Below are 72089 nucleotides of genomic sequence, written 5' to 3'. Positions count from 1 at the left end.
TCCAATAAAATATTGAGTTATCAATTTTGCATTTTACTTGGTTGTGTTAATGTTCACTTTTTGCGAAAACGTTTTCACATATTATTTTTGTTTAAACAATGGCAGATCATTGTGAGGATGTGTTTATTTGCCCTCGTGGCTATTTTTCATGTTTATTTTTTGAATCTGCATTGAACATTGTCTTCATGATTTCATCTGCTATCGGCTTAGGTATTGCACAGAATTTACAAAACCTGCGAAGGCAAATTAATAAATATAATTTAACAATATCGAGCCTATGCTTACAGAAGCGACTTGAGTTTGAAAACGTTATCAAAGCCTAATGTAGAAGAGAAAAGCTCCCTGCGGTGAGACAAATGCAAAATCAAATGAAATTTCACAGGTTGGAAGAAAGCTTAATTCATTGGAAGCTATAATGACAATCTTTAAAGGTGGCGTGCCTAAAGTGGTGTTTACTTCTGTTTTAGTGCGATCAGTCAAGTTTTATTCATTTGAAGCTATAGAGGATGGGGAAAGTCATTCTCCTAAATGGAACATTGCACACCTTTAAAGCTGGGGCTCTTAAGGCGGTGTTCACTTATATTTCGATTGCGATCAGTCAAATGTTTGAACAAGAATTGTTCTGGTCACCATCGTGAAACATTACTGTGAGTTAAGTTGCAAGTTTAGGGACTGAATTTTTATAGCAATGGGAATATTAGAATAAAACACCCTTTTTGGCTAGTGAAACCCATGTGAAGAACTACAGCTGTAGCAACCAGCCTTGTGGTTGTTTAATTGATCAAAACGGTGTCTAAAAGCTACCATTGATTTTTGTCAACCGCCCCCCCCCCCCTTGTTTTAAAGGCAGTGGACACTATTGGTAATTCTCAAAGACTAGCCTTCACAGTTGGTGGGTCTCAACATATGCATAAAACAACAAACCTGTGAAAATTTGAGCTCAATCGGTCATCGAACTTGTGAGATATGAATGAAAGAAAAAAAACATTCTTGTCACACGAAGGTGTGTGCGTTTAGATGGTTGATTTCGAGACCTCAAGTTCTAAATCTGGGGTCTCGAAATCAAATTCGTGGAAAATTACTTCTTTCTCGAAAACTATGGCACTTCAGAGGGTGCCGTTCTCACAATGTTTTAAACTACCAACCTCTCCATATTACTCATCATCAAGAAAGGTTTTATGCTAATAATTATTTTGAGTAATTACCAATAGTGTCCACTGCCTTTAAGCTGTTTGCTTGTGCACCTGTGAGGGAAGCGAACTTAGGGAGTTTCCTATGAAGGGGGGCATTGGGTGTCGTGGCCGAGGTGAACAACCAGAAAAGAGAAAAAGGAACACTCTTAAACATATTTATGAGGCTTGTAACTCAAGAAAAAAGAAGAATTTCGAGCAGTTTAGTTGGAATAGTGTCTTTCCTGTTAGGTTGACCCTACTTGACCCCACTCTCTGAAGCCACCCCTCCCCTTCGCCACGCCGTGCAATCTCGTAATGTCTTTAATACTGACCCGGTACGTAGGAAAACTTTCCTGACTGTTGGTAATTACATTTTAATATATGTTATCACAAAAGCGCGGGTAGAATACGGGAAAATATTGCGCTTCTGCTTCTGCGACACCTATCCAACCAGCGAGGCCGAGTGATCAGAATCAAGGATTCAAGCCTGCTTGAAGATAAGTAATTGTATCAATGATTGAGGAAGAAAACTACATCCCAAATGTTGGCTTCCAACAACACAACTTATTCAAACTATAGGAACCTTTCATCCAATATGGTTTGTGCTATGGTGCTATTGTCAAACACAGGTTTTTTTTCAGGACCAACACATACTAAATAGAGATGTACACATGGTGTTTTTCCACAAACCTTTGCTAATTACAATCCCATCACTATATGCAAAGTTTCACAATCTACTTCAAACATCATTAAAATTTATTTATATTGGGCCATGTAGATGCAGTTAATTATGCATTTATCTTGAGATTTCTTTGACTACGTCGAACGACCATGCGTCAGTGATACGTTGGGGTTTGAAATCCTATTTTTGATTGGCTATGACAACGGTCCAAATGGAACAATTCTCTGTGGAGTGGTACCGGTGTAATCTTCCAATTAGCTTCTACGCTGAAAGTCTATCTTCTACTTTTTCCCAATAATTGCTAATTATATTACGTAGGCGCTTTCTTCCTGAAAGGGAGAGGACACCCAGGCGTTTGCTCTATTGCAAAGGGTTTTTTCTGATAGAAATTGTCAATTTTGTACTGGGACACTCCCAAGGGGCACCCAGGTACTGTGGGTAGAGACATGGGGCATTGAGACATCTGCTTTGTTGCCTTAGGGAAATAGTATGCATGAACGTTGTCTAAATTTGATTTGAAGGTGAAGTGACCTACCATGGTTTTATTAGCGGTCATTTGGGGGTGACAATCGAGTAAATTTCAAGATGTGATAAAATATTGTGATAAGTAAATTTGATAAGTTGTGACAAATTGACTTAATTCGATCTGATTTTGGCTTTGCGTGTTTGACTACACCATCAAACAGTGTGTGTTTTTTTAATATGATGTCGTCATGCAACATGGGCTAAATGCGCCACAACTTGTGACGAAACAAAATTTAATCCCATCAAATTCTTGTCACAAAATGTGTACAGTGTTGTAAAGTCAATAACGTGACCACGCACTTGGTTCAGTTAGGAGTCAGTGTGGGGGCAAACACCAGCAAAGTTTTAAGTGTTCACTTAATTAAGTTTTCAATTCAGAAATAAATTGTTGAGTATATTTCACTCCACGACATCTTTCATGCTCACGTTTCTGTAAAAAAAAAAAAAAACATCAACAACGAAGACAAAGCCAGATATGGGAAAAGAAATGTATTAATGATTTTCTCCCTCGACGTCGTCTTGATTAATTGAAAACTAATAGAAAGCAACTCACCTGTATATCAATCTAAAAGGAGGTACAAAGTGTTATTTCAAAAATAAGATGTCACTGACATATATATACACACTGTAAATGCTTGCCGCCAGCACACGACTATTTTGAATATGTATTTTATAATTGTGCATTACAATTCACACGCCCGAAAGTTACAGTTTCACTTTAAGTCAGTGACCGTAATTCTTCAAGTTATAAACCGTGACCTATTTTGAAAAACATGACTCTTGTGTCTTTCCCTGTTTAGTTTCACTCAAACACTTAACCCAGGGGCCTACAAAGGTATACATTGAAACGTTACGTTTCATAAACCACGTAATGACGAATAGTTTGGAATTATTCTCTGAAGGAAAGATCATGTCAGATAAAATAGTTGTAAAACAAAAACACGTTTTTTACATCTGAACTGAAAAGAGCCACGTACTCCAAGTGCCATATTAATTCACAGCAAGAACGCAACTGCACGTTTTGAAAGACGTTTTTCGTATAACCCGCGCCAACCTGAACACGGATTCGCGCATGCCGTTCGCCAGCCAAACAATGATAATCAAAAAGTTTGCTTTCATACTGTTAAAAAACATTAATCCCACTCTTTAACTTATTAATAACTACCAACATCAGCTGATCAATTTACCACGGTGCCTTAACTCTCATGTTGTCTTTGTATGATCACAAAACGCAGTGTAAAAAAATCTCGATTTTATGGGGTGTGAGTAAATACATAAACTAAATGTATATTTTTTAATTTATCATTTCCCATCCTCTGGTTTTCACATTCAAAAACCACACCCGAAAATAAGCAGGAATTGCAGAAAGTTCAGGTTTTAAGGTTTCATCTGAGCATGATCTGAGGGAAATCAAACAAAAACTGTACATGCTATTTTTTCAAGTTTGGCAGTATTTTTTAGAAAGCAACAATTTCTGTGAGGGATCGGTTCTGAAATGAACTTGACAATGATCGAACTAGAAGTATATAGATAATTTTTATCTATATACCTTCCTAGTGTATAAAATTAATACTAATTAAAGGATCACAAGCTTAGCAGTATTTTTGGAAGGCAACAATTTCTGCTAGATATCGGTTTTGAAATGAACTTGATAATAATCAAACTGGTAGATAATTGTTTTCCAGATTTCAGAACTGTATATTACGGTGTGTTTCCTCTATGCAGACAAAATGTAGACCTATACACTAAAAACTATCTAGCCAGTATAAATCCTCATCCTTGGGTCATACAATTTTTGATCGTTAATTTTTTCCCGGAATGGATTGGATTATAGATTGTATAATCAGAAGTGTCCACATACTGGTGTTCAACATAAATATAAACAAAATCGACTTTGATTGAAACTCCCGATTCACCTAGAAAACTAGTCCCTAATCAAATCTTTACAAGGCTTTGACACCGTTTTTATATAAGGCAATACACACGCATAGCTTTGATTGATTGTGTTCGTGTTTAGCTCAATTCTCTGTCCGCGTCATTGAACAATTGCCACTTACATAATACATCTTTTTAGACCATCGAGAAGTATAAGAGCTCTGAGATATTTCTGGATGTGTTAAATCCCGTCACAGCAGGTGACCCTGCCAAAAATGCTTTTGTTTACGAATTTTTTCTCAGGCACAAAGAAAGAAACGCGTTGCTTTTGTTGATTTGAAGGCGTGTACACCTTTGGTAATTGTCAAAGACCAGTCGTCTCACTTTGTGTATCACAACATAATGCACAAAATAAAAAATCTGTGAACATTTTGACTCAATTATTGGTCATCAAAATCGCATGAGAATAACGAAACAAAGACACCTTTGTTACACCAATTCTGTGTACTTTCACTGGTGCCCAATAAAAGGCTCCAGGTTTGAAGTCTTTTAACATTTGAGTGAGAAATACTTTTTTTCTCAAAAACTATGTTACACCAGAAAGAGCCGTTTCTCACAATGTTCTATATAGGCTACTAACAACAATTTCCGTTGGTCGTTACCAAATATGTTTAACGCTATAACTATCTTGAGTAATAACCAATAGTGTACATTGCCTTAAAACAAATAATTTCAAGGTACCTAGTTTTTTTCTACAACGTTGTTCAACATGGAATCGAATTCCGCGTGATACGATTTGCAGAATGCACAATCGTTACTCAACATAATTTTGATTTAACTAGCATTTTCACATCTGCAATATTGTAGAAAGACTTAATCCGTAAACTTGAAAGGTTTGTCCACGCGCAGATAATAGAGTTGTAACTAGCAAAGTTTAATTCAAATACTAGGTATACCAAAAATATGTTTATTTTTCATATATATTTATTTGTGGTTTATTTTCTGATGAATCTCCTTTTTCAATTTATGGTATTTATCAAAGTCTTCGAACGACGGTATTCCAATCAAACAAAGTTAAACCATCAGCAAAAACAAGAGTAGACCAGAGCAGAGAAGAAAAGCAAAAAACACACTTACCCTTTCAACAAGATCTCCTTTATTGTAGCTGCCGCCCGAGCTCTGCATTCCCGGTGGCGAGAAATTCCTTTTCCACCGCGGGTCGCTGTTGCCTCCTCCGCCCCTCCTCGGTGCTGCATGGGCCACTAGGCACCCAGCTAGCACACAGATCAACGGTAGAACCACTACAACACAACAGAACCTCATGGTGTTTAAAAGAAGTAGAGTTTCACGAAACTAAAAACCAAGGCCCCCTTTAAGAAGACTCCAGGAGGAGGAATGGGCGCTCCACGTAACCCCCCTTTTTTCTTGTCTTCACTTATTATTTTGTCGAGTTTTTGAGTTGGAGCGCAAGTATAACTCACAAATAACTCTGCATCCACGGGTTTTTTCCTAGCAATGGAGTCTATGGTTTAGCGCCGCGCCAGTCGAGTCGATGTACAGTGGACCTGCTTGGAGAAGAAGTAACCGCCCATGTGTGAACCTCCGGAGCGCGCTGCTTAAGAAACTGTTGTAGCCCACGATGTCGTCAGTGCGTCATTTCAATGGTCAAACGGCGTGGTTGAGTGAGTGCCGTATGGGGGAGGGAGAGAGACATGAGCGATCGCGAGATGTTTCCTATAACGCGTATCGAGTAGTTGATGTAAGAGGGTGACAAGATGTGATCACTGGATTGTGGACATGGGCGCGCAGTTAAGACCGCCTCTTCTCTTCTCAAAGGCCTGTGGCTGGGTTCGGAAATGGCACCAACTGTTGAGTGAACCTTTAAATACCACGCTGGCACGAAGTGCACGTTTTAAAATGGATTGGGTGATCTCAGTGGTTTGGTTTCAGTGATGAGAGCTGGGGGTTGGCTTGCTACAGTGGTCTGTATCAGGGAGCGGAACGAAACTCTGCTCCTCATCAATAGACAATTGCACGCTCACTTGCATCTCAAAATAGAGATCCACAGACCAAGAGATTGGGTGATGATTTTTTCAATTGCATATCAATTTGTCACGGTTAAATCTTCAAACAACATTTAAAAGAAGAAAACGATATTAATAGGCTATTCACTAAGGGTAAACCTATCAAACGATCACTAGAGCCCAATTCCATGAAGCTGATGTTAAGAAGAAAATACTGTTTGAGAAATTTGAGTGGGGCACCAGTCACAAAGTTAATGTAAGTTTGGCTGGTATACCTGCTTCTGCTATTAGCAATATACTATTCTGTGTTTAGCCAGTTTTTGTGCTTACAGGCTTTCTGCAATTGGGCTCATGACTGACTCGGCTTACCGTTAGCAAATAATCAACACTTATGGTAGCAGTGAGATATGCGCTGACGTCAAGCGTATTTCACGGGTTAGCAGTGAACTTTGCTTGTGCGCATCCTAGTACTCCATGAATAGGCATTCTTGTCTTTCACGTGAATAGCAGAAATTCGGCGATTGCAAGTTAATACGGAAAATGGTGATCGCAAGCGCGGGATTCGTTGGTGAGCAGGGGTCACTCAACTGGGCCCAGGTTGCACACAACATGACATGTATAAACAAACTCTACATTTAGGCCCGGGCTACATTTAGGGCATGTTTGGGGCTACATTTAGGTCCGGGCTACATTTAGGGCTCGGGCTACATTATGGTGCCGCACACTCGTCCGGTGTTTTTAAATTTCGGTAGCGAGATCTAAAAGAGGGGTCCACGAAGCATCGTAAGAGAAATTGTCTGACCTTAGTGATTTGTATCTTGTGACATCATCTTTACCAAGCAACTATAAGATTGATTAACTATCTATAAGCAACTATAAGTTAAGATCAATCGTATAGCTCATTGTGAAATAGGTGTGCAAAAATATACTCTTGCGTTTTGGGGGTCAAACGTAAGGTCAGAAAGAATACACGAAAAATGTGGCTGTGCTTTCTCATGTATCACCTAAGCAATAAAGGCTGATATATTGTGGATCTACTAGTCTTGGTGGCAGCATTTACCACCGGTAGCTGTCAGCAAGGGTCATTAAGAGGGAAGCAAAGCGTGTTAAATAAGCGAGCAATTTCGATGATTATTTGTTGGCGGTTTTGCGGGCTCATTTTTATGTCTTCTTCTTTCTTTAGACGTGTTGACAAGAAGGGATGAAAGCTTGAATGTAGGAAGAGAGAGAGAGTCGTTGACGGACGGCATTCATCGCGCGGGAAAATGAAAAAGGGAACACGCGGGAAAATGAAATGAATTTAATTCAACTATAAATTCAATTAAATTCACAACTATTCGTCATGTTGACAATGACAAATTAAACATGCAGTTGAAACAAAACAACGATAAGTATTTATTTTCGAAGAGATGGATGTCACATAACTCAACAACAAAATGTGTACAAATCATTTCCCAGATAACATCGAGTGTAATTAGCATGCTAGCGAACATGCATTGGGAAAGGTTAAGGATTTCTGCTTTTGTATATTTCGTAAAGAAGGCAACATTTCTGATATTAGAGGTTAGTCAAGCTTTCTTAAAGATGATACGAGAATAGTGACTTACATGTGAGCGGCCATGTTAGCGATGCTTGGTGGGAAGTAAACATTAGACTTGAGTCAGTCTGCTAATGGCATGCTGATACACAGACAAGGACTATGGACGCGACAAGGGCAACAAAAACGGTGCCTTGTAGACCGTTATCACGCTGTCACCATCTTGGTCATGTTCCCTTTTTCCAATAACAGTAATGAATGCTAACATTTATTGCGCATATGAAAATAGATCCCCTTATAGATAGGCCGGAAGTGGTGATTATGATGCATTTTGGGAGAGTTTATGAATAAGCTATGCACGTTTTATGCGTGACGAACATCCCAAAACATCGCATCCTATCCCAGAATGCATTGTTTTTCCCCTATTTGTCAAGGGGTCTATGGCACCGTTTGTCCAGCCTCAGTTTGGCGCAATGGGTTGGAATGAAGTCAAATCAAGATGCCCACACCGTGATGAAGGCCTGTGACATCATTTCAAACCATCTATGTTGAGAGCTTGGTTTATTGATTGTGTGGAGTCAATCGTGAAATCCAGAGCGTCTTTAACAGCGATTCATACAAAACCAGCGTTCGATATTCGGGTCACTGTTCACGCCAATTATACAAAATTTTAATCAAAAATAGTCGCATTTTCCGCCCCATCGCTTTATGATTTAGCCATTTTACAATAACCCTTTTTTCCCAATATCCCCTTTCCCTCTCAAAGCTTAATACTTAATTCATAACATATCTAGTTACCACAGTTACGGCACCGTACACGTCACCTCAATGGGATAGGCTAAGGTAGCACAATAAACACTAGGCCTACTGGGAATCAACCCCCCCCCCCCCCCCCCCAAAAAAAAAAAAAAAAAAAAAAAAAAAAAAAAATAGCATCGTTCTTCTGTTGTTACCCCAAACAAATTAATGATCTTACGAAGGGATAGATATTTATGCATTACTATTTTGTTTTTCTTATAAACCCTGGATATAAATAGAAAATTCCACAAGGGAACTCAGAAGATATGCGCTTTAATAGCGAACTGGAAATTGGGTATGGGTTTGCTTTCATTTTGTAACGGGAGTTTTCACATTGAGAGTGAAAAGGGATCTGTATTATAAGCATAGTGTCGGTTGGCTTTTAGTAAAAACAGATGATCTCCACAAATGTTTTTTTTTTTTTGATCGGCAATTTTTCCTCTCATGTTCGGCTTAAAGTGCAAGAACAATCCTTTAGGCTTGCGTATGCATTCAATAATTCCTGTAGTCATGTTACTTTGGGAAAATTGTTACATAATTGTAAAAGGGCACTTCGCTGACTGCAGAAAAGAGCTGCACGGCTGTCTCCAACAAGTTCGGTTGTATGAACTGTATTAATCAATTTAATTAGCAAACCTTGGAACAAAGAGATTGTTGCCTGTGTGTTTAATACATGCTTATGGACTTGCTTCAAGTCGCCTATAACAAATACATCACCAAATAAAAAGTCACAGATTAATGGAACTTGGTTTACAATAACATTACATCAACAATAAATGTACATTTATAGTAATGTTAAATACAATATTGAAAATATTACTTGAGTTAAACAGACAAACAAGAATTGGGAAAGCAGCATTAAAAACAGGCACAAACCTATAAGAAGTGCGGACAAAATTAATAGTGTACTTCAGTGCTTACCACTTTAAAGGATTTGGTTACTTTTTGTAACACAAAACACAATGTTCACAGATTTACATTAAACTTACACCGTTTGAAGATAATGATAGTAGAAAGCTTCCCTGAAAACATTAAATGCTGAGGTGCTGTAGTTTTTGAGAAATGAGTAAAACAATGTCATGAAAACACATTTTTACATACTAAAATAATTTTCGTCTCATGATGAGTGAGACGAAAACTATTTTCATGACAATGTTTTACTCATTTCCCAAAAACTACAGCACCTCAGCAAGTAATATTTTCAGGGAAGCTTTCTACTATCATTATCTTCAAACTGTGTAAGTTTAATGTAAATCTGTGGACATTTTGTTTTTTGTCCCCAAAAAGTACATTTAAAGGTAATTGGTAATTACTCAAAATAATTATTAACATAAAATTTTTGTTGGTGACGAGAAATGGGGAGAGGTTGATGGTATAAAACATTGTAAGAAACGGCTCCCTCCGAAGTGCCATAGTTTTCGAGAAAGAAGTAATTTTCCACGAATTTGATTTCGAGACCTCAGATTTAGAACTTGAGGTCTCGAAATCAACCATCTAAACGCACACAACTTTGTGTGACAAGGGTGTTTTCTTCTTTCATTATTATCTCGCAACTTTGATGACCGATTGAGCTCAAATTTTCACAGGTTAATTATTTTATGCATATGTTGAGATAAACCAACTGTGAAGGCTAGTCCACTGCCTTTAAAGCCATTATACACTTTCGGTAAGCAGTGTTGTCCAAGTCCCACACTTCGTGTATCACAACTTCTATATAAAATAACAAACCTGTGAAAATTTAGGTTCAATCGGTCATCGGCGTCGGGAGAAAATAACGGGAAAACCCACTCTTGTTTCCGCACGTTTCGCCGTGTCATGACATGTGTTTAAAATAAATCCGTAATTCTCGCTATCGAGAATTGATATTGTTTTACTGTTTTCTCAAAAAGTAAAGCATTTCATGGACTAATATTTCAAGAGAAGTATTTCACCACTACCTTCTGTAAACCCTGTAAATTATTTGTAAACCTGTGAATTTTTTTTTCTGTACCGAAAGTGTATAATGGCTTTAAGTCAAGAAGGACTTTGGTGTAAGTTTTTGTAACGAAACATCAACATAGTTTGTTCGAAAAACACATACAATTCATAAAATTCGCAAAATCTTCAACAAGTTTAAATTTATGGTATTTTCCCCTGTTTATCCTAAATACTTTAAAACAAAAAGCCTTTACCCTCTCTTATACCTTAAGGGGGATTTACCTGTTAGGTTCTTTGAATCTTGAAGAAGGTAGAGACATCCGTTTCCGGGTACGAGTGTAAACTCTACCTTTAGAGTATGCTGAGGTGAAGCATTTGAATATTGATTGTAGGTATATTTGGAGGCAGGACAAGTTGTATTAGATAAAACAGGGAGGAGGTGGGACTTTATTCTAACATGAACAGACTTTAAACATTGCGTCGTTTATTTCACAAATGACGTAAGGGTATATCTCGCGCCTCCCTGGGATCAATGAGTTTGTCGATATTCCTTCGGTAACAACCATCAGTAAAACTTATTCCCCGGGTGTACATTTCATCGATTTAGACTTGGGTGGGTTTAAAACTCGGCGAAGGGTTTGAGGCTATGACCGCGCTATGGGGCAGAGGGGGACCGCACATCAGCTTGCAACAACGCTTGTAATTATAGAGGTTACGAGGAAACCGGAGAGCGTGAATTGGGAGTCTTTTTGGCCCGTGGCACGACGGGCTAGTTTTAGGCTACTGACCGCAGCTCTCTCTACTCTACTACTACGTACGTGGAATGACTCAGGGTGTTGAGTGACATGTATTGAACTGAATTTATATTGTATTGAATTGGCGAGAAACGAAGACGAGAGGGTATGTCGAGGGTTTGTTGGTGCGGATTGAAAGGGGGGATGTATGGCGAAACTACCGGGGGGATACAAGGAAGGAAATGGTGTGAAGCAACACAACATTCAAAGACCATGATCGTACAATCTAACTGATCATTAAATTCCATCCATGAGGAGAATTCGTGTCCGAATCGACGTCCATCCGAAAGTGACTCCTGAGCCCACAGTCATACCATATCTTATTGATTCTTTAACCCCATAGCTTTGTGCTCCTGACCAGTGCATATGAAATACCGGTGGATACTGTGTTGACTTTAAAACCATTACGATAATAGTGTAGGGTCCAGAAGTAACATAAACACGCGACCAATTCTCTACACTACAACAATTTTAATACCATCTTGACGAGGCTGTGGCACTTTTGTCTCTTGTAAAGAAAAAGACACAAATATCTTCAACAACATGTTGACACATGCTAGTCATATACATTCAAAATCGTGATTTGGTAATATTGTCAAAGACCAGTATCCTCACTTGGTGCATACAAATAACAAACCTGCGAAAATAATGACTCATTTAATCGTCGAAGTGGCTAGAAAATGATACCCTTTGTTCCATAGATTTTTGTTTAACACTACATGCGAAGTGCGAAGCTGAGAACTAAGGAGGTCCACGTCCATATAGTGTTATTTGTTGAAGAATATGATTTTCCCCTACAGAACTCTTGGCACGAAAATTTCAAGTCGTGATCTTTGCTGAATTTCGTTTAAAGGCAGTGGACACTATTGGTAATTGTCAAAGACTAGCCTTCACAGTGGTCGGGTCTCAACATATGCATAAAATAACAAACCTGTGAAAATTTGAGCTCAATCGGTCATAGAACTTGCGAGGTATGAATGAAAGAAAAAAACATTCTTGTCACACGAAGGTGTGTGCGTTTAGATGGTTGGTTTCGAGACCTCAAGTTCTAAATCTGAGGTCTCGAAATCAAATTCGTGGAAAATTACTTCTTTCTCGAAAACTATGGCACTTCAGAGGGTGCCGTTTCTCACAATGTTTTATACCATCAACCTCTCCCTATTACTCGTCACCAAGAAAGGTTTTATGCTTATAATTATTTTGAGTAATTAACAATAGTGTCCACTGCCTTTAAAATGTTTTCAGTCAAAAAGGAAGTTGAGTCATATAAGTATATATAGATTTTAATTGTGTAAAAAAAACAATTATTTCGAATACCCTTATCCGGTGCTTTTCTGAAAAATTCGCGCAAAGCTCCGTTACGTCATCACTCAAATTAAGTCATGTGGGAGCTCCAATTTGTATAGCCGCATAGTATTCTTGAAGTGTACAGAACATGTCCACACAGTGACTGCAACACATCAGCTGCTTGAATTTATTTATTTATTTTTTATTTTAAATCTTTAGACATACACAATAGTTACAAGTTGTACAGGGGCTGTCAAGGTTAAAACAAAAAGCTTTGTTTTGTGCTTTTGTACCCCAGCAAGGCTTCATGTCTGAGCCTTTCTCAGATCATAATTATTGTTTTGGATGAAACATTTCCTTTTTTTCTCTAAAACTACATTACAGTGTTGCATTATATATCAACAGCTCTCTAGTGCTATTAACCAGGTGAGTTTTTACGTTCCTTTACTTAACGAGTTATTGCCCTAAAAGGTACATGCTGCGTACAACTTCTTTAAAGCCATTATACACTTTAGAAAAAAGAAAGAAGAAAAACAAGTTCACAGATTTACAAATAACTTGCAGGGTTTGTAGAAGGTAATGGTGAAATACTTTTCTTTAAGTATTATTCCATGAAATGCTTTACTTTTGAGAAAACATTAAAACAATATCAATTCTCGATATCGAGAATTACGGATATATTTTAAACACGGCGAAATGCGCTGAAACAATGGTGGGTTTTCCCGTTATTTTCTCCCGACTCCGATGACCGATTGAGCCTAAATTTTCACAGGTTTGTTATTTTATATATAAGTTGTGATACACGAAGTGTGGGCCTTTGGACAATACTGTTTACCGAAAGTGTCCAATGGCTTTAAGAGCCATTATCTGGTTATATTTTCAGGCCATGTTGTCAACAAACCAATGCTTCTGTGTCCAGATTTGGAGAGTTACTAAAATACAGTAATTAATTTTGTGACAATCGCCCAGCGGGCTACGTGCATTTAGTGTTGAACAACGGATGTGAGAGATTATTAGTCTTACGAAATCCAAAGAAAAGAATATACGCACAAAGGATATATAAAAAGCACACTCTTTGAGAGGGGGAAAAACCAAGGAATTCTTCTATTGTCCGAGACCTTTTTCAAAACCTATATCAGAGAGTGATCAAATTCGTGCGTTGAATGTGTCAATTCAGCTACAGAGTTTCAAGTATCCTGGCTGAGAGTGGTTTCAGGTTTACCGTTGTGAATGTGATACGAGGTGATTATGAGTTGATTGTGCGTTTTACTTTATGTCCATTGCTTGAATGTGGGTCTCTTATCCTGATTGTATATTAGAGGATATTTTCCCCTTGTTGACAGTGTTGATGTGATAATCTCGAAGTTTGAATTGAACTTGGGTCCTTTCCTGAATGAGGATACAACCAACTGGTGCGGTCGGCAAGAGTGTGCCCATCTGTGTCTATTTTGGGATCCGCAGAGAGTTTTTTCTTTAGTGAAGTTGTTTTATTTTTACTACAGAAAAACACTAAAATACTTCGCTTTAATTCCATTGTACGTTTTTCTTCCCCGTTAGCTTTGCATCGCTTGGCTGCAGTTGTTTTTGTTTAGTGCTACTGCGGCTGTTGATGTTGTTGTTTTGTTTTGTTTTAACATTATTTTATCATTATAGGCCAGTATTTCTTATGAATATTTTTGACAACATCTTGTGTTTCTGTGATGGTAATTATTGCCCTTATTTATCGATTGACCAATAAAATTGACCATCTCGTCTGTCAGTTTGTTTTTATTGACTTACGTGTGACATGTCTTGGCTCTGAGAAATAGTCCTCACCCGGACGCTACAGCATAATTTAAGTGTTGTGTCAACGACTATGAATTATGTCATGAGATTTTCAGGACCATTTGTCCTGTCTGGTCTTTCGTCTCGGTGTCACCAGGTTTAAATTCCGCCTCGACCATAGCCCCGTTTAATAGGGATTAAACCTGCAGTCTTTACCCGGTGTGGCGGTTTCAACTTTCCGCCGTGTTCAGTTTTCCGAATGACCAAATACGGTAATATTACGTCATGCGATGCCTGCGCACAGCATGCGAAAGTAGTCCATTTTTAGTGCCGTATTGAGTCATCCATGTTACTCTCCGGTAGCTGTCATGGCGGCGTCCACGAGTACAACGAGCGGCGAACGCGTGGATCGTATGAGAGAATTTGGTGTGAAGACCAAGCAAATTATCCTGCATTTATACCGAACGAGCGTCAGAGAATCAGAAGAATTTTTTATTATTCTGGTTTAGTTTATTAAATTTATTTATTACCGTTTTGTATTTTATTTTATTTGTTTAGTTATTTTTTTTATTTCACTGAACTACAGTACTTGCCAGGGTACTCGCGGCGGTATTTTTGTCTGGCTACGTCACCCGGAAAACTGAACACGCCGGAAAGCTAAAACCGTTCGAACAACGTGTTGAAATGTCCGGCTACGTCACCCGGAAAACTGAACACGGCGGAAGACTGAAACCGCCACACCGGCCTAGTTCTTCCCTAAAACTTATAAATGCAATAATAACGGTGTATATAAATCCCCCTAGACCTATATTTTGAGTTGATATTGTGCAACGTCACAAACAACTCCACGTTTTTTTAGATTTAGTGGCAATCGTAAAACCTTTACCGACATCAGCGTTTATGATCCACCCGTGGGGGGGGGGGGGGCGATGAGAGAGACGTACGGGTGGGATTAATTAATCAGTCCGCCACAAAAAAAAAATGCCGTCCAAACCCTCGCACATTTAGGTGAGGATTTCCTGTCCGCACGGATCTATTCACTTTACCGAGTCGTTGACACACGAATGAAGCATTAAGTTGGGTCAAATCGTGGGTTAAATTGCTGTCAGCACACAAACGTTACTTAAGGTGATCGTGAGGGTAATGAGTTAAAATTCGGTACTAGTGAATTATCGTGGATGCGCGTAGTTCCATAGCTGAAGAGAAGGTCGAAAACAAAGAAGGTCTAAAAAATATATTATATAAAAAAATAAAATTTCGAATGTTGTCTAATACTGTGTGCTTATGCTATTATCGTAGGCCTTTATATGAATTAAAAAGTGAAACTTGTTAAAGAAGAAATTATGGCATATACCCTATAATATGCTCAAAAGCTGTTTGCGTGCGTTTAAAATCCCGTCTTTTAGATGGTTATACGCCGGGATATGACGCATCAACGTCATAAATTGACGAATTCAAGATGTGTGGGTTTTAAACACACGGATTTGATCTATTGATGCAATACTACACTATCAATATAAATACGAATCTATATGGCTAGTAAACAAACCAGAAGAGCGTAGGCCTCCTTAAAAAAACCTCAAAGTTACACTGTCGATAAACACACTCCCTTGCGTCAAAAACTCAATAAATAAATACGTTATCACGTCTATGCAGCTATAAATAGACACCCCTTTACTGAAATAATACAACAGCCATCAACACCAGCTACTAAACAATAGCAGGAAGAAGCCAATAATGTACGATTTGACTCGCTTAATGAGATCCGTACGTAAGCCGACAACGTTACCAGTGGCGGTTACACACCTTTGCATTCAAACACAACACATGCAACACGTGGAAACTGGGTTGCCCGCCTATAGTCGTGACGTCTTGTTAGTGACGTCAGAAGCCTTTATGGTATTGACGCTAATCGATCTGGCGGTGATGCACACGGTTTGAAAGGTAAATATCGAGACGAGATGTTGACGGTTACTGTCTAATTAGGCCACAAATGAGCTTCAATGTGATCATCGTTAAGTTAATTATAACAGGAGTCATGTTTTGGCGTAAAGTGTCAACAATGAGGACGAGACCCGATAGGTAACACCAATTCAAAGGTTAGGTCATGTACATTATGACGTCATTGGTTAAACAAATTAAATGGTGCTTTGGAACAAAGTACATTATAAGTTAATTCCCTACGTGCGAAATGATCATGACTTGGTCTCATGACTCGGTCGAGTGAGGTACACTAATTGCTTTCAACTTCAGATTGACTTTATGAACCTAGAACGGGAAGGGAGGATTTTCTCTGATTTGGTCAAGCTGGGATTGGACTCGCCAACCTTTGGGTTCGACTCCCCCCGTCGCGAGATTAATGTGTGATTAGTGGGCACTTAACTTTTAATTGCTTCTCTTCACCTCGGTGTTACTTGGGTAACCTGTGAGTGGTAGAACTGGTACTTGTGATTGATTTGACTGGATGTACCTTGGCAACAATTAACGATGTATTAACTTCCTAATGACGAAGATAATAACGTTCATCACGGAACGAAATTAGCATGCTTCCAAGCCATTTGAACCCGTTGTTTATACTTCCAGGGTGAAACTTAGTGAAGTCTGCTAGGGAGAGACTTTTGGAAAATGAGACTGGTTTTAATATTTTACCATTACCTATTAAACTATAGCCTGTTTTTCAGAGACACGATCCCATCGCTAGAGACAGTGCGAAATATCACAATCATCCCTAAACACAGTGTATGTTTGGACGAGCTCATGAGACCTGCACATATTGGCCTAATCTTAAGACACATGCACTAATTTGACTCCCAAAACGGTAGCCTAGCCGCATGTGACGTCAGCACAAGGGGTCAATAGCTATCATCAGTCAACAGGACCATGCAGTTAGGTTTCGTCTAGTCGGTCATATTGCTATAAGTCCATATTAATCTAAAGGTTCGACTCTAGAAATTGTCCTTTAACTGGAATTTGAAACAATAACACGAACGAACAATCAGTGCAGTTTGGAGGTGTATGGACAGCGGAATCAGTGAACTAGACAGAATGACTATACTTCGAGATGAGCTGTACAGGTTTGGCCGTCTTAAAACCTTGCAACTGGCTGGCGAAACACTACTCAGACAACCTTAAAGGCAGTGGACACGATTGGTAATTGTCAAAGACTAGCCTTTAAAGTTGGTGTGTCTCAACATATGCATAAAACAACAAACCTGTGAATTTGAGCTCAATCGGTCATCGAACTTGCGAGATAATAATGAAAGAAAAAAAACCCGTTGTCACACGAAGTTGTGTGCGTTTGTATGGTTGATTTCGAGACCTCAAGTTCTAAACCTGAGGTATCGAAATCAAATTCGTGGAAAATTGCTTCTTTCTCGAAAACTATGGCACATCAGAGGGAGCCGTTTCGCACAATGTTTTATACCATCAACCTCTCCCCATTACTCGTCACCAAGAAAGGTTTTCTGCTAATAATTATTTTGAGTAATTACCAATAGTGTCCACTGCCTTTAAAACAAAAATCACAATTAAAGTGCAGGTTTCTCGGACGAACTAAAACAAAAAAGAGTGTTTAATATTATTTCCAGAAGTCCTTTCTTATAAGATACTTGAAGGAGAAGGCTCTGAAGGCTGGGGATGACTTTCGACCACTCGTCCAATGCCGGGCAATGGTGCGGAGTCCGTGGTATGGTTTGCGTCTAACCACTTCCGAGCCAGTCTTTCTGACGCCGTGCCCCAAACTAATCAGCGTGTGTCAGATATTTAATTAAAAGGAATAGTCGGGAAATTTGATAACTATGAGTACAATTTCTATATTCATCATTATTTATCATTATTGCACTGCTATAACAAATACACTTTTAAGAGAAAACATGTTATTCTAATAAATATCTACAATTATACTTGTATTCTGAAGAAGTTCATTCTTGTATGGTATCTTTATCCCAAGGTACAGTTTCTTGAAATGCTGCTCTTAAGGGGAAATAGTACCTTTGGTTTTTGAGACCATTCAATTATTTTTATCATATATTATACAGTAAAAGAAACATGTTAAATTTCGTTTCAAAAGGCGGTCTCCTTCTAGCAGGAAATCCGGAGCGAATAATGCCGCGCATGAATACTCCACACTCAGATGATTGACATTTTGGGGATCAAAACAAAAAATTCTTTGAATGCTTCATTGAAAGCTGCTGAAAAAAAAAGTTGTTATTGGCATCAATTTTGTTTTAGAGTGATTACAAAACGATGTAGGCCCTAGGGAAAAAAAAAAGAAAAAAAATTATTATCAAAAATTGGTATAATATTTTAAATGTCGCCGCTAATCAATATTCACCGTGTTTGATACAACAACACAAACAGACTTTTCCGATTCAATTTAATTCAACTCGACATTTATTTCCGTATTCTTGCAAAATGAACATACACGCAATTATAACGATGGTCTGTTGAGCAAAGAGGTATATAAAGAACTGCTAGAGGGAGACAAAACGAAAATAAAGAGGCGTATACAAAATACAAAGCATTGTGTATAGAAATAAGTTATAAACAAAATACTGGACTTAAGAACAGGTACAACATAACAAAAGACAAGGTCGAAACATGGCAAACACAGAAATCGCTACTTTTAAAGATGCTATGTCAGATTTTTGGCCCCAAACATTAAAAAATAGATTTTTTTTTGAGTGAATGGTATTTCAAAGAGTATCACCCGCTCTAACGAAAACAAGTTTAACTTTTACTTTTAATGGTCAGGAACCATGACACAAATTTAAAACGTTTCTTATAAAACACAAAAGAATTGGTCACGTGATATATTGTCGGGATACCGACAAAAACTAATTTTGACCACTTTATTTCACTGCTACTAATAATTGGCGGACTTTTTCGAGCAATGGCTCAAATGAAAGCTTGTAACATTCTCGACCCCCATTTAAATCAAATTTTTGGGGTCAAATCGGCCAAAAATCTGACAAACGTTAGCAGAAGCGTTGATGATGCTTCACAACGGAAAAGATAAGTAAAATAAACACACAATTAAATTTCCAAACAAAATAAATAAATAAATAATTTACTTCAACATAAACTATATGCCATGGAAATACATGCAACAAGCAAATGTAAATTATACGAAACTGCTGGTGTTTGGGATAATGTGTCTCGAAAATAAGCTAACAATTTCGCCCTATAAAAAATATAGTATTCGATGACGGATTTCTGTATTTGTGACTCAGTATATTTTTTCTTGTTCTTTCGTTCAGCTCACATGAAAACCTACAAATTCAAATGACTCTGTTTTCTTCTCGTTGGTTTGGCAAACAAAATAGGGCAAATTTAAAGTGCTGTCCGAGAAATAACATAAAACAATCGTAAACATACAGCGGCCCACGTCTACTTCAAAACTTACCAACTTACCCAGCCTCAATTTCTCAATAATAAAACTAAAACAATAGTAAAAAAAAAAAAAAAAAAAAAAATGAACTTGCAATTTTACGTCAAGCGTTATACTAGTTATCTCTAGTGACGTCATAGGAAGGCTAGATTTTGATAGAAAATTGAAGGAGCGCCAAATAGTTGTAATAACTGGCGGTGTGTTAAACTTCTAGGCTATCGGCAGCCCACGCTCATCCGAAACTGACGCCGATAACACCGGACGATAGATCGGCAACATGGATTGAGCAAGTTCCACGAAGAGAAAATAAGAGAGGTGGAGAGAGAGAGAGAGGGGAGAGGGCACATGTCAAGCAACTCTAAACGACGTCACGATGGCGTTTTCGCAACGATACCTCGATAGAGGGAATGTCGAAATGGTCACTTTGGTTTAAAATTCCGCTGATGGAAACTTGGAAAAGAATCGATTGATACCGTTTGGTTGATGTTGGCTGAACTGCCGTATATATGCAGCATATATTTATCCCTGTTTCATACAGACACAAAGAATTTCCATAAAACTGAGGTAATACTAGTGTTTTGTGAGCTTCGCATCGTCAAAATGTATTGTAAAGTTTGTTTTAGAGAGTGAGACTTTTATACACGATAAAAGACTTCACCAACAGAGGGCGCAGTTGGTGATCTCCACAAAATTTGTTGTATTCAGCCACCACCTATTCGTCCAATTGAACATAGCGAAAAACACAACACAAATAACAACAAAACAAACAGAAGCAGTGTGTCAGTATCATGTGCATCAATTCAAACCATGGTATCTAAACAGTGATGTCAAATCAAACAAACCGAGATGATGGTTGCAATTGGCCAACACCTTCCAGGCGTCTTTGTTTATACGTGTATCATTTCATACAAGATTTTGATATCCCGCGTTGATATCCATACTTGTCAAGTTATTTCAATGTTCGTTATTCACAATAGAGTATACATGAACCGCTATGTCAATACAAAACACGGTTCCGGCGAAGATGCCGGTTAATGAATCTGTAAGAACGTCTCCTGTGCCCTTCCATGAAGGTATTACCGGGAGATCAGTTTCTGTGCGTACTCAAGCAACAGCATGATGTAGGGCCTAGGCGTTGGCAAAAGTTTTAATAAACGATTTAATAAACGATTACAAAAAATGTCAAGCACGTGTGTGTGCGTTCACATGCATCTGTATGTGTTAAACGGTATGTTTACATGAACTCTCATCACGTTAGAGCACAGAAAAGTATCTATGGTTAGAGTGCCTTTAGCTTTGACTATGGTGCAGTGGTAATGAAATGTTATGGACGGCCTCGTGAGCAACAAGCCGCGACTGAGGATCGGTGAACTTATGGTTATATCTATGCAATGGTTTCAGATCGCTTGAGTACAGGTTCAATTTGTTGAGTCTGTGCAACCTTTTTGCTTTTGTGAGTGGGATCGAAGCGATCGGGTTCAACCTAGTCGTAGCGCGCGCCAAGAACAGTTGTCATGGGAACGTCCTATAATCAAATAGTGTTGCAGAAAAGGTATCAGAAGCCAAAAAGGGCATCAAACCGATAGGTGAAAGGTGTTGAAGAACACAAATTAAATAATGTTGCGGAGCGATGTAAGAAAATGAAGGACATCCAGAAAAAACTAACAAAGACGTGCTATAGCAGTCGTCTGTGAAGACTCGATAAAGTGGGGAAATGTGTTAATCTTGGGGAAAAACTAAATTTGTGCACATTAACTGTACTCCTGCCTCGAGGTGACGTTCAGAAAGTGCAGTTTATGACGTGTCTGACTGATATTTGGACTGTGCGTGATCACTAAAGCAAAGGTTGTATTGCTGATGATTTTCAGTGACTATATTAATGGCTTTTTAGAGTAGCGACCTTTAAAGCCATTGGACACTTTCGGTACAGAAAACAAAATTAAAAGTTCACAGATTTACAAATAACTTACAGGGTTTACAGGTTATGGTGAAAGACTTCTCTTGAAATATTGTTCCATGAAAAGCTTTACTTTTTGAGAAAACATTAAAACAATACAAATTCTCGATATCGAGAATTACGGATTTATTTTAAACACATGTCATGACACGGCCAAACGTGCGGAAACAAGGGTGGGTTTTCCCGTTATTCTCTCCCGACTCCGATGACCGATTGAGCCTAAATTTTCACAGGTTTGTTATTTTATATAGAAGTTGTGATACACGAAGTGTGGGCCTTGGACACTACTGTTTACCGAAAGTGTCCAATGGCTTTAAAGGATGAGCGTGATTTTTGGACGAGTCCTGTCCGAATATTGACGTCAACAATTTGATTCTTTCTATGGTAAATGCATAAATTTCAGGTGTCCAGGTTATATAAGAGTTTACTTACGTTCAACTCGACCACAAATTTCATTTCATGTTTCACTCGATTTTTATTTCGTTCGTTGGTGGTCATTTCAATTGTTAACAGCGCAGTTTGTCTGTGTATATATGTGATTTATAAAATTGTAAATAATAATAACATGATTCCAAACAGTAAACCTGCGGTGAACTATTATTGAACTCCCACTGGGATAACCAAATCTTATCCACCGAAGAAAATATCGCGTTATTTACAGGCTTAGTGGAACAAATTATAATTAGATTAACAATTTATACCCAAATTGGCCCAATACAATTGACGGAAGCTACAATCAACAACAACTAGGAATTGAAGGTAGGAATTGATATTCCTCTTAAAACAGTCTAGATTGTAGGATGGAGGGCAACACGAACCGGGCAAGGAGTTCCAAAGAGATGCAGTAACGTGGAAAACGCGCTGTTGATATGGCTCATGTACTACATCTCAGCAAAGCAAGAGTGTACGGTGAGAACAAACAAATAAGACCCTGGTTTCACGCTCAAACACTCCGACAGAAGAAGGAACTAGGTCGGACCATTGGTGGCACACTAACCAGGAAAACTAGACAGACAGATGCTGGCTTTAAAAAACTAATACAGACATTGGGAAATAGGTTAAAGACTTGATCCCATCTCTTCAAAACAAATACTAACAGAACGCTTCTGTACTCTATCTGATCAAGTTTCAAATGAAACTTAAGTATTTCAGTAAGATTATTTCAAAGGCAAAAAATATAGCCCCATGTTCATTTTATCACTAAGGCTGCATGTAGACAGTCATTATGTACCATTTGTACAATTTAATGCGTGCTGATTGGTCCATGGCTAACATACCTCACAAAGTAAGTTAAGGAATGTGAGTTTGTCTAAGCCAATGAACGACCAATGTCACAATCGCGCATTAAATAAAATTAGACTTTTTATCATGACATATATCTAAAGCCAAGCCTCACCAACAGAGGGCGCTATTTAATTACTTTACTTCATTGCATGAAATTTCAGCTTTTGAAAAAAAAACCAGTATGAGCTTAGAGCATATTATGAGTGATCTCAACCAAGTATTTCTCCAACTAGAACTACTGTGATCATGTTTTTCGAACATCAATGTAACATGGACCAATCTTGTCTGATGTTTGATTAAAGCTTGCCTGTATCGAGCTCGTGGTGCTCACCCAGTTGAGCCCCTGACAAGAGCTAAAGGAACGATCACTCACCCTCTCGTGGTGTGGTAACGTCATGCACCTGGGGCCAGCCCCAAAGTGACCCACTCCACAAGCAGGGCACTTAGGGCTGACCAGGGTGAGCCCCTGGCATGACGTCACGCTATTTGAAACGTACCAGGGGCAGACCGGGGTCGACCCAGGGAAGCTAATCGAACGCACCCAATATTAGTCCCAATTTGTTACAACTGGGATACATATTTTACACTGTGTTTTGCATTGCATGGCTATTGCTGATCACATCGTTTGCAATATCTACGTATGAAAAAAATTGTAAAGTCCCATAGAAATGTGACTGTACACCTGCATGACTTGCAATCACAAGGTTGTAGGTTCGAATCCTACCAAGCTAATCTCTGATTTTAAAATGACTAAAAATAAGCAATTGTCATCTAGTTACCGATTTATAATTTCTTGATTTGTGCAATTCATAATCATAGACGTTAAACCAATGTTTGTTTGAGAGAGATTTATGTCTACTTGTGAGACTTTTGCCGAGTTCCCTTGGTGGGAAGATCATTTTAACAAACAAACAATCAAACAAACACACTAATTTATGGGTAATTTACAGAGATCGAAATCCTTGTTGGTAATTTACAAGTAGACAACAGACTTTCCACAAAGCCTTAATCACATGGGATACAGGGTCCAGCACAACATCTTGCAGGCACTTAAACGCGGTTAGAGTCCTCACAAATTTTGCGCACAGTAACCTCACGACCTCGGTGTGACACTTGTGAGTGTCCTGATGGGAAGGCCCACGCTTAAAAGTCGCTGCGTTATGGGGCAAGTCAAAGGACGGTAGTTGGTGAACTTTCACACCCACTGAGGAAAACAAATGTACACCCTCCCTCATGAACTCACCCTCCACAATGATACTTTCCCCCCTTTGTAGGAGTGGGAGAATCCCTGTTCTCTGCAAGAGTTCCGTACTGGTTGACACATCTGACAAAGGATCGGAGGTGAATACCACTTCTCCAGAAGGGGAGAAGCAAACCAGACAGTTGAGTCTTGTAGAGCTGAGGTGATTCAAGATGGACCTTTGCTGTACTTTGATCCTAACTGGTTGGAGCAGGAAACTGGTGTTGCAGAACTGACCCTGGAACCTGACGGACTTGGTTGAGGTTGAGGTTGCGGTGCCTTGCGCTCTTAAAGTGGGGATTGGTAGTGTGACATGCAAGTAGTACACCCATCGCATTATGATAAACAGCGCATGCTTGGTCGAGGGTAATGCAAACCTATCGGCCAAATCTTCGGGTTGAAGGCCAAGCCACACATGACACAAGAACAAGAAGAGCTCATCCATGTACGGAATGGTCTTCTCTGTAAAATCCTGATAATTGTGCAGTGTTTCTTTGGCAAAGTCTACCGCGTCCTTCCACTTACTGGATCTATCTGAGGTCAAATCGTCTGGCTCGATACGCCAAAAGAATCTCATTAGAGTATCGACAGACCTAAAACCAGTGTAGAACTTGATCTTCTCGTCAGATGCCATGAAGCGATGCAATCCGAACTTCTCTATGCTGAGTGCTTTCTCAAGCTCCTTGACCCTTTCCAAGGCTTGGGTTAGGCTAAGGTGTCCTTGTGGTTCAGTTGAGTTAAGGTGGTCACTCAGCATGTCTTCAATACTCCCCGTGGTGTCCCCAGAAACAGAAGCCCTACTGCTCTCATGTTGAGAAACAGCCATAGGAGAAGCCAAGCGACTAAATATTTGGTCGTAAACATTTTCAGTTCCTGTCTGACTTGTGGTCTGGATTTCCTCCCTATCGAGAGGTCCCACTGAAAGAGTGTCATGGCTACTAACCTTTGAACCTGAACCAATTCTTTTGGGAGTAAAAATCCTGATTGGTTTAACATTTGAAATCTTGGTCTTTTGAACTGGATTTTTCGAGGGGACGGGAGCTGAATCATGGTGATCAGCATCCACAAACTGACGAAGGCTTGATACACGCTGTTCTCTTAGCCCCTCTGTTAGTCTCTCTTCGGGTTGGACATCAGGTTCCAATGAATGGGAGCTGATGATCCTTGGTAGCACCTCCTCATCAGATTCCACAACCATGCTGTCCCTCCTCAAGGGATTGCACGCTGTCTCAATTTTGAAACCAGGGTTTGGGTTTTGCTCAGGCAAGCCAGAAATAACATGAACAACTTCAGGAGAATCCAAATGCTCGTGTTTGATGTACATCTGTTGTTGTATGGAGGAATACCCAGTATCACTTCCATCACTATTATCCACCGAGCCAGCAACTTCTAAAAAGTCCATGTGACCGACATCTGGGTACATGACTTGTGTACATGCAACCTCAGTTTGATCGTCAGCTGAAACAAATCTAGGACCTTGCTGACTATATTGGGCATGAGGCATCCTCGCGTTTGGAATCAAATGCTGTTGCTCAGTAGGACCTTTCGAGGAGGTACTCAAATTGGTGACGGTGGGGTCGATAGTCTGGGAGGGCTCTGTAACGTCTTGTTGTTCAAAGTATTCCCTGATCTTGAGTTTTGGAGCTGTTGAACACGATCTCATCCTGTATGTGGTAATATGACGAACATCAATTTAAAACAACCTTTCAACAAGAAGATCTAGTCCAAATCTAAGCCCTTGGTTTTAAATTTGAGTCCCAGTCCAGAATCATTTGGGCCGGATCGACAATCAAGTCACGACTCTCTCAAGTTGAAATATTTGTTTTCAAACTGAGAGAGATTTAAAATAAGATAATAAACAAAGTGTGGCCTTTAATTCTCTTCACGTGTTGCCAAATAAAATTAAAAGAACTTTAAAAGTTTTTACGCTACAATGTTCTCGATTTTTAATTCCCCAGCTGAAGATTAGCAAAAGGCGGGAATGTTTAAAGAAACCTTGAGCTGAAAACTCTTAAACCAAAATGTAAATTTCAATATTCACTATTTCAATTCAATTCTATTTGGCATGAAATTCACTCTTTTTTCTGACAACTCAAGTCACAATTAATATCATGTACGCATCCAGGGACCAATTTCATAATTATATACAAACAAATGTAGCTGCTTAAGCAAACAATGCTGCTAACCAGTTTTATGTAATATGATTTTGGGGGTTGAGCAAAGAATTGTCTAAAGTTGGATTCGAACCAACAACCTACGGAATAACGTTTTGTGTTAAGCAGAATTATCATCTCAATGCCAGTATACAATTGTTGCATGCTGTGACGGGGTCCATGGCGTTTTGTACAATCGAGGGGGAAGTTGGTGCATGTGACACAGTATTATGGCTGGTATTCTTATTCTGGTGAGCCAAATTTTGTTGTGCTTAAGTTTCTTTTTTGTGCGAAGCAGCTCTATGAACTGGTCCCATTTGAGCCCAAGTCATTGACCATCATCACACGAGTCCAAGTTCTAGTTACAAGTCATGCAACACCACTGCTTAATCGCACAAAATTATCGGTTTATGTTTGTGTTCTAATTATAACACAACCTCAACAATGTCAGTTACAAAAACATCATTATCACAGGACTCTAGAAAGTACTAACATCTATTATATCGTTGCGATACTCGCAGCCAAAACATAGGATTCAGTAGTCTAGGTAGTCTAGTTGGTAAGACACTGCTCTAGAATTGCAATGGGTCGTGGGTTCGAATCCCAACCGAGTAATATGCCTGTGATATTTTTTCAGGAGAAGTACTGAGAACCGAGTATAAAGTGCTAACAAAAATTGACTTCTTTATCCCAGATGCAAATTAAACATCTATTACATCATTGTTGGTGTTCCTCAAATGGGCAATGAACTAGACTCAGGGACAAGTTAATGAGTTGGACCATAGCAGTGAGAGCGGTTAGTCTCACACGAAGCAGCAGTCTTGCGAGATAGCTGCGAGAGAGCAATTTGGAAGACACCACAACAGACATTTAACGACTCGTCTACAAGTCTAGCCATAAACCTTAGGTGGATTTCACAAAGAGTTGAGACTAGTCTTATCTTGAGTTATATAACTCGTCCCAACCTTGTCCTCACTTAGGACTAGCCTTAAAGACACTGGACACTATTGGTCATTGTCAAAGACCAGTCTTCTTACTTGGTGTATCTCAACATACGCATAAAATAACAAACCTGTGAAACTTTTGAGCTCAATTGGTCATATCGAAGTTGCAAGATAACTAGGAAAGAAAAAAACACCCTTGTCACATGAAGTTGTGTGCTTTCAGATGCTTGATTTCGAGACCTCAAAATTCTAAACTTGAGGTCTCGAAATCAAACTCATGGAAAGCTACTCCTTTCTCAAAAACTACGTCACTTCAGAGGGAGCCGTTTCTCACAATGTTCTATACTACCAACCTCTCCCCATTACTCGTTACCAAGTTAGGTTTTATGCTAACAATTATTTTGAGTAATAACCAAAAGTGTCCACTGCCTTTACGTTTTTTTTATTAACTCCTAAGACTAGTCCTAAGTTAGGACTTTCTTTGTGAAATCGTCCCCCTGATAATGTATTATGGTATAATACTTACAAAGATTTCTCTGTGTGTGTTTTTCTTTGAGTTGATTGCGTGGATCTAATCTTGGGGGCTGGTTCGTCACTACCAGTCGATGGTGGAGTGGAGGGGTTCGAGTCATGGTGGATCCTCTTCTGCTGAATTTTAACGCCTGAATTCTATAAAACCACAAACCACAATAATATTAATAATAAAAGTATTTATAACGTGCCTTTTCCCAAGGATACAAAGCGCCAATTATTTTTACTGCAAGGTGAGTGGGACAAAGATTTTGAAGTGATAAGTCCTAATCCTTAGCACACCATGTAATGGTTTACATGGTGCTAAGTCGATACAGCAGCCACAGCCAGGAACACCAAGGTTAAGTGCACACACTGGGTTCTTTCACATGCATTACACAACACATGGGAAAAACGGCTTCCGAAGGACGAAGCAATGGTTAAGTGTCTTGCTTAAGGACACAAGTGTCACGGCTGGGGATTCGAACCGACACTCTGCTGATCAAAAACACCAAAGTTTGAATTCGGTGCTCTTAACCGTTCGGCCATGACAATTATGATGTGCCAAGGCTTAGAAGAGACATAACACCATTAATAGCTACTGGCATCAGGCCAAATTATGGGACGAGTTCTACAGGAAACAAAAACTCAAATTTGCAAAACGGTCCGTTCCATGAGGTTTGGGACAAATTTTTGTACCCCATTTTAAGGTTCAGAGTTTACACCAGAATTTGTTTTGGGAGGGGATGGGGAGGGGGCACTTTTCCCCGCCCCCTGGACCCTTAGTGGTTTGGGAGGACCTCGACGGCTCAACCAGGGGCTAGAAGTCAAGGTCTTCCCTTATGCTATTGGATGCTAGCAGCGGAAGGTTTTGTTATATGCACGTTTGTGTGCAGGTGTTATAAAGGTCCTTGATGTTTTTTGATGAGGGGGGGGGGATAGAGTGAATGCTGATAATACTAATAATAGTAACCAGTTTTTATACGTAATCGCTTTTTACACCCGAGGGCTTCTCAAACATTATTAACCCTGGTCACTTGGCCTTATCATTCCTCAAACCATCTCAACTCCCTTGGGATTATATGTCACTCAGCCTGTGCGACAACTACATGTTCATGTGCTACTCGTCTAAACCAATCACAAGAACCATCTCTGCCCGTCACAGGTACCTATTTTTCCCTGGGTGGAGAGAAGCAATTATAGTGAAGTGTCACGACCAGGATTCGAACCCACACTCTGCTGAACAGAAGCACCAGAGTTTGAGTTCGATGCTTCTACCCACTTGGCCCAAACAGCCTGTGGGGATTGTCATATTGGATTTCACCTTTTAGTTTATTTTGGTTAGTAATTGGCACTTAAGTTTATATAGCACTTACCTCAACTGAGCTTGATGATCCTGGAGAAAGAACTCCGGCATTTTCATGAAATGGTCCCAAAGATGACAAATCTAAATTGTACTCGAAAAATACCGGCTCTTTGCACTTTAATCCTGTGTAATAACATTTAATATCAAAGTCTTAGTCCAATACATAAGAGGCACCTTGAGGTATACTGCATATTTTGGAAATAAAAGACAGTGGACACTAATGGTAATTGTCAAAGACCAGTCTTCTCACTTGGTGTATCTCATCATATGCATGAAATAACAAACCTGTGAAAATTTGAGCTCAATTGGTCGTCGAAGTGTGAGATAATAATGAAAGAAAAAAACACCCTTGTCACACGAAGTTGTGTGCTTTAAGATGGTTGATTTCGAGACCTCAAGTTCGAAATCTGATGTCTCGAAATCAAATTCGTGGATCTTTACTCGTCACCAAGTAAGGTTTTATGCTAATAATTATTTTGAGTAATTACCAATAGTGTCCACTGCCTTTAAACAAGTTTAATTCAGCATTAATAAACAGTGTGTAAAAGAAAATTTTGACCCACTTTTCTTTTTTAGATTACAACAGATTCGGTTGAAAACCAATTTAATTTTCAATATTCTGGGCAGAGTTCTGAACAAGTGGAGGGGCTAGGTCATTGTTGTGTGATGAACTGCTTAGTACATAAACAAGAATTTCCACGGCCGAAAGGTCAAGCACACAGGACTTGAAGTTCTGGTGTTTCTGAGTGAAGTTTTGAGTCCCTATCTTCACACTTGTGTCCTTCGACAAGACTCTCAACTAATACTGCTTTGTCCTCCACATGGGGCTTAAGGCTTTAGGTCCCATGTCTTATGTATTGGACTAAGAAGCCAATATTTGGGGTTGAACAGAGACAAAATTGACTAAACGGGGATTTGAACCAACGGCCTTTGGTTTAAAGAATAATTCAGAAGAGTTAAGATGTGTTCAACTCCTGCGAAATATTTGCAGCGAAAAACGGGGCTGTGACGTCAATTTTTTTTTTATCGCATTGGCATTCGCAGGAAGTATGAACCGGGCTTTAGAACACTCTGTCGTTATTAAATACAATACCATACCTCCTTTGCGTGACTTGGGGTCCCACTGCTGCTCTGGATGAAAGTGGCAGCTGCACAACTTGGTATGTTGGGTTTCCGGACGCCACAGCTCCCCATTCTTATTCACCCTATTGATCCGTAACACCCAGATCTTGTACCATTTCTCCCAATCCGGGCCGTCATTCGGTGATGGGAAGTTGTAGAAATGGCACCCGTTACCCGACTTGTGGCCACATCCCGGGGCGCAACAAATCATTTTTTGGGGTCACACCATTGAAGAGATGAGCTTGGGCCTGTGGCTAGACTGTGCGCTGGCAAGCAAAAGTTTGTTTGGTTTGTACACAGGTGTCTAAAGAAAGAAAAAATAAATCAAATGAAAAATTAAATCCAAAAATTGATCAGTGAGGAGGTTCCAAATTCAAAACTCAAAAACGAAAATCTCTACCATGGTCTGGCAGCAAATTTGTGCCACATTACCTTGTATTCATTTCAAGGTGTTAACTTCATCTAGTAAAGTTACTCTTAGCAATCTCTACAAGATTAAAGCTCTCATTACAGTTCAGCGCAAAGAGTGTAAGCTACGACCAACATGGTGTGCTATAATTAATAGCTCACTTTTGTAAAAGGAATAATAATTATAGGATGATTAAAGTTGGGCATAAAAATGCTAGGCACAAAAAGAACAATACCATGAGCACATGCCCACAATTCATTAGGGGGAAAAGTTTCTGTATGGCGCCAGCGCCACCACTTTTTCATTTGATATGATTATGAAATAATATTATCTTATTTACCTCAATGAGATATACCTTTGTGTAAAAATGAGTGACAAAGTGGTGGCGCCATACGCAAAGTTACCCTTCATTGGACTGCTATAATCTTCAGCTAGACGAGTGACAAGCGCATTCCAATTTTGAACTTTCCAATGGAACATTTTTTTGGGCATTCCAAGCAAAGGAACAGTCCGGTCCATGTACACACACTGGATTCATGATGGATGGAATAGTTTTCCGATCCAATAAGAACAGTCCTACTTTACTCCGAAATACAAAGAGGCTCTATGCTAAGTGGTTTGTTAAGAGCATGAATGCAAACAAGAATGATGAATATTGAAATTTGTAGAAAAGTAAAGAAGACTGATCAGCTGATGGTTGTAACTTGTTGTACTACTTTAGTGCTATCCCTACTACCTATGAGTACTAGTACTGTAGTACTAGCACTGCACTAGACTAGTTAGTTTACATCTGTTATATGTAGAAGGTAATGCAATCATAACCCTCCTCAGGAACAGTCCTTTAAATTTAAAAAGATTAAGCCCGTTTTGAAATATTGAGCATTACATGTACGTTCAGTTGTATTGCATTGTCCCATTCATTGAGTAGGAGCATGGGGGTAGAAAATAGTAAGACTAGCTAAAAAAAGTAAAGAGGGTGTCACACATCATGCGGGTGGCTCTTCAACGGTGAGTTTCAACGATCGTGAACTCATGTACCTGTCATGGGTTGATTACACAGCACTGAGTTCAGTGCTCTTACTTACGTGCATAAAAAGCAACAAGAAGGAAAGACAACAACATGTGCAAATCAACATTGATGGTGATTTCTTCCCCATATAAAATTCTGTTTATATTTCGGAAAGTGCGACCATGGGAGGTAGACACTCAACCATCTTCTTCTGCTGTAAATTTAAACAGCGCCCTCTATATATACAGCATGTCATAACAAACGTATGATGAATAGACTCGGCACCCGTCCTTCCTAGGATTAATGCGCTCAGTGGCGTAAAGGCGCGACACCGGGTGCGTTCGTTTAGCTTCCCTGGGTCGACCCCGGTCTGTCCCTATAAGTTCGAATAGCTTTGACGGGCTCACCCGGGTTAGCTCCCCCAGTGCCCTGCTTGTGGAGTGACCTGAGGTGCATGCTGTCACCACGAGAGGGCGAGTGTGATCGTTCGATTAGCTCGGTCAGGGGCTCACCCGATGAGCACTGCGGGGTCGACCCAGGGAAGCTAAACACAATGGGGAGAGGTTGGTGGTATAAAACATTGTGAGAAACGGCTCACTCTGAAGTGCCACAGTTTTCGAGAAAGAAGTAATTTTCCACGAATTTGATTTCAAGACCTCAGATTTAGAACTTGAGGTCTCGAAATCAACCATCTAAACGCACACAACTTCGTGTGAAAAGGTTTTTTTTCTTTTCTTTCATTATTATCTCGCAACTTCGATGACCGATTGAGTTCAAATTTTCACGAGGTTTGTTATTGTATGCATACATGTATGTTGAGATACACCAACCGTGAAGGCTAGTCTTTTGGCAATACCAATAGTGTCCACTGCCTTCCTGAACACAGACATATGACCGCTGACACACGCACGAGTCGTTACAGGTGGTTGAGTCAAAACAATAGTATACAACTTCAAAATTGAATAATTTCCAAAGTCGCAAAAAGTCGCAACCAAATTTGGTTTTAGACTGTTCCTGAAGGTTCAGGCTACTGAAAAAAGTTAAAATTAAAGCGGCAATCGGCGGCATTTTATATTTCCTATGTCTCTGAATGAAATGAATGAAAATTATGAGGCATTTTATGGGATTAATCAGACCTTTTCAAACAGTAAACATAAATTAAACTGATTATTTTATTTAATTTTCATGAAATATAGACTATAAACAACCATCGACACGGTTTTCATGGCATTATCTTTTATGAGCCGTTCAGGGCAGCAAGTTAAAATACCCTATAAGTTCAACGGTTTTGCCGCACTTTTTTACCATTTTGTGTCTGAATAAAGTCATAACCCGAATTTTGAAGAGATTTTGTTCATTAGATATTTCCCCTTGACTGTATTCCCCCATCTATTATGGCACTTGCTCCCGACACCAAGTGCATTTTCCGCAAGCTTCGTAAGCTTAAGGAAAAGAACACCCGTTACAATCATGTCACATCTTGATAACTACCGTTTTTATCGTTTGTCCCGTATCATTCCCAAAGGCCTACAGATCAAGTGTACCCCTTCCTTTGGGGACCTTGACCCATCCTTTTTGAAGAAATGGAACAAGACACTCACTAATACGTCTTTCCGTTTGATCAAGTTGCTGGAAAATCAATGCCAACAATTCATTGATAATCAGTTACTTGAGATAACAAACACTGAGTCTCAACTCCAGGAGTCATGCTCTATTGAAGAGTTTGAACAGTTACAAGATACCATACTATGTAACGTCAAACACTTAAGGTCCACCCTAATGGACAAACAGAACAAGAAACGTATGAATGTCCTGGCTAACCATAAGAAACACACCCATAGACGTTTCCACAGTAAGAGAGCCACCATTGCTCCTCCTACTGTTAGGTTGTCTGACATGGTCCTTACTGACCCACAGGTTAAACTCCTCTCAAGGGGTCTTAAGTTTTGCCCCACACCCAGAGAGCCTAACCAACTTCTTTTCCAACAGGACATGGCCCAATTCAATCGTAGGTTACGCCTACGTGAATACTTTCATGTAGAGCCCTCCATGGATGACGAGTCATCTGTGGAGACCCAACCTATTCCCCGCAACCGCTTCAGGGAAAAGAGTACTTGGGTACCCCCTAAGAACCGAGATGTGTCTCTAGAGACATACGTCAATTCGGTTAACTCCGAGGTTCTTAAGGCCCCCAGTACCCCTACTCCCAACAACCTCCCCCAAGATGAGCGTCACGCCCTTACACAACTCCGCCAATCACCAGACATAGTGATTAAACGGGCTGACAAGGGGTCCGCAGTTGTAGTCATGAACACACATGACTACATTGCTGAGGGCCTTAGACAGCTCAGTAACACTGATCATTACATTGAATGTGCTTCTGATCCCACTGAGTCTTTCTCCCAAGATATCAGTGACACCCTTGTTAAGATTTATAATGCCAATGATATTGAGAAAGATACATTTAACTATCTCCTCCCACATGACCCCCATACAGCAAGGTTCTACCTTCTACCTAAGATACACAAGCCCAATAACCCGGGGAGACCTATTGTATCTGGGAATGGTATGCCCCACAGAGCGCATTTCTGAGTTTGTCGATAGCTTCCTCAAACCCTTAGTCTGCCGTATTCCTTCCTTCATCAAGGATACCAAAGACTTTCTCCACAAACTAGATGAGGTCAAGCACCAAATACCTGACTCTGCTATTTTGGTTACTTTTGATGTTTCATCACTGTATACTAACATACCCCATCATGAAGGCATGAGTGCATGTGTCTCTGCCCTCAATGCTAGTAATCAGTCCCGCCCCTCAGTGAGTCATATTAAGGAACTCATGAGCCATATTCTAATGAAGAATAATTTCACATTTTCCGACAGGCATTTTCTACAGGTACAGGGTACTGCCATGGGTACCAAAATGGTACCCTCATATGCTAACCTATTCATGTCTCAGTTGGAGGACAGACTCCTGTCCTCCGCCCCCAACCGACCACTAGTTTGGTGGAGATTTATTGATGATATTTTCTCCATCTGGTGTGGTGACCAAGACAGCTTGGATGACTTTATTGACCATATCAACTCATTGCACCCCACCATAAAGTTCACTACCGAACAATCTCTCACCAGTGTGAACTTTCTAGATGTGACAATAACCAAGTCTCCTAATGGCCTTGTCACAGATGTTTACAGTAAACCCACCGACACCCACCAGTACCTTCTCTCCAATAGCTGTCACCCTAGTCACTGTAAGAAGGCAATTGCTTACAGTCAGGCCTTACGTATCAGGCGTATCTGTTCCACAGATACCCTGTACAAGAGGCGCTCATCAGAGCTAAGGAAACACCTTGTATCTAGGGGACACAGCGAACGTAGGGTCCAACTTGCTATCAACAGGGCTCTCAACGTACCTCGTCATACTCTGTTGACTAACACGGGAGCTAAAAAAGCTCCTACCAATAGAGTTGCTTTGGTCACCACCTTCCACCCCAAACTACCCAAACTTCCCTCAATTCTCAATAATAACATGCCTATACTTCACTCCTCCAGCAGGTTACACTCAGCAATCACTGAGGTTCCCATGGTTGCATTCCGCCGCCCTAAGAACCTTGGTGACATAGTAGTCAGGGCCAACCCCAACACAACCCCCGACAGATATACTGGGCTGTCACAAATGTACCCGTTCCAAATGCAAAACGTGTCTGCACATTAAGCCCTCACTTAAGGTGAAGAGTCATACCACTGGCTCTTCATACAACATCAAGACCGACTCTGAATGCAGCACGTCTAATGTAGTCTATGTCATATCATGTAAGAGATGTGGGCTACAATATGTGGGAGAGACTAAGACCAAACTTAGTCTTCGCTTTGCGAATCATGTCTCTTCCATAAAGACTAAGAAACCGTACCCAGTCTCTATCCACTTCAACAGCCCCAATCATAGTGTCGTTGATGTTGAACTTCTGGTGATTGAAGCTTGCAATGGTGATGGCACACACCGCAAGAATAGAGAATCACACTGGATTCACCAACTCAAGACAGTCAAACCCTTTGGACTTAACATAAACACTGGTGTTAAATAACTTCTCATTACCCTCCACTTCACTTCTGCCTAAGAACTTATATGTTGTATATATTCTGTACATAAAGTATAAATTAACCTAGTTTAAAGTTGTTTTTATAAATTCATCACTGTAACTATCTGATGTAAGTAACCCCCCCCCCCCCCTTTTTCCACAGGTCCCTCATACCTATTTTTAAAATCATCATACCTTTGATCTTGCTATTCTTATTAATTGACCATTGTTAGTTGCATCATGATGCAACTTGCTCTCTAATCCTACCCTTTCATGTCTCCCTGCATTGTTGTCGAACAATACATTTACCACTTTTATGGTCCAGTAACCCTTCCTTTCATTCTAAACATCCTTTGTCCTCGCCACTTCACTCCTATTGGTTCATAGCCACCAATATTGTTTCTGAAATAGGAACTTTGATTGGCTGTTATTTTCCCGCTTCTTTCTGGATCCTTTCCTTAATCCCTTTCCCCCTCTCTTTTTCTATAAATGGATATGTATTTGTTTGTACTTGTTTTATGCCTCTGAAGAAGGTCCGGATTGGATCGAAAGCTAAGGCCATCTACCCTATTCATTAAATATTTTGACAAATTGTAATATTCCTGTGATTCTTTGGAAGTTCATTTGTAAAGTTATATTTGTTGAGATTCTGTCTTGGAAGTTACTTTTCTTAACATTGGATTGCATTTTTAAAGACCATGTATTTCTTCCTAATTGATAGAACTGTATTTTAATCAAATGTATTTCTTGGTGCTTTATTTACACAGGTATCCTAAAGCCATTTGCCATTTTGATTTTAATTTGTAACTTTTCTTTGACACTGTGTTGCAGTTTTAGTTTTAATCGGGTTTAACTGTGTTTTGTATTTTAGTTTTGGTTTTTGAGTCTCAGTTTAATATCTTGGTTTCGGTTTGACAGGTTTAATTTAAGGTTTATAAGGAAGAACGTTTAGATCCTGAGTTTGGTCTAGAGGTTTTTATTGTTTAATACTGCTTTTGTTGATTGATTTATAGTCAATAAAGCTATTTTTAGTTGTTTTTGTTGAGAAACCTACACTTTGAGTCACTGTTCCTATTTTTTTGCATCTCCTCGCGTCTTAGCCCTATCCGATCTTGGTTTTTCTCATTTGTTCAAGCGAGTGCCCCCATAGTTAGCATTTTTATTTAGCTTTATTCATTCATTTTCTAAGTGTACCCTTTTTCCGGGTTACACAATCTCCATAAAATAGAGATGTTATGTTTTCTTCCATTGAGCTGTGTACAAATCATGCCTGCATGAAGGCCAGGCTCTGTGGCTCTTTTGTTAACTTAATGATTGGGTGCATTGTTTCTTCTATACAAATAGTGCTCTTCCCTAATCAGTTATCTAGATGGTCAGAAATCTTCTCAACCATCAAACGAGGCACGCTGTCAGCTCATGCAAACGTTATTTTTATTTGGATATTTCCATTGTTCACATGCGTTGTGCACATACGCTGCATGTTCAAAAATTTCCATTGCATTAACCACACACACTTGGTCAGTTCCTTTGCACATGCTGTCCCGTTTTAGGATAGAGGCTGTCAACCAACATGGGGCAGTCTTACCCTGTTCCCCCTTCCATGTTTTGGTGACAAGTTGAAAGCAGAGAGACAGGTTCTTTGGTGTTTCTGTATGAATGGCGCTAGTCTCAGACGATGCTGTTGTATTTTGGTGGATAGTTTTGGGTCATCGCCATACAGTTCCGTATTTGTCATCTGATGACTCCAGTGAACATTTTATAAGCATTTCCGCAGAAGTTTTGTGTAGCACCCACCCAATTTCTCTTCGAGTTCACTGTCCATGTATCTGAGCGATACATTTATGATTGATTCTACGGTTGATATGAAGATGGTTAATTATAAATATTACAATCACACAAACAAGCTTTGACACTATGGACCACGTGTCATTTGCTTAAACGTGTGACCTTCTGTATCCCTTGGGCCTTGCATGGTTTAGTACCCAAGCAAGCGCTGCGCTATAAAAGAACAATAGGGAGTCTCCAGACTGTGCGCACTTTCGGCTGACAATGTATAACCTTTCTGCTGATAGTCGATTTACGCCGAGTAAAAAAAGAAACATGTTTAGCGTCCGGTTTCTCAAAAAAGGAAGAAGGAGGGGCTTTTTATTTTTTATTTTTTATTTCAAGATGGCCGCCATTCATTTTAAAATGTCAAATATCCATTGTTTTTTCTACTGCTTAAACACACAACACATATATGAAACATTTTGGTCAAGAAATTCAGACAATACATTCAGATTGTTTTAGCTGAGATCGTTTAAAATAACCCTTTTTTCATCAAAAAAAAAGCAACAAAAACATTGTGCATAAAAAAAGAAAAAGAAAAAAAAGGAGGCGGCCTCTAAAAAGGAAGCGGGCGGGGACGCTAAACATGTTTTTTTTTTTTACTCGGCCTTACTCAGTGACAGATTATTTTGATTACAGATTACTTCAAATGTATTTACGCAAGGAGTGACAATCCTTTTTCAAGGATCAGGAATCGATATGTAGGCACGGCACCCTAATCCCACCCTGATCTAGTCTAGGTTCCTAGACCATTGGTGTTGCGTGGTCACACACAACCAACGTTCCGATTATGCACGGCAAAAACTGTACACGCTTGTAATGAACGAACGCTAGCGGGCGCTCTGTTTCTCTGATTTCCTGTGAGCACAGGACATAGACCTTATCGCAAATACCAATGCGCACGCGCAGACTGTTGAATGAGGTGCATTGTGGGATATATATGGATCAAATTTGGATACCAGCAAGACCACAATGCACCTAATTCCTAGCTTTACGCGCGCGCCCCGGTATTTGCGAAAAGGTCTATGGGGAGATCCGGAAATCAGAGAAACAGAGCGCCCGCTAGCGTTCGTTCATTACAAGCGTGTACAGTTTTTGCCGTGCATAATCGGAACGTTGGTTGTGTGTGACCACGCAACACCAATGGTCTAGGAACCTAGACTAACCCTGATCCGTATCTAGTACCCCATCGCATCGAACTCGTTCTCACTACGTTTTTAAAAATTAATAATAATAATAATAAGACTTGTAATGCGCACATATCCACCCTGCTGGGTGTTCAAGGCGCAGTAAAACCAAAAACAAAACAAAAACAATACACAACACAAAGAAAAACAGACACAACAAAATTAGTCATTGAAAACCTGTGACATAAGATAAGTTTTGAGAAGAGACTTGAATTTTGCAGTACAAAGACAAGATCGAAGATTAAGTGGTAGAGAGTTCCAGATGCGTGGCGCGGCTGAAGAAAAAGACCTGTCACCCCATGAGTGTCGAGACTTGGGTTCAATGAGGAGAAGCATAGAACTTGATCGAAGATTCCTTGATGGAGTGTAAACTTGAAGCAGTTCAGAAATATAGTGGGGAGCCTTGCCATTAAGAGCTTTGTGGACAATGAGCATCAGCTTGAAGATGATTCGTTGAGAGATAGGGAGCCAGTGTAGTTGTTTCAGAATGGGGGTGATAGAACACGATTTTCTAGACAGTGTCACAATGCGGGCAGCAGTATTTTGGAGCCGTTGAAGTCTGGAAATCTGGTTGTTAGGAAGACTGTAGAGAAGAGCATTGCCGTTGTCAAGACGAGAAGTAACAAATGCGTGAATGACCTTTTCAGTGGCACTTTTGTCCAAGTACTTGCGAATCTTGCCTATATTCCTGATGTGATATGATGATAAACGAACAATGTTGTTGATGTGTGGCTGAAGTGTCATTGATGAATCAAAAATAACCCCTAAGTTCCGAGCTTTCAGCGAGGGAGCTATCCGAGCATCACCGATGGAGATGTATGGCACTGAAACCTTAGTTAACTGTTGACGTGACCCAAATAGAAGGAACTCTGTCTTATCATCATTTAACTTCAGGAAGTTTTGTTGTGTCCAACGTCGAATCTCTTGGATGCATTTCTCAAGTCTTGCAATAGATGCATTGGCGTTTTCTTGAGAAGATTTAAACGTGATGTATAGCTGAGTGTCGTCTGCGTACACATGGTAATTCAGATTAAATTTCAGGATGATGTCACGAATCGGTAAAGTGTATAGCGTAAACCACTGCGGGCCGAGTACCGACCCCTGTGGCACAGAGTAGTTCAAAACAACAGGGTTGTAGATTGACAGAAAATCACACCGGCCGTATGTTCAAAGAGTAAGGTCCCATTGGTCCTAGACTTGAATTCAAGTCTGAGACTGCGGTTATTTCTCTGCATCGATCAGCCACACGCAGATTTCCCCGCAGATTTGCTATTACTCGCAATCTCAGGCCAATGACGGAGGTTAATCTGCAAGAGGGCGCTAATTTCAGGCAATAAGCCGGCCTCAGCCTCAGGTCGACCTTGCGTCCATAATAGACAACAGTCGGAGACTGACTGTTCAGGATCAAACTAAGGCCATCAGGAACTTTCAGTCGGCGATTATTTACGACCTGAGAGTAACTGCGATGATTTTAAAGACAGTGGACACTATTGGTAATTGTCAAAGACCAGTCTTCTCACTTGGTGTTTCTAAACATATATGCATAAAATAACAAACCTGTGAACATTTGAGCTCAATTGGTCGTCGAAGTTGCGCGATATGAATGAAATATAAAAAAAACCTTGTCACACGAAGTTGTGTGCTTTTAGATGCTTGATTTCGAGACCTCAAGTTCTAAACTTGAGGTCTCGAAATCAAATTCGTGGAAAATTACTTCTTTCTCCAAAACTATGGCACTTCAGAGGGAGCTGTTTCTCAATATGTTTTATACCACCAACCTCTCCCCATAACTTGTCACCAAGAAAGGTTTTATGCTAATAATTATTTTGAGTAATTACCAATAGTGTCCACTGCCTTAAAGACAATCTGAAACAGTCACCGCTCGAGTAAAAAAAATACAGTCGCAAGAGTAGAACAATTTCAACTTAAACGACGTGATCCCGACGGTCGGGAACCAATCGCAGGCGCACGATTTCTCAGTTGTTTTGATCTGAGCATTTTGTCTGTGCGTTGCCGACGGTTTACTTATGTCGACCTGAGCACCTGACCTGATGACGGTGTCAGATGCAATCGTGTCCGCCATGCAATACTCTCCGCTCCGGGCACTTTTGCATATGCAATCGTGTCCGGGGCTATGCAAAAACCGTCCAGTGGACATGTACATGACTGTACATGAATGGTCAAAGACATCAGAACTTTGTCGCCCAAAGGGCGTTGCCCTTCGTAGAAAACTGTACAGTGAGATAAAAAAAAAAATGCATCCTGACTTATATAAGTGTTGAACATCGCTCACTCATGGTTTTTATTCAGATCGACATTATGAAGTATGTGGCTGTAAACTCCGCTACAGCACATCCGCACTATGGAGAAGACGGCGTGGTGTATAACATGGGGTCAAGCTTCGGTTTTAGAAGTAACTACAACATCATTAAGATGGTCAAAGCAAAGAAAGGTAGTCTATATTTATATTTATAATTGATATTCCATCGAAAAAATAAAGGGACCACGACACCCGTCCTTTCTCTGTGATTCAGTAAATTAAAACAATGAACTCCTTGCATTGGCAGCCATCTTTGTTGACAATCAATGGAAACGTGCACGCATGTACGTTGCCTGAGCATGACGTCACACTTCGAGGCTCGTGAATAACCCAGAGCTCTGCAGCTGCGGAGCCCAAGTCCAAAATCATCTTTGACCTTGTACTATTTCCAATGGCCTTGGTTTTGGAGGTATGATCCGGAGTGAAATCAGACGTAGGACCTACTTAAAACCAACACCCGTCAGTATCTTTGCGGATAGGAACATATACATGGGTCCATGCAGTCTAGCCTGAACATCTGACGTCACACTTCGAGGCTCGTGTATAACGCCAGGGACTGACCTCCAGTCGTCGTGTATCTTCACATTTGACCTATACATTCATTTCACTTAAAAATAGAGGGTGTGTTCGTTTAGCTTCCCTGGGTCGACCCCTGTGTGTGGCGGGGTTTTTGTCCAGGACGAATGTGGGTAATTATCTGCACACGTTCGTCCTGGGAAAAAAACCGCCACGTACACCGGGGTCGACCCAGGGAAGCTAAACGAACGCACCCAGAGATACGCAGGAGTCAAAATATATGGCGGACGTGATGGAAGTGTACTGTTTGGGCATCTATGGAAAGCTCATGTCAATGCACGTTTATCCAATGATATCATTGTATCCAATGGAATCACTGGATCTGAGTAGCAGTCACCTGTCTTCATCCTTGCGGATAAAGACAGGGGCCCTGCAGTCTACATGCAGTCTCTAGCGTTTACGTCAGGTCAAGTTGGTTAAATTATGCCGTCAGAGGGCGCGCTATAACGATTAACAACGAGCGCAGTACGCTATCCACTATCTGTCACCGACGTATTGGGCCAAGACTAAGGTTTTCTTGGCTTTGTATCAAGACACTAGTGTGATGCTGTGCTTTGCACGGCGCTGGTGCTTTGGGCACTGGTGGAAGAGATTTTGTGTGAAAATCGCACTGTTTACTTTGGGGCGTGTATTGTATTATGGCTGACTTGGGTTTGAATATTACTGTTCAGTTTGCTAACAAAATTCAAAGACAACTAAGCTCCACTCGTGCCACATGACCAAGCATTGTCTACCGAATGTGGGTTTGTCTCAAAAAATACAAAATAATATACTCACTATGCTGAACACGGTTTACTTTGTGTTTGCTAGTAAGTGTTCGTGAATTTTCCATCTTATTCTTATGTGTGACGACATTAATAGAGTCACTCAGTGTATTATGATTGTGTTTTTACTACCCGATTTTGTTCTACAAAGTCAAAGGCCGATGTGCCCCGAGTTCTGTTTGTTAGCGGTTCCGTGATGTATTTCGTCTAATTTTCTTTTCACACAACAGGGGACAATGCCAACCCGTTTGAAAAGGCAACCGTTCTCTGCAGCATTCCGGCCTCCACCTGCAACCCGGCCTATTTCCACAGCTTCGCACTAACCAAGAACTACGTCGTGTTTCTAGAACAACCCTTTAACGTCAATGTCCTGAAGATACTTACTTGCAAATTACGCGAAGTTGCGATGAGCTCCAGTTTAGAGTTTCATCCTGACGAGAAGTAAATTATTTTGCATTCGATTTTTTTTTTATACATTCTAGGCATAGGTATAATGCAGGCATGTCTATAACTTTATAAAAATGCCCACTACTTAACTCTAGACCCGATTTCATCTAGCTGCTTAAAGACATTGGACACTATTGGTAATTGTCAAAGACTAGCCTTTGGTGTATCTCAACATAATATTATGCATAAAATAACAAACCTGTGAAAAATTGAGCTCAGTCGGTCGTCGAAGTTGCGAGATAATAATGACAGAAAAAAGCACCCTTGTCACACAAAGTTGTGTGCTTTCAGATACTTGATTGCGAGACCTCAAATTCTAAATCTGAGGTCTCGAAATCAAATTCGTGGAAAATTAAATCTTTCTAGAAAACTACATTACTTCAGAGGGAGCCGTTTCTCATGATGTTTTATACCATCAACCTCTCCCCATTACTCGTTAAATAATTATTTTGAGTAATTACCAATAGTGTCCATCTGCCTTTATGCACAAAGAAAAAAACCGTATTGTTTCTTGCAAATTAAAAACAATGTAAACCATAAAAGCTGCAGGAGCAAAGCAGTCTAAAGCATCTTTACACACCCTATTGTATAGCGAAAGTTCAATAAACAGAGTCTCTGCATGTACATACATTATAGGAAAAAAACTTCAACAATTGCATTAGTCAAAGAACGATTTTAAGTATCATTACAGTATCATTATTCTTGACTTCACAGGTGCCGTTTCCACATTGTGAACATCCATACCGGTCACTTGATCACAACCAAGTACCTAGCCGACTCCTTCTTCTGTTTCCACTTCATCAACGCCTACGAGGACCAAGGTCACGTGGTAGTGGATCTGTGCAGCTACAATGACGACACCATTATTAAGTATGCGACGTTGGAGTCGACAAGGTCTGGTAGTGCTTCCTCACTCGAAGGATCCCTGCGACCCGTTCGCTTCGTTCTCCCCCTGATATTGGATGTGAGTTTCATCACGGTCCTCGGGGGACTAAAATGATTTTTTTTTTTTTTTTTTTTTTTTTTTTTTTTACCTGACGTTCTAATTTTACTGACAAATACAAAAAATAGTCTATTTTTATATCATTGCAGGTTTCTTTTTTATATTTATGCTGAGGCAGAATGTCCATAGACAGGTTATAATAACTACCGATAATTATTTGTCCTCAAACTTGTTTGTTTGGTTGGGGTTTTGTTTATACCAATCTTATTTGCATAAAACACAAATTTTTTGTTCCTCCTGATCTTATACAAAAATGGGTCTATTCTCCATTCTTTTTTTCACTTTTTTTCAGGGAAATTCCGACAAACTTGTTACCTTGGCTGACAGTTTAGCCACAGCAAAGCTCGTTGGGAAAGACACGGTGATGTGCACGCCCGAGGTGCTCTGTGAGGAGGGAAGTTAGTACAAATAATGTTATAACCGGCGCTAATCCAATCGAGTTGTCCAGCCCCCCTATGTTTGGCATTCTCCTAATACATTGTAAATGTATATGTACGTCCGGGGTGCCAGTCAAGAGTCATACAGTCGTAATGCTATTTTCCCCCTCAAAGATGATGTGATTTAAAGGCAGTGGACACTATTGGTAATTGTCAAAGACCAGTGTTCTCACTTGGTGTATCTCATCATATGCATAAAATAACAAACCTGTGAACATTTGAGCTCAATCGGTTATCGAACTTGCGAGATACTAATGAAAGAAAAAAACACCCTTGTCACACGAAGTTGTGTGCGTTTAGGTGGTTGATTTCGAGACCTCAAGTTCCAAATCTGAGGTCTCGAAAGCAACTTCGTGGAAAATTACTTCTTTCTCGAAAACTATGGCACTTCAGAGGGAGATGTTTCTCACAATGTTTTATACTATCAACCTCTACCCATTACTCGTCACAAAGAAAGGTTTTATGCCAATAATTATTTTGAGTAATTACCAATAGTGTCCACTGCCTTTAAGGTAATGTGGTTGTGAAAAATGACGTCAGGAAGCCCAAAATGTATAATATGAGAAGCGTCACAGCAGTAACGTTTCTTAGATTATGTATTCCTATTAGGGATTATTCTTCCTAGGTTGACATCGCTCCATATTTTCGGATTTTTTATCTATAAAAATAAAAATAAATGACTTATACCCTTTGAAATGAAATATTTACAGGTTAGTTTTAGTGTACACATGTGCAACGTTCTAAAAACCAATGGTATAAGTGGTTTTGTTTTGTCCTATCATCAGCGTTTGAGCTTCCTCAAATAAACTACGACGGCTACAATGGTCGACCATATAGATACGCGTACGGCGTCGTAACACATCATCTTCGCCAGGTAAGAACACGGTACACATTTAAAGGCAGTGGACACTATTTGTCCTATACTCAAAATAATTGTTAGTAAGCATAAAAAACTACTCGGTGACGAGCAATGGAGAGCTGTTGATAGTACAAAACATTGTGAGAAACGGCCTCCTCTAAAGTATACGTGTAAAGTTTTTGAAAAAGGGGTAATTTCTCTTTTTCTCAAGTTACACCTTCGATGACCAATTGAGTCAAAATTTTCACCGATTTGTTATTTTATCAAGTTTGGCTACACAAAGTGGGCTGTAAGTTGACAAAGTTTACAATAAAATACCTAATGTATCCAGGCGTCGATTTCACCAAACTCTTCCTAACTTGAGGATTAATCTTAAGACTTAGGACGAGTTAAGTTCCGTTAGGACGCATTCAACCCATACTAAGTTAGGACGAGTTTACTCGTTTTAACTTGAGATAGGATTAATCCAAGCGTTTCGTGAAATCGGCTGCAGTGCCTCTAAGTGCTACAATTGCATTTACTTAAATTTGCAATTGTTTATTTATACATGTGTTTTCATTAATAATGTATTATTAGTACTTTGGGGATCTGGAATGAAAAATAACCATCGCCTTTCATGTCAGACCATTGTCACGCAAAGCAACACAAGGCAACTGGAATATTAATGTATACATCACACAATAATTATGGACAAGTTAAAGAAAGAGGCTGAAATAAAACATCCCTTTCCTCATGGTAACTCACGCCAAGTACAACGTTTCCCCATGCGCCGCCGCAGCACCTTAATTGTAAACCCTTATAAAGAGCTTCATTTGGGTCTTAGAATTCTTAACTTCTTTAACCTATCTGTGTAAATGTATATACTACGTTTCTTGTTTGGTAGCTACGTGCGCTATTATAAGACTTCGATATTATATATATTATTTTCTGATTTCCTTTCTTTCTATTCGTTCTTTCAGATTTCCAAAATTGACATCAAAACTAAGAGTCGTGTCCTCTGGGGCTCAGAGTCGGGATCGTGTTACCCTTCGGAGCCAGTCTTCGTCCCTAACCCCAACGGCGTGGATGAAGATGATGGTAATAACCAATCATTTATTGATCTAAATTCCAAAGTACTTTTCAAAATATAAAAACACATCCTGCACAAACTCAGCAAATTACAGAATCACGTTGCCGCCACATATGACCGCTGTATAATCTTATCGCTTTATTAATATTGTAAATATCGCTTTTAATGCAAAAGCAGAATCCCTGGCATGACCGGTTTCTCGCTTATCAAAATCAAATAAACTCATTCAGCAGAAATCCTTCGTTTTTCAATTGAATCGAATTGATTAATGTGTTTACGTACACGTAAAACCCCAACTATGGGTGCGTTTGTTTAGCTTCCCTGGGTATACCCCGCGGTGCTCACTTGGGTGAGCCCCTGACAAGAGCTAATCGAACGATCACACTCGCCCTCTTGTGGTGACGGCATGCTCCTCAGGTCACCCCAAGTGACCCACTTCACAAGCAGGGCACCGGGGGCTGACCCGGTGTGGCGGTTTCAACTTTCCGCTGTGTTCAGTTTTCCGAATGACCAAACACGGTAGCATTACGTCATGCGATGCCTGCGCACAGCAAGCGAAAGTAGTCCATTTTTAGTGCCGTATTGAGTCATCCGTTACCCTCCGGTAGCTGTCATGGCGGCGACCACGAGTCGAGTACACGAGTTGTTTTTTATGCAAGCAGAGTGTGACCTGCCTAAATTTGTACCCATGAATACATGTCAAGATGTGGCAAGAGACTATGTGACTACACAGAAAAGAATCGTAAAATAAACCAATTTGGGGTACTGCTGAGAGAACTACAGTACTCGCCAGGGTACTCGCGGCGGTATCTACAAGTCACCCGGAAAACTGAACACGCCGGAAAGCTAAAACCGTTCGAACAACGTGCTGGTATGTCCGACTACGTCACCCGGAAAACTGAACACTCATACGATCCACGCGTTTGCCGCTAGTTGTACTCGACTCGTGGACGCCGCCATGACAGCTACCGGCGGGTAATGGATGACTCAATACGGCACTAAAAATGGACTACTTTCGCTTGCTGTGCGCAGGCATCGCATGACGTAATGCTACAGTATTTGGTCATTCGGAAAACTGAACACAGCGGAAAGTTGAAACCGCCACACCGGTTCGATACCCCGGGACCGTGGAAACATTCACGTGGACTGGGTTCTTCAGTCCCTATCTTATACTGTGTGGGTTCCCAGTGGCGTTTTCTTCCCATGTCTAAAACTGAAATGTCTGCATTGTCTTCTTCACAAAAAGTTAGTGTGACGTTTCCTTTATGATGCTTTGCCGACTCTATTTATTCAGATTCATATTCATACAGCGCCATGATTATGTGTACTATATAATACACAATGGCTTGCACCTTCTTACCGGTAAAAAAAACACCCCGTGTGGTGAAGAAAAACAACCTGGGAAAGCAACGTTTATCATCAAAACACAATGTACGGGGTTTGCATGCTCAGTCTGCAGTAAACCGATATGAATTCTGTTTCAATAAAACCACTGAACTGCATCGGCGTTTACGGACTTGACTTTAGCATAGTTGTGCTTCATTCAATTCAGATTATGTTTTGTACAGATAAACACAATGTAGTAAAGTGCAATTTGAAAATAGGTAACAACTCGTGGGAAAAGTATTATGCCAATCGGAGTTTTTCAGTTGAGGTGTCGAAATCGAGCATATGAAAGAACCAACTTCGTGCGACATGGGTGTTTTATCTCGCAACTTCGACGACCAATTGAGTTCATATTTTCACAGGTGTTTTTGTGCATTTGTTGAGATGCACCAAATGAGAAGACTAGTCTTTGACAATTACCAAAGGGGTCCAGTGTCTTTAAAAGCAATGTATCGATTAAAATCAAATCAAAACAACACAGGGTAGCTTTATGGTTTTTTTCACAAGCACTGCCTAGTTATTATTATTAACGTCATTATTTTGTATATGTGTACCATCCCAGGCGTTGTTCTGTCTCTTGTGACTGACGTATCCCCGCCCGCCAAGTCGACGTTTCTTGTCGTCTTAGACGGGAAGACGCTTGAAGAAGTTGCTCGTGCTGAAGTGAAGGATCTACCTTTCGGAATTCATGGGATGTTCGTCAACGGGTTCAATTCAACGTAGTTATGATTTCGTGATTGCCTGTTTGTTCATTTTTTTTCTTTTGGGGTGTGTGTTTGTTTGTTTGTTGGGGGTTTAGCTGGTAACTTATACTCTGGTTAGCAGTATTTTGTTATGCTAAGCAGCATGAAAACTGGGTCATGCTTGTTACACAACTTGCACGCAGCTTGCAATACACAAACTTCACAAGCCTATTAATTTTTTTTTTTACCCATATACCGATGTGTGTTAGCACTGTATACTCAGTACTTTCCCGAATCCTGTGAAAACAAAATATCACAGGCATGTTATTTGGTGGGATTCGAACCCACGACCCTTGCAATTCTAGAGCAGTGGGAACATTTAACATCTATTATTTCACAAGCCTATGTTTCAGTATAGTCGTTTCCATTGTAGTAATAGCCGAAATTTCGTAAAATGTACTTTATGCTTTATAGCAAAGTTCCCACACACAGAATAAGAAAAAAAACTTAAACTAAATGTCTATGGCGTGACACCAGTTATGCCCCCAGGCACTTGGCTAGACAAATATTATTGCTAAATTATTGTTGTCAGTGTGCATTGGTGCACGGCCTTGACCGGAAAACTTGGGGACAAAGTTTGCCGCTGTGATAATTAAACGGCTCACAGTTGCGGCTTACTAAACGTGGCGTGATTAAAGGCAGTGGACACTGTTGGCAATTACTCAAAATAATTATAAGCATAAAACACTTCTTGTAACGAGTAATGGGGAGAGGTTGATGGTATAAAACATTGTAAGAAACAGCTCCCTCTGAAGTGCCATAGTTTTCGAGAAAGAAGTAATTTTCCACGAATTTGATTTCGGTACCTCAGATTTAGAATTTGAGGTCTCGAAATCAACCATCTAAACGCACACAACTTCGTGTGACAAGGGTGTTTTTTCTTTCATTATTATCTCGCAACTTTGATGACCGATTGAGCTCAAATTTCACAGGTTTGTTATTTTATGCATATAATTGAGATATACCAACTGTGAAGGCTATTCTTTGACAATTACCAATAGTGTCCACTGCCTTTAACAGGGAGTGGCACTGGAGTATAGTGAGGTCCAGCGCTTTGGAAGTATCACTTGTAGCTCTTCATAGCCAAGAACAATAGGGCATACATTTTGTTTCTGCTGCCAAGTTTCCTTAGAAAATAGTTTACTTTGTTAGTTTAAGACAAACAAAACAGTGAATTTACTTCATGACGTCTTTGTTTAAGTTTTCTGTCAGTATCAAGGCTTTCACAATTTACTGGCAAAGTTTAATGGTTGTTGTTACCTTAGCATGACAAGTAGTTGAATTACTGATCATTATATTGGGGAGATTGTAGATACCACAAACACTACTGTACATAATACAAAAATATATAATCATAATAACAATACAAGTTCATTAAAAGACAATGAACACTATTGACCAGTCTTCTCACTTGGTGTATCTCAACATTATGCATAAAATAACAAGACTGTGAAAATTTGAGCTCATCGGTCATCGAAGTTGCGAGATAATAATAAAAGAAAAAACACCATTGTCACACGAAGTTGCGTGCTTTCAGATGCTTGATTTCGAGACCTCGAATGCTAAACTTGAGATCTTGAAACCAAACTCGTGGAAATTACTTCTTTCTCGAAAACTACGTCACTTCAGAGGGAGCCTTTTCTCACAATGTTTTATAATATCAACCTTTTCCCATTACTCGTTACCAAGTAATGTTTTATGCTAATGATTGTTTTGAGTAATTACCAATAGTGTCCACTGCCTTTAGGATGAGCGCAGACATTTTTGTCTTACCTTTACTTATTTTCAAACTAATTCTATTCAATGAAGCTTTGGAACAATTTCTTTTAGGGTAATCGTCCTATTTCTCTTTTCAGCATAAAAGAAGTGTGGTGGATTGTTATTCAAGTGAAAGTAATATTGGTAAACAGAAGGTGGCTTCTATAGCAACAAGTACACAACATGTTTATCATGAAGACTAAACCTGAAGATTTTTTTTTTTTTTTTTTAATAGAGTACACAAAAAAGTGATAAAATTACCACTACTACTTTTTCCCGAATATATGCCAACGGCAAAAAATATTGCATTTAGTTTACAACAAAGATCCCACTAAAATAGACCTCGAATAAAAGGTACCGCTGGAATTTTAGACATGTCAATTTATCATAATGTAAAGTGTCGTCAAATTTGGGGGAACAATAACTTGGGTTGGGAGGTAAATTCAACCTACTTTATCAAAAACACTCTAAGCAGAGACTGAGCAACACGGCTATTAGAGGCATGGACACTGTTGGTAATTACTCAAAGTAATTATTAGCATACAAACTAACTTGGCAATGAGCAATGAAGAGCTGTTCATAGTATAACACATTGTGGAAAACAGCTCCCTCTGAAATAATGTAGTTTTCGAGAAAGAAGTAATTTCTCACTAAAATGTTTGAGTTGTTCGAGACCTCAGCTGAGGTCTTGACTTCAAACACGTGAAAGCGCGAGACTTTTGCGACAAGGGTGTTTTTTATTTCATTATTCTCTCGCAACTTCGACGACCAAGTGAGTTTAAATTTTCACAGGTTTGTTCTATACTTGAAATCTGAGGTCGCGAGATCAATACATGGAAAATTATTTCTTCCTCGAAAACTATTACTTCAGAGGGAGCCGTTTCTCACAATGTTTTATACTATCAACAGTTCCCCATTACTCGTTACCAAGAAAGGTTTTATGCTAATAATGGTTTTGAGTAACTGCCAATAGTGTCCTGTCCCAGTACCTTTAAGTAAGACTGGATTGTGTTCCGGTTGGCAACCGTAACCAATTAAGTTTTACAAAGGCACACACACTTTACAATGTTTCTATAGATTCAAACAACAACTGTCTGTATGATTTATTATAACTAGCCAAATTGTCACAGGTTTTTGGGCTTCACGGTGAGATGGCGACTACCTGGAAAGTCTATTGTACCCAAAAGCTTTACAGGGAAAACAATCAATAAAGAACTTTCTTTGCCAGCCTGGTTTGCTGAATAAAACCTGAACCAGATTATCCAAACTTATTGTTATCACATAGCCAAAAATCGTGGTTTACAAATCATGGTTTATAAACCATAACAAATGAACCATAAAATCATGGTTTGTGACCATGGTTTATAAACCATGAAAATCGAGACTTCTTAAAAAACATGGTTTATAAACCATGAAAATCGAGACTTCTTAAAAAACATGGTTTATAAACCATGAAAATCGAGACTTCTTAAAAAACATGGTTTATAAACCATGAAAATTTACACATCTCAAAAACGTTGTTTGTAAACCATAAAAAAATGTGCACTTTTTTTTATGGTTTGTAAACCATGATTTGTGAGTGCACGTTTTCATGGTTTATAAACCATGATTTGTGAGTGCACACTTTTATGGTTTGTAAACCATGATTTGTGAGTGCACACTTTTTATGGTTTGTAAACCATGATTTCTGAGTGCACATTTTTTATGGTTTGTAAACCATGATTTCTGAGTGCACATTTTTTATGGTTTGTAAACCATGATTTGTGAGTGCACATTTTTATGGTTTGTAAACCATGATTTGTAAGTGCACATTTTTTTATGGCTTACAAACAACGTTTTTGAGATGTGTAAATTTTCATGGTTTATAAACCATGTTTTTTAAGAAGTCTCGATTTTCATGGTTTATAAACCATGTTTTTTAAGAAGTCTCGATTTTCATGGTTTATAAACCATGGTCACAAACCATGATGTTATGGTTCATTTGTTATGGTTTATAAACCATGATTTGTAAACCACGATTTTTATTCTTCAATTTTCATGGTTTATAAACCATGTTTTTTAGATGTCTCAATTTTCATGGTTTATAAACCATGATTTGTAAACCATGAATTTGATGCTTCAGTTTTTATGGTTTATTAACCATGTTTTTAAGATGCGTAAATTTTCTTGGTTTATGAACCACGATTTGTAAATGTTGTTTGTATGTTCATGGTTTGTAAACCATAAACTTATACACAACAAATACTTCACTGGTATGTAAAACATAACAGGATTTGGCAACAGTTTCTATGGTTTACATCTAATTGCTGTAAACCATGGTAAAAACATGCCTTAAAAGTGTCAAACAATTAATGGACAAACGGCGCCCCATAGAAGAAGGCCAACCCTGGGGCAAGACGTTCATTTTATAAAGTCCAAAGAGGTCACTGACATGTGGAGATCAGTGAATGGGGTGTCCGAAAAGTGTAGAGATTTTGAAACTTCACATGGTGGAAATACGAGTATGGGAAGGTTTGCGGTAACACCATGTAATGGTATCTTCTAAATGAGTTGGGGTGGTTCTAAGAACCGTTGGTTTCAACTCGACGTTTCGATCAATATGATCTGATCGTCTTCTGAAAGCTTTCTCCAGAAGACGATCAGAGCATACTGATCGAAACGTCGAGTTGAAACCAAGGGTCCTTTTTGGAACCACCCCAACTCATTTAGAGAATATCATTACATGGTGCTACCGCAAACCTTTCATTGGAGTAGAGATAGCTGTAATATATATTTAACATTTTGTTCACGAACAAAGTGACCGTAGGTCTTCATTGCAGGCAGATAGGCATATATAACACTGGTCATGTGAGAACTTTTACATTTTGTTGCATACTTTCCACATGATTTCAAGGGCTATAAAAAATAACACAAACATTAATGAGACCCTACCCCTTTAATCATACTAAAATTTGGAAAACAATTCCGTGCCCTTTGACCAGACAGTCCAAAAATATTGTGATCAATAAAACTGTCAGATAAGTTATCTTCATATAGAGGGCTGTGTGCAAATCGTGCCTGCTCATGTGTAAAACCCAGACTCAAACGTGCTGGAAATGTAGGTCGGTACGTGCATGGATTGTACGTGTGGGGTCACATCTATGGGTCTTTCCTAATATAGAAATACATTTTAAAAGTTGTTTTCTTTTCTCCCTAACACAGAAACTAAACATGGGAAATATATCATAGTTTACATTATATTTTAATAACTGAGGATTAAGATAAATTGTGTGCGGATGAAGGTCTCTGACAAGCATCGGCTCGTCGAGTTTAGAGCCCTCACTCGAATAACAAAAACAAAGAACAGAACAGCAATATGAAAACACGATTAGGCCTATAACAACCAATTTACAACTTTTACATTGGTATAGCTAGATCAGTCTAAACCGGAAGTGACTGTAAAACGCTTTGAAAAGGCTTTATTTAATTGCTTTTTATGTTAAAATGTACGACTTTTGATGGTTTACAATCACATAATACAATTTAGCAAAGGTCTGGTTTAAAAAAATAATACCGATGACGTCACCAAAAATTAGTGCGCTCTCTAGCGGCAGATTTAAAACATCTAAAAACACACTTTTACTAGATGTTTGTGTCAGAGTTTATGACAATTGTTTCAAAATTGGTAAACATGATCTCCTTCATATTAGCAAGATATCTGTGGAGTATTAGCTTCATGAATTATAGAGTTATGAGGATGAGAAGGGAAGTATAGATAGCCCAGGTGCCTCCTTTGTGATGTTCAACTTCCAATCCAATGTGACTACAGGTGCATGGAAACGGTCTGTAAAGGCCGTGCTGGCTAACATGGCTTACATGACTCGTCCCCATTGAGGACAATGTGGATTCTTTATGTAGAAACATAGCATTCTATCAAGGTGCATGAAAACGGTTTGAAAATGCCGAGCTGGCTAATATGGCTAAATATGACTCGTCCTCATTGAGGAGAATGTGGATTCTCTAGGTAGAAACATAGCTATAGATCGAGGTGCATAGACGCCGTCTGTAAAAGCCGAGCTGGCTAACATGGCTTATACGACTCGTCCTCATTGGGGAGAATGTGACTTATCTTCATAGGGACCTTAATTCGAAACTGAGTTTGGCTTATATCTCACGTAAAGGGCCGAGCTGGCTTGCAGCACTCGCCCTTAATTAAAGAGGATATGATTTGACTATACCAGCAGAGCTGGCCTACTACCTGTCCCAAATGTAAGATGATATTAGAGACGATACTTTCCACGAATGGTTTTAACCACAGGCCGAGCTGCCTTCCATAAACTCGTCCTCTGTCAAATGCAATGTGCATTTTCGCCATAAAGTTTACCAGAGTCACGTCCCTTGCAAAACTTCGACAGCTGGGGTCTCACATTTCTCATTCAGTTTCTTAAGTTACATCATTGAAAAGGAATAAGCAACAGTTAAATGCTGCGTGTGCACCAACTTCGATGGCGTTTTCACAGGTCTAGGTTGAAATTAGAAAGCTCCGAACACCCTTGACATATCGGTATGTTACATTGTTATCTACTCAAATAAGTTCTTAATTCCTCCAAGTTCGTCACTTCCTCTACTTATTGGTATTTTTACACGTTTAGTTTCTACCAACTATCGTCGACGCGGAACGAGCGATGATAGATCAAGTCCAACCTTGGGATTTCAAAACGACTTGAGACGAGTCTAGACGCCATAAATTGTTCCCATCAAAATCCTCAAGAGTTTGGGTGTCTATATTCTTAGCACATTAGAGATCCATGCGCTATTTTCTCAGCTTAAGCATTAACTATGATTGAGTGCTTGTTGTACCGTAAGCAATTTGCATGATGCAAAGTTTGTTTTAAAAAGCCGTGTTCTTTTTTTATAAAAGCCCTGTCCTGAACATCTGACTTCACACTTCGAGGCTCGTGAATCACGCCAGAGAGTGGTCTCGAGCCTGCGTCAATATTCTGACTGTCACGTGGTACGGATGTACCGTTGATCCCACAATCATTTCGCAGTCAAATTCTACGTACAAGTTTACACAAAAAACATCATTATATGAATGTACATGTATAATGCATGAACGTTGTGTCCAATGATATCACCGGTGATGTAAACCCATACCTGCCCTAACGCTGTAATCAATACACTTGATCTGTAATATCAATAACTGTCCTCACGTTGTATCCAAGGATATCGCTGGTTCTGTAAAGCCAATAGGCAACATGTACTAACGTTGTATCCAATGAAATCGCTGATTCAGTAAACCCAATACGCCCCAGTCAAGGGTAGTCTGGCGACGGTGAGGTGGATACCTGACGCATGTTTAACTCCCACAGTGCCCTATGTCCGAACACCGTGCTTAGTGACGGGTCGTCCTCGGTGTGGACCACGGTGGGGGATCAGGAGATAGATCAACGGGGGAAATTGCGGCTAAAGGATGCTTCTTCAGATAAATTTAGACGACCAGACCGCGGTTAAATAATACAAGCTGTGGGCTTCTAACAGGGTTACCATTTACTATGGGAATCACTTTTAGTGCTTAACAGCGTTTAGCATAAAATAAGCCGAGTGTCCTTATCACTCAATAGAGCATGCCTCCGTAATCACTCAATATACGACACCATTTACAAGGGGTGGGTTTGGGGTCGCGACCTCTTATAAACAGCAGAGTTGGGGGGGGGGGGGCACATCCCCACACTATTTTTCACCCACTCTCTAAATGTAAAACAGTGAAAAGCACTCTTTGAATAGCAATATGAGGGATAACTATTATTCGAGTGGTCTTCCACTCTTTTATGCTAGGAGTCCACTGGGCCAGCGCCAGTTGGTGCCAGTTGGCGCCAAAGATTATGTGATTGGCGCGTAGTGGCTCGCTGTGGCGCCGAATTAATGTCCGCTCGGCATGTGTCGCCAAGTGGAATAAACTGGGTGCCATATGGCGTACGCCAAATGCCACCCGGTGTGGCGGTTTCAGTCTTCCGCCGTGTTCAGTTTTCCGGGTGACGTAGCCGGACATATCAGCACGTTGTTCGAACGGTTTTAGCTTTCCGGCGTGTTCAGTTTTCCGGGTGACCTGTCAGATACCGACGCGAGAGTACCCTGGCGAGTACTGTAGTTTTCTCAGCAGTGACCCCAAATTGTTTATATTCCGATTCTTTTCTATGTAGTCACATAATCTCTTGCCCCATCTTTACATGTATTCATGGGTACAACTTTAGGCAGGTCACACTCTGCTTGCATAAAAAACAACTCATACGATCCACGCGTGTGCCGCTAGTTGTACTCGACTCGTGGACGCCGCCATGACAGCTACCGGAGGGTAACGGATGACTCAATACGGCACTAAAAATGGACTACTTTCGCTTGCTGCGCGCAGACATCGCATGACGTAATGCTACCGTATTTGGACATTCGGAAAACTGAACACAGCGGAAAGTTGAAACCGCCACACCGGGGTCCACACGGCAAGGAAAGAATCCACTAAGCCAACCTGATGCCGCAAACTACAATAATTCCCTCAAAATCCCCCTCGAATTATCCGGTGTGGCTATCTTTTACTTCGTGAACTACATAGGTCCGACAATTTGTAGAACCAACTTTGTTCGCGTGATTTAAAGGCAGTGGACACTATTGGTAATATTACTCTAAATAATTACTAGCATAAAACCTTATGTGGTGACGAGTAATGGGGAGAGGTTGATTGTATAAAACATTGTGAGAAATGGCTTACTCTGTTATGTGGAGTGGCGTAGTTTTCGAAAAAGAAATAATTTTCCACGAATTTGATTTTGACCCTCGTGTGACAAGGGTGTTTTTTTCTTCCATTATTATCTCGCAACTTCGACGACCAATAATGAGCTAAAATTTTCACTGGTAAGTAAGTTTATGCATATATTGAGATACGCCAAGTGAGAAGACTGGTCTTTACCATGGAGCTATAAAAAGTCTTTACCAAAGGTGTCCCAGTGTCTTTAACACGTCAACGGGCATACAGTACTTGGGTTTTACCAAGGAGGTCTGTTTCTACCTCCATAGTTTTACCAACCTAAGCTGTTTTCGAGTGTGAACCAGTCCTTGCTCCATGTAATAAACGTGAGCAGAAGCTTTAACATTGACACTGACAGTGTGAGGTTAAACATCAAACATCAATGAAGGGAAGGTTACCATCTACAGCATGCATCGGGTACGGGACAACACTTCCGATTTCCGTGTTGCGGCACAGACTGTTAACAAATGACAACTGTTGGTTTTAAATCTGATTGAAATGTTGCCAACAAATTTCATTGTATACGCCGGAAACAGCTTGTTAACGATCATCCAGAAAAAAATACCTTATCCAACCGAAGTTCAAATCATGATTAATTTCAAAACATTCCTCGCCTGCCTAGCCGGTTCACCCAATGTTCAATTATTAAACAGTTAATAATTATACTGCACAACAATTGCCCGGAACATAAACATCACTCAACACTGCATCGCGGTTTTTTCGGTAGCACGGGCTCCGTTAAAATGACATTTCGCGTGTTGTTTTCTTTAACATAGTTTGCATGAAAGAACAGCCAAAGAGAAACACACAGACGATACCCAGCATGTGGTGGACAGCATCCCTTCAACTTGAAACATGAAACAATTCAACACCAAAAACAACAACAAAACGTTACTGTAAGAGAAAGTATTGAGAAATGGCTTTTAAAAAAGAGTTGCGTACTGTATGTATAGTGTATAGGACAGTATACATACTTTTCCACTTGATATTTGTCTAGTGTTTATATAAGCTTGTTTTTTAGATAGTGCTTGATAGATCATGATGGTTTTGACACCTTACTGGTGATAGCGAAGCCGGAATGCAATTACCAATGTCACGAGAGCGAAACAAAATGATCTCAACCCAACTGACTCGTATTAATATTGCTATTTGAACCACATTTTCGTACCTATACGAGTGCCAAACAAAGCATATAGCAAATTCAAACAGGGCAAAAGAAGTGCATTAAGGAGCTCACACACCGCACATGTTTGCAATAATTTTATCCAGAGAAACGCAATAACTTGAAGGAACTATAGAGGCGTATAAAATGGTTGTTTAGCGGAGAGGGTGGTAGGGGTTGGGGGTCGACCTAACCCGTTGTTTTTGCATTGTTGCTGTTGTCTCTGTCTGTTTGCTTTATTCGAATGTGTGATCAAAGGTCTCAATTTAGTGGCCCTGTGACCTCACGGCCCTGTGACCTCACGTTGCATTTTGGCATGTTTATAGCTGGTCTAGCCTTCTACAGTAGACTCTTGTGTTATAACAAAGTCTCTCTGGGACTAGCCAAATGTTCTCTGTATATCATGAACATTGTTATAACATGGTAGAAAAACTAAAGAAACACAAAGCAGTAATGAGATTTGGGACTTCAGAGGCTTAGAGCAACATCGCTGGGACTGGCCAAATTACTTCTTTGTAAAATTAACATTGTTATAAAGAGGACAGCGAAACACAAAGCAGAAATGATATGTGGGACTTCAGAGTGTATGAGGCTTAGAGCAAAATCGTTGGGAATTGCCAAATTACTTATTTGTAAAATTAACATTGTTATAAATAGGACAGCGAAACACAAAGCAGAAAATGAGATTTGGGACTTCAGTAGAGTGTATATATAGAGGCTTAGAGCAACATCGCTGTGAATGGCCAAATTACTTCTTTGTAAAATTAACATTGTTGTAAAGAGGACAGCGAAACACAAAGCCGAAATGAGATCTGAGACTTCAGAATGTATTTCTTACAAGCAGAACCTATTTATATTAGTGTTCTTTATAACGAGGATTGACTGTAGTCAGTATCGTATTAGCAGCAGTCACACAACTACTGTAATCTGAAAGAAACAAGGATCCAATCCTCATGACCCATGGACGCATAAATCTATGTCAAGCCCATACCACAACCATAGAGTCTAAATGCCAGCCACACTGACACCAGTTCCATTTCCGAACGAAGTACATTTCCGGATAACATACACGTAGGCACTTAACACCGTAATTACTCAACATAGTTGTTAGCAAACAAACTTACTTGGCAACGAGAAACGGAGAGCTGTTGATGGTAAAACAGATTGTGAGAAACGGCTCCCTCTAAAGTACTAAAGTAACGTATTTTTTTGAGAGAAAAAAGGGATAATTTCTCACTCAAATATTAAGTAAAACTTTTCCACAGGTTTGTTATTTTATGCATATGTTGGGATCCACCAAGTGAGAATACTGGACTGGTCTTTGAAAGCGTTCTTATCAGTGCTTTTAACTAAATTTAACACACAGTTGAGTTTACCAAAGGAAATGCTGCGAACTCCTTAGGCCTATACTGCCTGTAGCATTTGCTTGGAAAACCTACCGTCGGAACAGGTTTTGTTTTCGTCGAGATTGTTATTGTTTTTATTATCTTATTCTTTATTTCCGCCTAAAACCCCATTGCATTTGTACACGTTGTTTATTTATTCCTAATCTCCCAAACCATAAGGTCAAATTGAAGTTTAGAACTTAAGATTAATTCTAAATGTTACAAATGTTAAAATTCTTAATTAATTAACCACGTGACCCTCATTTGCATATTTAACTGGGAAATCTTTGTAGCACCATATCTCAAGAAGTTCACGGCAGATTCTTACCCTGTTTGTTGGTATAGACTCCTTGGGGATTGGAGATTAGATTAGTTTTGAAAAACCGTGACCTCAAGTTGACCTCTACTTCCGGGTCAACCGGAAGTGGGACCATATCTCAAGTATTGTACAACCGATTTTCAAACTTTTTTCAGTTTTAGACCCCTAAGGCGTTAAAAATATACTTTGAAAAACCGTTTTTCTACTTACGTTCTGGACCGTGGTCAAAAACCCCTAAATTCATCTAATACTACATTTCAACCCTACTTAATTGTTATAGGCGTTAGCAGTTCATATTTACTGACAATGTTCGCAAAATCATGAATCCCCTCTGTTGATACATACACACATGTATTGGCCCTTGTAGCCTAGTGGTCATCAGTCGCGATTACATATCTGATACCTGCGAGTCCGAATCTCCGTACAACTTAAAAAAAAAATGTTCCCCTTAAAACTAAAAAAATATTTACTTTTGTAATATTAATGTAAGAGTCTTATCTTTATATCGATAGTGTTGCCTTTCCTTTTTCTCAATTGTAAGCCCAACATAACCTGTGTGCATGCATTACACGATGATGTTTGAAAAACACAGTAAGCGGAAAATGGTGATCATAAACGCAGAGTTTGGTGGTTAAGAGTTCTGTGAAATCAAATCGTACTCGATCAAACATCAAACCACCGACCCCAAATTTTTTTTTAAATCGTAATTAATTAACTACGTGACCCATATTTGCATATTTAATTGGGAAATCTTTGTAGCACCATAGCTCAAGGCCGTTTAACAGACTGTTTGTAGGTATTGACTCCTTGGGGATTGGAGATTAGATTAATTTTGAAAAACCGTGACCTCGAGGTGACCTCTACTTCCGGGTCAACCGGAAGTGGGACCATATCTCAAGTACTGTGTAACTGATTTTCAAACTTTTTTCAGTTTTAGACCCCTAAGGCGTTTAAAATATACTTTGAAAAACCGTGACCTCAAGTTGACCTCTAATTCGGGGTCAACCGGAAGTGGGACCATATTTCAAGAAGTACACGGCCGATTTTTAGACTGATGGTAGTTATAGACTCCCTGGGATTGGAGATAAGTTGCAAAAACCCGTGACCTCAACTTGACCTCAACTTGACCTCTACTTCTGGGTCAACCCAAAGTGGGACAATATCGATTTTCAAACTGTTTTCAGTTAGAGACTCCTTTGGCATTGGAGATTAGCCTTAGGTTACTGTTACCCCATGTCGACCTCTACTTCCGGGTCAACCGGAAGTGGCACCATAATTCAAGACACTATTCAACATGTTCAAACTTGTTTTCAGTTATAGACTCCTTGGTCATTTTAGCACATAATCCAAGCAAAAAAGAACACGGAACAACTTTGTGTTTGTTCACAAACACCTAATGTCTAGTTTTGGTTGAGACTTTTCAGCAAAGGCTGAAAATTACCGAATTCCAGAAGCCCTTTTGACTAGTTAGTATTCAAACCGAGCTCACGCATGAAAAAACGCTGCATATCCCTGCAGATAAATAACAATGGGGATTAGTGTACTGCAGGTAGACTGAGGGTAGACCATGGAGGTATTGTCTTCAAACACGTGATAACCCAGGTAACTTTAAATAACAATGGAGAGGTTACAATGCAGGTTGTTGTCGAGAGAGACACCCCTTTTTACGAGTGCTACCTGTATAGGTTGTACGGTGCATTTAACTGAGAGCCTCACCTATTTCACTCGTCACTTCGCTGCAGCTACCAACTGGATCGGTTCGTGTCAAGCAAAGTCTTCCAAACTTCTCAAATCTCGACTCCTAACTTTAGGTGAGTATGATAAGATATAAGTTGGTGATGCTTATCCTCCACAAAGAGTTGAGACTAGTCTTATCTCAAGTTAGGACGGGTTACTCGTCTATAGTCTTAAGTTTTTAAAATCACTTTTAAAGACAGTGGACACTATTGGTAATAATTTGTCAAAGACCAGTCTTCTCACTTCGTGTATCTCATCATATGCATAAAATAACAAACCTATGAAAATTTTAGCTCAATTATCGGTCGTCGAAGTTGCGAGATAATAATGAGAGAAAAAACAGTCACACGGATTTGCGTACGTGCTTTCAGATGCTCGATTTCGAGACCTCAAATTCTAAACTTGCGGTCTCGAAATCAAATTCGTGGAAAATTACTTCTTTCTCGAAAACTGCTCCACTTCAGAGGGAGCCGTTTCTCACAATGTTTTATACTACCAGCCTCTCCCCATTACTCGTTACCAAGTAAGGTTTTATGCTATGAGTTTTATGTTTTGAGTAATAGTGTCCACTGCCTTTAAAGAGTCCTGGGACCAGTCCTAAGTTAGGACTAGCATTAGATTTTAATTACTACTAAAGAGCCCTTGAACTATAATCCCGAGTTAGAATTATCTTTGTGAAATTGATCCCTGATCTGTACCCCTATGCAGGGTTCTACTCGGCTCTGCAGAGTATAACCCTATTTTGAATTTATTTTATTCAACTGATGGAGTTGTCGGTTATGTGAGCAAATATTTTGAAAGGGTCCAAATCGTCGCGTTAAAAAAACCGCGAAATCATTATCAGTGTCATTCAGAGAAACGTTACCATCATAAATAGTGTAGGAGTAAGAACCACCCCTGTTTAATTTAGTCCGAAAGCCCACTTAAGTTCAAAACTTGTATTCCTGTGTGAAATATATGTTTTATCTGAAATGAAGTCATATTGTTGGGTTAAAAACAATATATTATTTTAAGGAAAGCCACCCAACAAAGTGTTGTGCTGAATTGTCAATGATTTTAAAGGCAGTAGACACTATTGGTAATTACTAAAAATAAATATTATCATAAAACCTTTCTTGATTACGAATAATGGGGATAGACTGATAGTATAAATCATTGTGAGAAACAGCTCCCTCTGAAGTAACGTAGTTTTCGAGAAAGAAGTAATTTTCGATTTCGAGACCCCAGGTTTAGAGTTTGATGTCTCAAAATCAAGCATCTGAAAGCACACACAACTTCGTGTGACCATGGTGCGGCAAGAGTGTTATTTTTTCTTTCGTTAATATCTCGCAACTTCGACGACCGATTGAGCTCAAATGTTCACATTATATGCATATGTTGAGATACACCAACTGCAAAGACTAGTCTTTGACAACTACCAATAGTGTCCTGTGTTTTGTCAGCTTTATACCAATATACGTTTGATTTTGTGCTTTTTAAACACCGTTTGTTTGGGCTTATCTTAACTCTTCCAGAAACCATCAATGCAATGCATCTAAATTGCACGGTATTTTGCGTTGTCATACGGTATTGTAGACACCCACGAAATATGGGCGTGGCACTATAGTCAGTGTATACCGCTGGTTAGAAAACTACACACATCATGCCCGCTCGGACACTTTATTCACTATCGTATTGTTGACACGTGACGTATGTTTCGGTTGTTGATCAAGTAACTTTAACAATGAATTACCATAAATGAAACGTGCATATCCTTCGGGCTTCGGTCAACTGTCCCCTGTGCTGCCGCTCCCATGCTATTTCTACACTTCGTGCATTCTAACAAATGCACAGCAACTCTTGTGTTGGGTGCTTTTCTAAATTGCCACTTCAAGTGTGATGTCTATGAATTCGGAAACCTTTCCCAAGGTAGCTCTGCGTTTTATGTTAAGATCTAGTTCCGTTCGCCATGGTTTAGTGATGATTGTGTTTACCAATTCATTCACCATTACTCGGTCAATTCAAGGAAAATGCGTTCAATTCTATAAATAACCTTCAGACTACAGTAGAGTAATCCAGCTCTTACAGCTTAGCATCGATCCAAATAACTCAATTCGAGGTCATACAAGGATCACAAGCCAACAGCAAGAGGCGGGTCAACCATTCAACTTTTGGCCAACTATTCTTTTATTTCTTTTCTTTTTTTAATCGGTGTTGTTCAAAATAGGCAGTAGAAACTCAAGTGAAGAACCTTTAAAGTGTGTTATTGAATCTATAAATGAAAAAGACTGTCTAGAACGAATGTTCATGGGGTACTTAGAAAGAATTCTAAGCGGCTGGCCTGCCATCAATCGAAAAGAAATCTGAAAATCTGAAAGAAATCTGAAAATGTGTAGAATTGGTTTCGAGACCTAGAGATTTTAAAGGCAGTGTACACTATTGGTAGTTACTCGAAATAATTGTTGGTAGTATAAAATATTGTGAGAAGCAGCTCCCTCTGAAGTAACGTAGTTTTCGAGAAAGAAGTAATTTTCCACTAAAATATTTGAATTTGATTTGGAGACCTCAGAATAAGATTTTGAGGTCCAGACTCAAGCATCTGAAAGCACGCAACATCGTGTGACAAGGGTGTTTTTTTCTTACATTATTATCTCGCAACTTCTACGACCAAATGAGCTCAAATTTTCACACGTTTGCATATGTTTAGATACACCAAGTGAGAAGGCTGGTCTTTGACAATTACCAGTAGTGTCCAGTGTCTTGATGAGTATTTTTGAATATTTTAGTATCACCTATGGTTGCTATGGGAGTTTATCGAGTGTGGTACACCCACTCATCAAGAACTTGAAGGGAAAAACAATTATTTGATTTATTGGTCATGACCCACCATTACTGTCGATATCAACAACGATCCTGTCAACCAATCACTGTTTGAAGTGTGGTGGCATGAAAATACGGTTTGGGTAAATTTGTCTATACACCGTAACCAAACAGTGCACTTCTATTATTTGGCCACCAAATCTCAACAAGGCTAATGGAAGATTGGGAAGTTCAAATGTTGTCCTTTCATGCGAATTGGGTCTTTCACAAAAAAATGCTACTATACTCAAAAGAACCCCTTCTATGTGCAGGTAACCTTTGCACCAAGATCAATGTCAAAGTGCGCCAACATTGTGTACATTGAACAGTGAGCACCAAGGGAATCCATGACCCCGTAAAGACTTTGGATCAATAATATATTACACATGTTGCGACGTCAACGAAATGCTAAACTTTGATTGGATGACGTAGTAGAGAATAATACCATCTAGAATTACAACTTCAGTTTATTTATTTAGTTTGTTGGTGTGATGCAACTGTACGATAAGTCTGCTTCTGTCACACATAACTAATAATAACGAACGAAAGTGTTGCTCTCGATAACCATTTCAACTATTAAAACGCAACAACTAAAAGAAAATACAAGACGACAAAAACTAAATTCCACTTTTCTCGGCTGCACTGTTGCTTTATTCAGTGGCTCTTCAATACTGTAAACAGTTAAAACGCATCAACGGAAAGACCCCTCGAAAAGACAGAAATTAAAGTCCACCTTTCTCGGCTGCACTGCTTTATTCTTTACGGCGGTTCAATCAACAAATTAAACGCAAAAACCCCCAAAATATTACTAATAATAATCAAAAAGACAACATTTAAAGTTCATCTTTCTCTGCTGCACTGCTTCATTCTTAATTGGTTTTAATTTCAAAGGTTCTTTTTTTTCCTCCAAGCTTTTCGATTCCAGTGCTGAATCAAAAGACACAATTCCAAGATGGCCGAAAAGTACAGTCAACTGGTGAAATCCTACCGTGAAGATTACGGCAAAAAGATGAAGAAGTACGACATCCTGAAAGACCTCGACCTCTTCGTCCTGGACAACTCCATCAGGGAGAGCACAGTCGGGCAGCTTCGTGGACACACCATCGAGAATAAATGGAAGATCTATAACGAGGTGAAGAAGATGGGCTTCAAGAACACCATCGTCGCCTCCTTCTCTCATATGACAAGGGTGGACGACGTCTTCATCAAACAACTCGTCGACAGAGGAGAAGACAAGGATGGGCTTTTTGCTTTCTCCGAGATCACTGATGGTAAGTGGAAACTCACCGGGAAAAATGCTTTATCATGGTGAGGCTATCTTGAATTTCTCCCAATTATATGATGATGTTACCAAACCGGGGCTGGAAGAACAAAATAGCATGGTTCCTATTTTCAAAGCATTCATGAGTGTTATTCGATACGAGGAACATGACCAAGATGGAGGCAGCATGAAAAAGGTCTGTTTTCATACTTAATTAGAACAGTTCTCATGTATATTGGAAGCTTTATATGAAGTTGAACGATTCGAATAAAAAGAAGCTTCTCATTAATTGTTTAAAAACAATATATAATTTCATTGGTTTTCCTTCCTCTCCCGTAAAGGTATCAAAAAGAGAGTACCAGACACCGAGACTGTCCCCATTGGAATTGCCAAGCTGAAGCCAGTCGGTCTCTACTGTGTCATCTTCGAGCTCGATCTCAGCGACTTCGTCTACGACTTCAAGAAGTTCCCGATGAGCAAGATGACAGCCCTCCTCAAGAAGTGGATCACCTGGTGCCACGACGAGCTCAACGAGAAGGCCAAGGTCTTCGTCAGCTTCCGTGACCTGCCAGACACCATGCCCGACCACCCAGAGAGGCTCTTCGAGGTGGTGGAGTTCTTGGCGAAGCTTCCCCCTAGAGTCCGACCTTTCGGGTTGATGTTTGAGGAGCCTCGTGGCTCGTCTCTGCCCGAGGAGTGCGGTAACTGGAGCCACTACATACGCAAGGTGATGGACGCCAACAACTGGAAAGCCAACCTGCTGGTTCATGTCCATGAGAAATTTGGGTACTGCGACGCCACGGCCCTTGAGGTAGGTAGTTTGTTTGGAAGACCATTGTCTTGGGGAGACCGTCCACCGGAGATACTATCACCCATTATGGGAAAATAACATGGGCTTGAGGATGAATCAAAAGAGGGCGCTATCAGAAGTAGTTTGTACATAGTTCGCCAAGTGGGGGGGGGGGGGACGTACACATAATCTCCTGCATGCCACACCGTATCCGAATTCGCGGCTACAGCTACGGCTACGGCTATATTTCCGCGTCATCGTGCGTTGAAGTATATGACGTCCTTATATAGCAACACCCACAGCAACATCCGTCCGTAGCCGCCAACTCGTTTTTCGATAACATTGTGTGATGTACATTTAGCTCCAAGGTGGTCTCACCTTTGAATACACTATCTCAATCCTAAATATCCCTCTCTGTTTTCAAAAGAGATCTTGATGGTGGTTTGGGTTTTTTTCTCCACAGGTTTTGATGAATGGTGCCAATGGTATCTGGGCTAGTGTCTGCCTCGAAGGTGCTTCAATGGGCAACGCACCGTCGTGCGTGACCTTGATGAACCTCATACGACTCGGCAACAAGAAGGTGCTTAAGAAGTTCAACTGCAACTATCTCAGGCAGGCCGCAATCGAGGTGACAAAGATAACCACCGGAAAGGAACCGCACTCCAAGCAGCCGGTGTTCGGGTCCAGAGCTCTGGACTTCGTCTTCGATCTGAGTCCGGAAGAGTTTGACCTATCTGAGTTCTTCGGCGAGAAGGCTCCCGTGCGCATGACCACCATGGCCTCGCCAGAGATGATCCAAACGAAATTGGTCAACGTCTTCGGAAAAGATAAACAGTTCACTATTAAGCGGGCTCAGAGGATGAAGGAAGTCATTCTGGAAGATCTCCGAGCCAGCAGGTGAGTAACAAAAATCCTCTGACTTCCTTTGCAAAAGTTCCCGTGTATATTACAACGAAACCTGAATAAGTATGCTCCCATAGCTTACTATACAACTTCTGTGAGTCAAAGTCACGATCATTATTTGCTTCAAAGGCCAGGGTACTTTTTATTTTAACACAAAACACTTGCACAGTTTGAAGGTATTGATGGTAGAAAGCTTCCCTCAAAATGTTACTTGCTGATGAAATGGTGTATAGTTTCTAAAATGAATAATGCAATGTCACGCAAACAAGTGTTCGTCTGCGTAGACAATGGACATTGATTTATCTGGTAAGTCTGCTGCCACAAAGCAATCCAAAGTCGTCTCTTATTGTTTCTTTTAATGGTGTGTATTACATTTTTTTCACAGGAAGGAAGAGTACATGAGCGAAGTTGGCCTGGCTCTGCTTTTTGACCGCTCCGGTGGTGAACTCACCGGCAAAATGAGGGACGCCATCAACGACATGGAGCTGAACTCAGTCCACGCCAAGAACCTCCTTGATCAGATCAAGGTCATATGGGACGAGTGGGATCTCAAGGACAAGGTCAAAGGCGATAACATGATGGAGTACGACTCGTTCTACAACGGCTTCATGGCGCCTTTCTTCTCCTGCTACCGCTGCTCTGACACCCGGAAGGCACTGGACGCCATCGACATGGACAACGACGGTCAGGTCGACTGGACCGAGTTCTTGGTGTACCTCAAGTGGGCCATGCACCAGTACCCGAAGATTCAGGATACTGATGAGCTGCTGGATGTGACATTCCGCAAAGGAATCATCCCCGCCATGCGAGATGGACAGATCAAAAAGAGGGGAAAGAAGGGAAAGTAAAATCACAACAAAACTATACTGTGTACAACCTATGCGAACAAAAATGGTTAAACATTTAATCAACAGAGAGCCCCAAGCACATCAAACCATGATTTTGAAAATAGCACAATCTGTTTTTATTCTTTAGAAGGAAGAGACCACATCGTGGCGAACAGCATCAATTTTTTTTTTTTTTTTTTTTTGGGGGGGGGGGTCAATAATGGTCTGCATTGAGATAAGCGTCAATTTTGGTTGAACACTATTTCTCCCACCTATTGGTGACGGGTAGCCGATTTTCTTCCAACGGAATATAGATTAATACAAGGTTAGTTCTTTTTTAAAGGGGGATATCAGTTTCAACCCTCAATTCCCCTGGGTTGTTCATCTCTAATAGCTTATAGTCTTTTCCACACTATAGTTATTTCTCTGGAATTTTCTGGGAAACCTTTTTGTCGATTTTTTTCACACTACAACAACAACAAACTCCCGGGGCTTTCCCGGGGAATAACTTATTCCCAGGAAATAATTAACCCTGCTCATGGGCAGAGTAATGGAGATAACCTCGGGTAAAGCGGTTTTTTTTTTCTCTAAGAGACGATCCTGCATATTCCTGGAAAATAGTACCCCTGAAGTGAGCAAGTTGGGATAGTGAGAACGGTTGCTTGGGTGAAGGTGGGGTTATAAACTCCCGGGAGTTTCCCGAGAAATGGCTCAGTAGTGTGAAGTTTTTTTTTTTTTTTATCTCTTTTGGGCGAACTGGCATTACAAAAACATATATTACATAATATGATGTTTACTTTTGTTTAAGAGGTATAATTATTTGTTTTATTACGTACAAATGAAAAAAAAAGGTATAATGTTATTGTGTGTATGTTATTAACAAAATGTAATAGTGTTAACGTTATAAGATACATTAAGTTTACAATGATTCAACAATGCAGCAGTTTTAATCTGTATACATGTTTTTCTTGCTTTGTAGCATTGTCTTCAGGCTTTTCAATTAGGCTCGAGCTTCTAGATGGCGCTCGACATGATGATGATGAGCATTGTCTTCAACAATAAGCGAAAGAAACTGTTTTTCTTGGTCTTCTCAAGGGCAACTAAATACTATACCTTCGGATTAAAGCACGTTGTAATATTTCTCCAACATTAATAGACAATAATCAATACAACAACGAAAAGAAAAGGATAATACAGTCTGCTTATAACAAGGTCATGAATGTCAAAATAATAATGATTAAAAGTCCTTACGGATACATTTTGAGGGGAGAAAAAATCCAAATCAAAAATTTATGTTTTTGCAAGACAAAATGGCAGACGTTCCCTTTGTACCAGGAGCTCAAAAATAAGTAAAAGCAGTTTTGCGAAATCCACTACAAATTGCACTGAATGACATGTTATAGTTGTTAGCCTTTTGTCAAGGCCTAAGTGGCTTGGAGGGCCACTCGCGTGTATGGTCTGCCGATCCAGTCGCTTTGTCAGAAATAACAAACCTGTAAAAACCTTTTTCCATTACTCGTTACCAAGTAAGGTTTTATGCTAATAAACATTTTGAGTAATTGCCAATAGTGTCCACTGCCTTTAAAGCCTGTTGACCAACACGCAATGACATTCCCTATCAATAGGTTCTTTCTCTGTCGGCACAAAAAGGATCCAATTTCACATGTCCTTAGCAACTGTACACGTTTGGTAATTGTCAAAGACCAGTGATCTCACTTGGTGTATCCCATTATACATAACCATAAAATAACAAGTCTGTGAACACTTGGGCTCCATTGGTCATCGAAGTTGCGAGAAAATGATGAAAGAAAACACCCTTGTTGGACGAATTTGTGTGCTTTCAGATAGGAATAAAAAGACTTCTAGCTAGAAGTCGTTTGTTATTTTAACGAGAAATTACCCCTTTCTCAAAAACTACGTTTCCCACAGTGTATCAACAGCTCTCCAATGCTCGTTAGCAAGTCGGTTTTTAAGTTTATATTTTATTTGGGTAATTACCAAACGTGTATCTTCACTTTAAAGACCCGGTGACACGTTGCCTTGGAACGGACGAGTTGCTCGATGAAAACCGTTTGAAACCGTTTTGTTTTGATAAAATGCATATGTTTAGAAAGATGTTTTAAAAGTAGAAAATAACGATCCACGAAAATATGCCTCAAAATTACATGGTTCTCCTTTATACTACGACACGCTATTTTGTGGAGTCAGGTTTTTGACTTCATAAAATGGCCAACCGTCACTGTTAGAACGCAATTCGAAACATGTCTGTTATTCTACTTTCATCTTTCTGACCATATCGATTTCATAAAATGGTTTCAAATGCTTTGTATTAGACCAACTCGCCCGATCCAATTAAGGCAACGTGTCCTGTTAAAGGCTCTATGTAACTTTTGTAGGATCAAAAAACACAATGTCCACAGATTTACACTAAACTTACACAGTTTGAAGATAATGATAGTAGAAAGCTTCCCTGAAAATACTACGTGCTGAGGTGCTGTAGTTTTGGGGAAATGAGTAAAACAATGTCATGAAAATAATTTTCGTCTCATGAGACGAAAATTATTTTAATCATTTACACAAGTATTTCCATGACATTTTTTTACTCATCTCTCAAAAACTACAGCCCCTCAGTAAGTAAGATTTGAAGGGAAGCTTTCCACTATCATTATCTTCAAACCCTGTAAGTTTAATGTAAATCTACGGACATTTTGAAAAAGTACCCAAATCCTTTAACCTTGGCGTTCAGCTGTGTGAACGTGTAACCATAATTATATGCCTTGTTTAGAACTGTGTACAATAAAAGGTTTAAAACCAAATGAACTAGCATCCTGAGAGAATGAAGAAACCTCAAGGAGACATTATTTAAGGAAGGTGTTATTTACTGGTGCAAACGGAGTGTTTGACTCGTTGTTTTATCGGTATAGTGTTAATGAACGCAGCGTGATTATGATGGCCACTTTTATTACATGCAAGTTATTACTGGACGCATAGGAATGGCAACACAATACAGACTCGTTGTTTTATCGGTATAGTGTTAATGAACGCAGCGTGATTATGATGGCCACTTTTATTACATGCAAGTTATTACTGGACGCATAGGAATGGCAACACAATACAGATTCACGTGGGAATGAATAACTGCTGACTTGACATTTCATAAAAATCACTATGCAATGGGAGACTTTTGGGACGCTTGGTGGCAGCAGACTTACCAGGTAAAATCCATTGTTCTCGGCCATGTGCGCACGCTCAGAACTACCTAAACAATGGAAATTTACCTGGTAAGTCTGCTGCCACCTAGCGTCCCAAAGTCTCCCATTAAAAAAAAATAGTTTACTATAATTGTACGTCGTAATAAAATAAAATAAATAGTTTATCACCGAATAATAGGCACATCAACTATAGATTAAAGCTGATTGCAAACGAAATACATAGCTTTCGTAAACTGCATCTTTAAGGAGATGTTATGTGACAAATTGGTGACGTCATTACGAGGACCTCAAATTTGAGATAAAACACAAATTCTCTGCTCCACAGTTAACTTGTAAAATGTCGACACTAATGATGATGACAGCATTTATTTCTTACCCAACAAAACGCTTATCAAAATTTCACCATGATGATATTGCCAAAAGCAGCCTTGGCATTATTAATCAGATTGGGCATTGAGCCAGATCAAAGCTTTGAAAAGCTGTTGTGTTCATTTCAACCCTACAGAAAAATAATCGCCACACAATTAAAGCCAGTGGACAGTGGACACTATTGGTAATTGTCCAAGACTAGCCTTCACAGTTGATGTATCTCAACATATGCATAATGGAACAAACCTGTGAAAATTTGAGCTCAATCGGTCATCGAACTTGCGAGATAATAATG

At 39.7% G+C, this 72089-nt stretch overlaps 3 protein-coding genes across 3 annotated transcripts; 2 read left to right on the top strand and 1 right to left on the bottom strand.

Annotated features, from left to right (window-relative positions):
• Positions 1-21989: 21989 nt before the first annotated feature.
• Positions 21990-31955, bottom strand: LOC117291855. Its single transcript, XM_033773789.1, has 5 exons — positions 31835-31955; positions 30317-30644; positions 29229-29341; positions 27869-28011; positions 21990-25909 (listed from the first exon to the last, which is right to left on the bottom strand). The coding sequence occupies exons 2-5, from the start codon at positions 30549-30551 to the stop codon at positions 23950-23952; spliced, it is 2451 nt and encodes an 816-aa protein (XP_033629680.1). The 5' UTR covers positions 30552-30644; positions 31835-31955; the 3' UTR covers positions 21990-23949.
• Positions 31956-41143: 9188 nt separating this feature from the next.
• LOC117291312 (beta,beta-carotene 9',10'-oxygenase-like) lies at positions 41144-48614 on the top strand. Its single transcript, XM_033772950.1, has 7 exons — positions 41144-41300; positions 42739-42949; positions 43670-43919; positions 44251-44356; positions 45181-45269; positions 46214-46331; positions 48272-48614. The coding sequence occupies exons 1-7, from the start codon at positions 41144-41146 to the stop codon at positions 48430-48432; spliced, it is 1092 nt and encodes a 363-aa protein (XP_033628841.1). The 3' UTR covers positions 48433-48614.
• A 12928-nt stretch (positions 48615-61542) lies between these two features.
• Positions 61543-68978, top strand: LOC117291550. Its single transcript, XM_033773349.1, has 5 exons — positions 61543-61668; positions 65344-65703; positions 66035-66504; positions 66947-67380; positions 67772-68978. Exons 2-5 carry the CDS (start codon positions 65385-65387, stop codon positions 68232-68234), a joined length of 1686 nt encoding a protein of 561 aa, XP_033629240.1. The 5' UTR covers positions 61543-61668; positions 65344-65384; the 3' UTR covers positions 68235-68978.
• Positions 68979-72089: the final 3111 nt, after the last annotated feature.

This window comes from Asterias rubens, chromosome 6 (genome assembly GCF_902459465.1).
Source record: "Asterias rubens chromosome 6, eAstRub1.3, whole genome shotgun sequence".
NCBI classification, from domain to species: Eukaryota; Metazoa; Echinodermata; class Asteroidea; order Forcipulatida; family Asteriidae; genus Asterias; species Asterias rubens.
This window is presented reverse-complemented; position numbering and strand designations above follow the sequence as displayed.

What these genes read in the sequence shown, in the direction of transcription:
- LOC117291855 (XM_033773789.1), bottom strand. Translation starts at nt 30,551, where the DNA reads ATGATTTGTTGCGCCCCGGGATGTGGCCACAAGTCGGGTAACGGGTGC. An exon ending in CCCCAAGTCACGCAAAGGAG is followed by an intron (nt 29,342 to 30,316) that starts GTATGGTATTGT and finishes GTTATTACACAG; the next exon opens with GATTAAAGTGCAAAGAGCCG. An exon ending in ACACACACAGAGAAATCTTT is followed by an intron (nt 25,910 to 27,868) that starts GTAAGTATTATA and finishes TACCACATACAG; the next exon opens with GATGAGATCGTGTTCAACAG.
- LOC117291312 (XM_033772950.1), top strand. Translation starts at nt 41,144, where the DNA reads ATGGTTTTTATTCAGATCGACATTATGAAGTATGTGGCTGTAAACTCC. An exon ending in GATGGTCAAAGCAAAGAAAG is followed by an intron (nt 41,301 to 42,738) that starts GTAGTCTATATT and finishes TTCACACAACAG; the next exon opens with GGGACAATGCCAACCCGTTT. An exon ending in GGTGCTCTGTGAGGAGGGAA is followed by an intron (nt 44,357 to 45,180) that starts GTTAGTACAAAT and finishes TCCTATCATCAG; the next exon opens with CGTTTGAGCTTCCTCAAATA.
- LOC117291550 (XM_033773349.1), top strand. Translation starts at nt 65,385, where the DNA reads ATGGCCGAAAAGTACAGTCAACTGGTGAAATCCTACCGTGAAGATTAC. An exon ending in TTTCTCCGAGATCACTGATG is followed by an intron (nt 65,704 to 66,034) that starts GTAAGTGGAAAC and finishes TCTCCCGTAAAG; the next exon opens with GTATCAAAAAGAGAGTACCA. An exon ending in GAAGATCTCCGAGCCAGCAG is followed by an intron (nt 67,381 to 67,771) that starts GTGAGTAACAAA and finishes TTTTTTTCACAG; the next exon opens with GAAGGAAGAGTACATGAGCG.